At 45.4% G+C, this 70658-nt stretch overlaps 2 protein-coding genes and 1 non-coding gene across 10 annotated transcripts; all 3 read left to right on the top strand.

The window, feature by feature from the left end:
* Positions 1 to 23980: 23980 nt before the first annotated feature.
* On the top strand, positions 23981 to 48805 carry PABPC4 (poly(A) binding protein cytoplasmic 4). 5 transcript variants are annotated; one of them, XM_032227608.1, is made up of 15 exons: positions 24324 to 24510; positions 36107 to 36300; positions 37116 to 37231; positions 37672 to 37811; positions 40993 to 41087; positions 42496 to 42633; positions 43366 to 43461; positions 44940 to 45212; positions 45344 to 45377; positions 45614 to 45733; positions 46309 to 46415; positions 47237 to 47330; positions 47663 to 47793; positions 48057 to 48156; positions 48542 to 48805. In XM_032227608.1, exons 2-14 carry the CDS (start codon positions 36127 to 36129, stop codon positions 48141 to 48143), a joined length of 1605 nt encoding a protein of 534 aa, XP_032083499.1. In that variant the 5' UTR covers positions 24324 to 24510; positions 36107 to 36126; the 3' UTR covers positions 48144 to 48156; positions 48542 to 48805. The 5 variants fall into 5 exon arrangements, with proteins under 5 accessions (XP_032083504.1, XP_032083499.1, XP_032083501.1 ...); XM_032227609.1 differs by having other exon boundaries at positions 24333 to 24416; XM_032227610.1 differs by lacking the exon at positions 36107 to 36300 and having other exon boundaries at positions 37116 to 37341.
* Positions 42856 to 42983, top strand: LOC116516277. The gene has a single exon (XR_004256336.1). It is a non-coding gene; the product is annotated as a small nucleolar RNA SNORA55 (small nucleolar RNA).
* A 1797-nt stretch (positions 48806 to 50602) lies between the features above and the next one.
* Positions 50603 to 60099, top strand: PPIE (peptidylprolyl isomerase E). Of its 4 annotated transcripts, XM_032228004.1 has the most exons (10): positions 50603 to 51207; positions 51286 to 51384; positions 53554 to 53597; positions 54111 to 54137; positions 56464 to 56545; positions 56686 to 56786; positions 57258 to 57381; positions 58539 to 58724; positions 58941 to 59083; positions 59165 to 60099. In XM_032228004.1, the coding sequence occupies exons 1-10, from the start codon at positions 50706 to 50708 to the stop codon at positions 59231 to 59233; spliced, it is 1377 nt and encodes a 458-aa protein (XP_032083895.1). In that variant the 5' UTR covers positions 50603 to 50705; the 3' UTR covers positions 59234 to 60099. The 4 variants fall into 4 exon arrangements, with proteins under 4 accessions (XP_032083895.1, XP_032083896.1, XP_032083897.1 ...); XM_032228005.1 differs by lacking the exon at positions 51286 to 51384; XM_032228006.1 differs by lacking the exons at positions 56464 to 56545; positions 56686 to 56786.
* Positions 60100 to 70658: the final 10559 nt, after the last annotated feature.

The raw sequence follows: 70658 nt of genomic DNA, 5'->3' as shown, positions 1-70658 counted from the left end.
CGCCTCCTGCAACATACCTCCCAGCGCCCAATAAGATCCCACAGGGCGGGCCTTTTCCAAGTACCGTCAACCACACAATGTCGTCTGGCGGTTCCTCGGGGTAGGGCCTTCTCTGTAGCTGCCCCGGCCCTCTGGAACAATCTACCCCCTGAGATCCAGACCCTCCCCACTCTCTCGGTCTTCCGAAAGTCTGTTAAGACCTGGCTGTTCTGGCAGGCCTGGGGCTGCTGACCTTTGATTGGACTTCAGTCCCATTATCGAGAGTATGTTGTATCTCTTTTAATCTGTCTCTGTTAGTATTTTTAAACTTTTTAAATATTTTTAACTGTTTTATGTAAGCTGCCCAGAGTCCTTCGGGATTGGGCGGCATACAAATCTATTAAAATTAAAAATTACAAATTAAATGCCCTGGTTGCAGAAGTGAACGTTCCGTTCTGTTCCGTTCCATTCCGTTCCTGTTCTGTTGATGGTTCTTGTTCGCGTTCACAACCTGAGAGAAGTCAACTTGGATAAGTGGTTTTGAGATAAGAGAAGCCGGGGTTGCATTTTGTTATGAGTTATAGGACTTTTGCCAGAGCTATTATCTTTGTTTATTTGGGCTTGCAGCCAACAGGAGCTTGGACTGATTGAAAGAAACCTTTTGAGTTACGTGGCTTTTGGCTTTCATTCCTGGACAGAGAAAGGGGGGTCAGAACAGATTGACTTCTGCCCAGACAAACCTCCATTCATATAATTATGGAGCAGCTTCGTTCTGAGAACGCCCAGCTGGCTCAGCAGATTGCAGTATTGGCTGATCAAATTTCTCAGCTGCAGAGATCTGCAAACCCCCCCTCAGCCATGGAGGAAGTGCCCAGTGGCTATGCCGGATAACTTTGATGGAAATCAAGCCATGTTTGCAGCATTTCTGGGACAATGCCAGCTGTTCCTGAGTTTGAGAGCAGAGGACTTTGCCACTGACCAGACGAAGGTGGGATTTATTATTAGTTTGCTCTCAGGCACAGCTGCCCGTTGGGCTACCCCCTTGTTAACACAGCCTAGCCCTTTGTTGGATGACTTCCAAGGTTTTTGTCAGTATTTTAGGCTGCTGTTTGAGGATCCCATTAAGGGGGAAACAGCAACCAGATGTCTTAAGTCACTGCAGCAGGGGAGTGGTTCATTAAAAGATTATGTGAGTGAATTCCGGCTGCGTAGTCAGGATTCAGCATGGAACGAACCAACTCTCATGGACACTTTTCAAGGCGGGCTGTCCGATGCCTTACAGGATGAACTGGCGAGGGTGGACAGGCCACCGACATTCTATGCCTTGGTTCAGTGGTCCCCAACCTTTTTATTGCCGCGGACCAGTCAGCCTTTGATGATTTTACCGTGGCCCGCTGAGCGCGCGCATGGGTGGGGGGGCGTTGTTCGCGATGACACATTGATTGTTTATATATCATATTGTTTTGATTAAACAACTTTTATTTTATTGTATTTAAACATGCCTTACAAAATAAAATACAATTACATAAATATAAAGTGCTTTAATATGCCCCCCCCACCTGGACAGACTTATGTTCCTCAAAGACCATCCTGAACCCTCAACCCGGACCAACCTTTCTGCCCGCCCTCCCCCTCCCCACCACATTCGGCGGGCAAAGAGCGCGCGCGCGCGAATGCCGTGGAGAGAGAGAAAATAAATATATATATAAATATATAACTGTTTGGGAGTAAAAGCGGGGAGGCGCACCCGGCCGGGGGGGGGGGGAGGAGGAGGAAGGAGGGTGGGAAGGAAGCTGGCAAGCGAAGAACAGAAAGTAATTAGCAAGGATTAAAACGACCTGCCGGAAAAAGGAGAGGGGAAAAAAAAAACACCAGATCTGACGGCTAGTGCAGCCTCCACCGGAGGGGCTGCAGAAACACACACCGCCAGTCCTGTCCTTCCTTTCCAACCAGTCTCTCTCCGCGCGCGCATACACACACACACACACCACACAAACACACACCCGCCGGCAGATATGCACGCACACACACTTTTTTTTTTTGCAATTGGCAGAACTACGGTTTTCTTTCTTTTAAAAAAAAAAATTAAATGGAGGTGGGGTGTGTGTGGAGAGAAAGGGAGAGAAGCGGACACATAAAACCGAGCCGCACTCGCGAACCACAGCATGCATCTGGGTGACAAAATTGCAGGGAGAAAGCAGGAAAAGCCGAGGAGAGAGCAAAAAAAGAAAAGAGCCAGACCAAGCGCGGCAGGGCGGGAAGGAAGGAAGGAAGGAAGGAAGGAAGGAAGGGAAGAAAGGGGGGGTGCGAAGGAGAATGTTTCTTTTGGGGGGGTGAGAAAGCTTTTTAATTATCTGGGCGAGGCAGAGGGGTAAAGAATACATCTCGGAGCTTTAGCGGAACAAACGGTGGTGGTGGAGGAGGAGGAAGAGGGTGGCGATGATGATTGGGGGAGGTTTGAAAAAGCAGATCCAAGCGCAAAAGTTACTGAGTCATTTCAGCGGCGGCCGGAACAGTTTTCTTGACTCCCTCCCTCTCTCCCTCTCTCTCTCCTCTCTCACTCTCTCACTCTCTCTTTCCCTGGCGATGGATCGGTGCGGGAGGGGGGAGAGAGAAGGGAGGAGACGGCGAGGGAGGGAGGGAGAGAGAGCCGAGGGTGGGACCAAAGGGGGGGGGGGAGAGAAATGCATTTAAGAGGAGTGGATTTAAAAGAGCGATCATGGCCCACGGCCGCTGTGCGGCCCGGTGCCAGGTACTCCACGGCCCAGCACCGGTCCGCGGACCGGGGGTTGGGGACCACTGCCTTGGTTCACTTGTGCCTCCAGATAGACGCCCAGCTGCAGAGGCGGAGGCCTCGCCGTGCATCCCAGGAGACCACTAGCGTGCCAGTTCATCAAGAGACTGCAGTTGAATGGGAGGAGCCCATGGAGTTTGCCGACCCCGGTCCTGGCAGCACCTCAGGTTGCTGACAGCCTTGCTTCTCTGTCAGCTGCTTTTCCCTTTTCTGCTGGATTCGACCATCCAGTTTAGATTAAGGAGCTATTTAGAGTCCTTTACGTGGGGTAAATCTTATAGTCCAGAGAACTAAGGGTAAGGCGTCTACCCATTTAAGATGAGTTTCAACACATCTTATCTTTTCCTTAACAGTGCGATTCACACATTTGCTTAATTTCTTTCCTGAGGCCATTAAAAGACCTCTTTCCCCATAATCAGCAGTATTGATACGCAAAGTAAGGAAGGCATATAGAGTCAGTTCAGAAGTTCACCCTTCATTCATTCTTTGTCCTCTTTTAATGCATGGATTAAAGCCCATAATTTTGCTACTTGGGTTTGTTAACCATAAATGTCCCTTCATTTCTAAAATTCTTTGAATTGTGTGGCTTATGTAGATAAAAGTAGCCTGTCCAAAAGTTAATTTACTAGCTTCTTCTATCATGAGCCGTGGTGGCTAGAATCTTTAGGCAATGTGGCCAGCCTTTTGCAACACAGTCCAGTTGTTTATATAGAGAAGCCACAGTTTGTTGCCAACTTTCCTTTTCTTTTCAGAGCCTGAGATAATTCTGACTTCAGGGCTTTTTACACTCGTTTCTGCTTTAAACCCAAAACAAAGGGTTCTTTTTCACCCCCCTTCATTTGTCTGGTTACTGAGATATTACTTACATATTGGAGTAGCACATTCCACCTTCGTCAAAAAGGTAGGTGAATTATTTTTATTTTTTAAAATCCTTGGCAAGCAAACTGCCTCTTGTGACCTGTTACTAGGTTTTCCCCAAAAGCAAACAGTTTTTGGCTGTCTCTGTGGATTTGAGGTGGTAGGCAGACAGGCATGGCTAGAGGCTTTACTTGTATAATTATTGGTACATGATGAGATGCATAGCCTGGTGGATTAAATTCTTAAACCACCATTACTCGCCTATCTCATCTGGGTGGGTGCCTCATTTTAGGGCCATTTTTTTTTTCTTCCTCAAAGGACAGCATAACTCCCATTTTGCATAGAATCACACCTCAAAAGAGGAACTGGGCATTCAAGCATGTCTTGGGACATTTTTGTAGTCAGTGGCCTTTTTTCTTTTCTTTTCATCAAATACATTGACCTCTGCTTTGGAATTATTTGACAACGCAACTGTCAGCAATTCAGCTTTACGTTGCATTCTGTCCTCTTTCTTTCTTTCTATCATCTATCTATCTATCTATCTTTCTTTCTTTCTCTCTCTCTCTTTCTTTCTTTTTCTTTCTTTATAAAGACCTTTCCATTTATTCAAGCTACACAGATCTTCGTGGCTTTCTTTTCTTGCTAACTGGAAGGCTCTTTCTCTGACTGGGCATGGATTCTATCTATTTGGCCCCTCCTCGACAATTCTTCCGGCAAGTCCCCTAGCCTCCCACTCTTTCTGTCTTTCTTCTCTGAAATTTGAGCCCAATTAACATATGTTTTGTATGCTTATTTCACAAGTTCAGAGATGCCTTTCCTGGCCCTCCTTTTTGTCTTCTGTATTTTATTTATTTATTTACCCTAATGTCATCTGCAGAGTGACCAATGAAGATCATATTGACCATTCTCTTACTTTTTTTTCAATCTCAGGATCTAATGTGGTATTTTGCCTAAAGGTTTGATAAATACATTCTAGGATTTCCTCTGGATTTTCATCCTGTTTCTGTTGAATTTAATAGACCTTCTCTAAATTATTTACTTTTGTTGAATCCTAAAAAAACTAAGGTCCAATAGTTTTTCATCTGAATGGACTAGGTTCCCAATCTGATTCCTTCAGTAACCATGTCCAGTCTGGATTTTTTTCATGATCCTTCTGCAAAGGCTTATTCATGGTTATCTTCACCAGCCTTCTTTTCTCTGAGGTTAATAAAATTTCCATCAGAATTTGTATGTCAGCTCAAGCAGACTGGTGAGTTCAGAAAAATGGATGCAAAAAGGACATGCATCTTATCTGGATTTTCTCTATAAGCAGGAATTTGATTTTTCCAATTATATAAATCAGCCATTGAGAATGGAGCATATCCACACCTTATGTAGCTCCCCCTCAGCTTCTGGCAATAAAATTTTCCTTAGGGGCAATTTGAGTTTTTGTCTCAACTGCTCCCTTGGACCAGGATTGTGGTCCACTTGATCTGTTCCTTTTGTAACCTTTTTTGTTTTCTTCCTCCTGGCCCCATCTAATGGGACCATTTGTTCATTCTAACCAATATCTGATTCCACTTTTTGTCTCCCTGGGTCTCCTACCCTTTCAGTGTCAACCACTTCATGTTAAGGCTACACAGGTGGAGGGCACTAATCTCAGAGACACACTCTCTCTTTCTCTTTTTAAACACTTAAACACATCAACAAAGACAAACATGCAAGCTAAAACATTGAGACTCGCTCTTTTTCTTTTGTTTCTTATCTCTTATCTATGTCTCTTTTGTGGATTCATACCGTGGTTTGACTAGGATGGCAAAATTCAGTATCCATATTCTACAATACCCTGCTATAACCAAACCCCCTCATAATTGTCTTCTATTAGTTGTTTTGTCGTTAAACTAAACTAAAAACTAAACTAAAACTAAATCAAATCATTAAATTTTTCAACACCACTACTCTGTGTGGAATAGACAACATGAAGTTTCCACTTAATTCCAAAAGCCTAGGAAACAGTTTGTGTCACCTGAGCTGTGAAGTATGGGTTCACATGCTTCAGGAACAAAATGAACAGGTAAAACCATTTAAACACACAATAACTACAAGGATGAAACTTTTCTCATGTCCTTTTGGATTGGAGACATCTTAGTTTCAATTACCTTGAGGGTGCACAAAGACTTAGACACACCTAAGAATTTCAGCAGACAGTACATCAAATTAATCAAGTGCAATTACCTACGTCTTCCCATTCAATAGGCTTTTCCTTTTTATTACCTGCTAAATTTCTTACTTTTGCTTGAAGTTATGCCCGATGTCCTATCTCCTTATGCACTAGATTGTTAATACCTGTCTCTGCCCTGGGGTGTTCCATAATTTGGACTTCCCAGCAGTGCTGGCTAATTTTTAAAAGTCCAAATTCTTGATCTCCCAGCCCACGCTGGTATATTTTTAAAGATCAAAATATATGGAGACTTTCATTAACACATCATTTGCATCTGGGTGGGGCTCTTGATTCATCTCATGGTGGCCAGAATCTGAGGCCCTACAGAAAGGCACCCCAAATCTTGGCACAATGTCTTTTAGTACACACAAAACCAAGAGATGTCTAAATCCCAATTTCTGGGAATATTGTGGGGAAATCTATTTGCCACACAGCACCTGGGAGCCCTGTAGAAGGACTTCCAAAGGAAGTTTCCATCCTGTCTTTGGGTTGTTTTTTTCACAACTGAGACAGGCTGCAGCAACCTGATTAACAGCAGCATATGTGTCTCTAACTACCGATCCCTGCAAACAACCTCCTTGAGGCTTGTGCAATGCGGTGAGGATAATTTCTCTGCCAGAGACTTTACTAAAACTTTTCTGAAGGTTTTTTTTCAACATGTATTGGAGGGGCGTTCGAGGAACGCTCTCCACCCTCCCATGTTCTATTTCTAATATACTTTCTGCTGACCTGCAGCCCCGGAGCTCACGGCCACCAACAGGAACTGCAGCAAATTAACCTCCCACACAAACCTAGAGCCTCATTAGGATACGCCGGTTCCATTTGGAAGGGACGCTATCCCAGGCCCAGGGGGGTGATCGGGCCCCCTCTTCCACTCCTAACTGAGTGGGTCTACAATTCTTTTGATACTTGCCTGCAGGCATCTTCTTTGTCAGCCGGCGTAATTTTTATTAACTTGTCCTGTCCCTGGTCAGATTCTTGGATCGGTGGTGTCCTTTGGATGCCCAAGAGAGGTCATCAGCCGTCTTCCAAGGAAGGTCTCTGTGGCGCCTGAAGATGGGCGAGATTGCCTCGATGGGGCACCGGTCGGTCCATTCCATCCTCAGCAAAATATCACTCTAAGTCATGCCCCACGGTTGCCACAATATGTTGCAGAAAATGACAGGCTTTAGACTTCTCAGGATACAGGAAAAGTTTATTTGGCAGCCAGGTTCAGAAAGCTAGCCCATGGCTTAGCATTGCAAATTCTGAACAACCTTAATTATCGAAGCACACATTCTTATACATTCTCAAAAGCATTGCAACACGGAAATACTTAACACATTTCTTAGTGGTTACCTTGAGGAGAAAACCTTATAAGGAGATGGGGTCTTACTTCTCCTTTTGTTTATGGAGTACGTGTCATTAACAAACTTTAATTGAACCTTGGACTTTCGACATAGGCTTTTTGACATAGGGACATCTTGTAGTTAGGCACAGGCTTCCTGTTTCTATTGCAAGTTCCAACTCTGTCTACGTGGCTTTTAATATAGAAGTAAAGGGGCTCTAAGAGGCTGTCCAGCCTGACCCAGTAGGTTTCATACTTAATGTCCAAATCTCACTTTACGTCTGCTTTAAAACTGTTACAAGATGCTAGAACTAAAGGAGGACTGGGCTTACCTGATTGGGAGTTATATTACTAAGCAACAAACTTGATGTGGATTAAGGAGTGGATAACAATAAAAAACTCTAGACTATTGAATGTAGAAGGTCATGATTTACTGTTGGGATGGCATGCTTTTTTATGGTATAAGGGAACTAAAGCACATGGCTATTTTAGAAGACATTATATAAGGGAGGCCTTGTTATTAAACTGGGAGAAGGTTAAAAGATTACACTACTTTTAAAAATTCCAGTCTGGATATCAACGATTGAAGCATTTTCATATCCAATAATATATAAAAAGGAACAAACAGATATGTTGAAATATTGAATGCAGAGAGTGAACTCAAATCTATCCAAGAGTTGAAACAAGAATGAATAGAAATGAATTGGTACTCATATGTACAGATACAAATCTAGATATAATGAAGATAGAAAATCAAAAGGTTTTTACAACAAAATGACTGAGTTAGATAAAATCTTAACAGGTACTGATGAAAAAGTAATTAAAAAACTATATGGATATTTATTGGAGGTTAAATTACAAGAGGAACAAGTTAAAGAAACTATGATAGCTTGGGGAAAAACTTTAGGCATGGGATTGATTTAGAGAAATGGCAGAAACTGTGGTCTCAAAACTATAAAATGACAATGTCTACTGCATATAGAGAAAATTTGTATAAGATGTTTTACAGGTGGCATCTACCCCCAACGAGAATTGCAAGAATGTCCAAGAATAAATCAGAAAAATGTTGGAAATGTCATCAGATACCGGGCTCATATTACCACATGTGGTGGACTTGCATTGAAGCTAAAAGATACTGGACTAAAATTCACATGTGGTTGGAGAAAATGATACACAAACACATAGACTTTGAACCAGAGGTCTTTTTATTGGGAATTATACCAGAAATCTATAACAAAGACTTAAAATATTTGATTGTAAACCTGTTAACAGCAGCCAGAATCCTATTTGCAAAAAACTGGAAAAATGAAACAATACCAAAACAGGAAGAAGTTATTGAAAAATAATGGAACAATGAAACGGTTGTGTCAGTGAGAGGAGGGGGAAGCACGCGCACGGGAGAGAACAGCGCCAGGGTTACTTCTATGATGAGTGAATATTAAAATACTCAGGCCGAGGCAAGAGCCGCGAGTAAAGGCAGGCCGGAGCCAGGCCCAACGGCCGCTGTCGTGGTTGGCCCTCCCTCCTGGTCATTCTCTTTTTTTTTCTTTAATTATTTTTTTATTATTATTTTTCTGTATGAAAATTTTTATTTCCATTTTCATTTTCATAACACACACTCACATGTATACTAAACATAGCCCATATCATATAGTATTAAATAATAATTACATCAGTTCCTCTTGTCAACAATGCCCAGAAAAATAAAAACCCATTATAGCTCTTCTGCTCTCCATACACCTCTTTCTTCTACCACCCTCCAACTTTCTATCTTCCCTCCATCATCCTTTCCTACTCTACTTCCCCTTCCTTTCTACTGCTCCTCTCTCTATAATCCACTCCTCCTTATCCTTCTCATCTTCCCCCCTTACCCTCTCTCCTATTCTTCTCTTCCCATCTTTCTTTTCCCTTCTGTTTCCCACTCCTCCTCTCATTGGTGTATTTCCGCTACATGTCAATATGCTTAACATATCCTAGTTTTAAAGAGAAAATAGTAATAATAATAGTAATGAAAACATAAGAAAAAACAGTACACATGTGGGGTCAAATTACATTAAAATCTCAAACCTGATATATCCCTCCCCCCCACCCTCCCCCACAACCCCCCACAACCTTCCCCCCCCCGACTTCCCAGAACCCGTACACGGTATAGGTTTTTAACAAACACAGTCTAAAATATATTGGAAAAAAGAATAAGAAATTGATAACATCTTTACATTGAACTTAGCTCCTCCTTGCTAAACTAACTTTAAACAATATAAATCATTCCTGATCTTAAGCATAAGCTATCTGGAATTTCTTAGTCCCGTATTTATTTTGTATATAATCAATCCATTTTTTCCAGTCTCGTTTATATCTCTCATTTGAGTGGTCCTTAAGATATGCAGATATTTTGGCCATCTCGGCTAGATTTGTGACTTTCAATGTCCATTCTTGAATTGTAGGCAAGTCTTCCTTCTTCCAGTATTCCAGTATGACTCATAGGGCGGGACACACGCTTGACCTTGTATTTCTCTCGGGGCAGTGGAGACGTGATCTTGATTTAAGGGGAATAGAGACCTTGCCCTTGTCATGGTCAGATCACTCCTTGCTGAGGCTTGACTTCAGGACACTACTCCCCCATTGCAGGGAGGTGGAGCCGATTAAGTGGTTGCGCCCCGATAGAGGATATTCCTCTATCCTGGTGCTTCTTGACCTCTCAGCGGCTTTCGATACCATCGACCATGGTATCCTTCTGCGACGTCTAGGGGAGGTGGGAGTGGGAGGCACCGTTTTATGGTGGTTCTCCTCTTACCCCTCTGACAGATCGCAGTCGGTGTTGGTCGGGGGGCAAAGGTCGACCCCTAGGCCCCTCGAATGTGGTGTGCCTCAGGGTTCGGTCTTGTCCCCCCTCCTATTTAACATCTACATGAAGCCGCTGGGTGAGATCATGCGACAACATGGGGTAAAGTACCATCAATATGCCGATGATACTCAATTGTATCTTTCTGCCCCGTGCCAGCTCAGTGGACGTGATGTGCCGATGCCTGGAGGCTGTTAGGATCTGGATGGGGGCGAACAAACTTGTGCTCAATCCCGATAAGACTGAGTGGCTTTGGATGTTGCCCCCAAAGGATTGCTTGGACAGTTCATCCTTAACCCTGGGGGGGGTAAAAACACTTGTAACCAAACGACATGCTGTATGTGATGATGATTTGTGTGTGTGTGTGTGTTGTTTGTTTAATAAAAATTTCTTGCAAAAAAAAAAGAAGCATGAGCCAGCAGTGGTGGCAGCAGCCAAAACTAATATCAAACTTGGTTGTATAAACAGAGGCATAGAACCAAAATCACATGAAGTATTAGTACCACTTTATAAAGCCTTGGTAAGGTCATACCTGAAATACTGCATCCAGTTTTGTTTACTACATTACAAAAAATGTTGACATTTGGAAAAAGTTGCAAAGAAGAGCAACTAAGATGGTTAAAGGCCTGGGGACGAAAACATATGAAGAATGGTTGCAGGATTTGGGTTTGGGTAGTCTAGAGAAAAAAAGTATTAGCAGTACATGATATCAGTATTCCAATATTTGAGGAGCTACTGTGAAGAGGAGGGGGTCAACATATTTTCCAAGGCACCAGAGGCCAGAAAAAGAAACAATGGATGGAAACTAATCAAGAGAGAAGCAACCTGGAATTAAGGAGAAACTTCCTAACAGTGAGGACAATTAACCAGTGCAAGAGCTTGCCACCAGAAGTTGTGGATGCTTCATCATTGGAAGTTTTTCAGAAGAGACTGGACAGTCACTTGTTTGAAATGGTATAGGGCAGGGGTTTCAAACTCAAGAGTCGGGCCCAGATTCGGCCCGCAGGGTACTTAGATCCGCCCTGGGCCATCCAGGGCCACCCTGGAAACAGCAAAGAACTGGCCTGTGGTGCTTCTGCCAGCAAAAACAGGCTCCCTAGCTCCATTTTTGGCTGCCACAGCCTCCAGCAACCCTCTGCCAGTCAAAACACCTCGGGAGGGCTGCACACAACCATGGTATTATCCTGGGGCGGCTTCAGGGGATGGGAGTGGAAGCCTTGTGCTATCCTGGTTCACTTCCTTCCTCTATGGCCGCTTTCAGTCAGTGTTGATAGGAGGGGAGGGATCCAGCCCTCGCTCACTGCTGTGCGGGGTTTCGCAGGGTTTGGTACGCTCTCCACTCATGTTCAACATGTATATGAAGCTATTGGGTGAGATCATCTGTCACATGGACTGAGGTTTCACCAATATGCTATACAATTTAGCTGTATATCTCAGCTGTGATGAGTTAAGCGATGCCGTGTCCTTCCTCTTGCAGTGCCTGGAGGCTGTTAGGGGCTGGATTGTTAGAGGCAACGGGTTGAAACGAAACCCTTCAAGACCAAGTGGCTCTGGGTTTGGGGTTCTTTGGCCCATGGACAATTGCCACCTTTGATCTTGGATGGGGTGGCACTACCCCAAACAGACCCTGTGCATAATCTGGGGGTTCTCCTGGACTCACGTCTCCTGCTCAAAGAGCAGGTTGCGACTTCCGGTCTGGCATCACGCTGGAACGAGCTGCTGACAGACTCTCTGTTCGGTTTGCCCGGTCTTTCCACGAGCGTGGCCGTAATAGGCAAGGTCCCTTCGAGGTGCGAGGACCTTTGGAGAGGGGAAGCTTCTGTGCAGTGGAGGGTGAAAGGCGATCCCCCCCCACGAAGCAAGAGGCTCCCTCAGAGTTCGTGCAAAAGAGGTCGGCTGATTAATGGCCGACCAGAAGGCGTGACTGCCAGCCACTAATAAGGAAGGGAGACAACTGCAGGGGAACATAGTGGATCGAATGACGGTAATCACAAGATCTGACTTAAAAGCCTAAATCTAAAAGATAAACAACTTTACTGCAATAAATACAGATACGTGTGTGGGCGCATTTATCTGCAGCGGCTATTAAATACAAACAGTAAACTTTTGTGAAAGCTGATTGACGTAATGGACAGAAGGAGACTGAGGCTTTGGACTATTTAAATTTGAGGATTAACAGACTAAGAAGAGAAAGGCAGTCAGCTGGATTTGCCTGCCTGGGAAAAAGGAAAAAGGAAAGAAGTTTAATCACAAGGGTTTGAAGTACGCGGTGTCATATTACAGCCAGAGACAGCAGAAGGAAAACACTACACTGACAACAGGAAGAGATTGATGGGTGAGTTCTAAATACTTTCTGGCCTCTCCTGCACCCTGTCGTATCACGCTGAAACGTTTCTCTTCCTGACTCTCCCAGATACTATAGAATTAACTGAGCCTATATTTCACAGTCCTGCTCCAGCTTAATTACCCTGTATGTACCCCGGGCTCTGTATAACTACTCAAACAGCATTTAGAAGGTACTAGGCTTACACCTTAAAGGGGAAGAGCTGAATTAAAGCAAATGGCAACCAAAACAGTAACTTTAATTAAAGGGAGTAAAAAGCAAACTCCCCTATCTACCCCGGTGAGGGAAAAGTCCCCTGAGGGCAGGCAAACGGGAGATAAGGCAGCCCCAACCCTGCAAGACCAGGAAGTAACAATGGACTCCCTACAAGAGACAATACTGAAGATGGGGGAAAGTGTCGCCAAAGGCCTGGAGGGAGTAAAGAATGAAATGCGTGAAGTAAGAAACAATATGGGAAGAATTGAGGAACGCATAGGAGTAATACAAACAGCGCTGCTGAAAAATGAGCAGGAAATCCAAAATGTTAAGGGGAGAACGGAAATAGCGGAAAAAAGGATAGACAAAGTAGAGGACAATCTGGAATCTATAAACTCAAGCCTGGAGGAGGCCATCCTCCAGCTAGAATTAGAGCGATCAGCATACTATTTAAGACTACAAAACGTGGAGGAAGCAAAAGATGAAAACCTCCGGGAGCTGATTGGAGAAATCCTGGGATTAGTCCTCGGCAGGCCGAAAAAAGAGGTTATTAATGATCTGGACGAAGCCTATAGAGTCAATACAGGCTTCGCGAGACGCCACCGGCTTCCGAGGGAGATCCATGTGAGGGTGTTGAGAAGACAGCTGAGAGAGGACATTCTAAGTACAATAAGAGGGGACTCTCTAACATACAAAGGTAAAGAAATTCTCATCTTAAAACAGACTCCACGGAGAGTCAGAGAGAAGAGAAGGAAATACAACTTCCTCTCCACACGTTTAAACAGAGACAGAATCCAGTTCAGATGGCTCCTTCCAGAAGGAATGCTGATAACATGGAGGGAAAAGAAATACCGAATAGACACCTTGGCGAAAGCTCAAGAATTCCAGGAACTTTTACTAGCAGACGATGAGAGATTTAATAAAGAAGGACTTTTAAGACAGGAGGACACTATAATGGAAACTCAACCAGAGGGGCGGGGGCCAGGAGAGGCCAGAGAACGAGAGAGATATGGCAGAGAAGATTCGAGAGCAAGGTCACCCATCGAGACTCGATCCAAAGGCGCCCTCAAAGCGAATAACGTGTAAGGGAATTGAAGAATGGGAAACGAATGTACTATCAGCAAATGTAAATGGTCTTAACATAACTTCCAAAAGAAAACGTGTACTGTTGGATCTAGTGAAACAAAAGTTAGATGTAATCTGTCTTCAGGAAACACACATTAAAGAAAAATACAATAACCTGTTGGTCTGTCCAAAACTAGGTAAAACATTCTGCTCGTCAGCACAAACCAGAAAAAGAGGAATTGTAATGTATATAAAAGAATGGTTGAACCCCAAACTAATATATGCAGACAAAGACGGTAGGGTATTAATGGTGGAGATAATTAATGGTGGGAAAATTTTTTTACTAGTTGGAATCTATGCCCCAAATCAAAAACAAGAGAGATTTTATATTAATCTATATAAGAGGATAAATGAAATAGAGTGGCAAAATATATGTATTCTAGGGGATTTCAACGCTATTGCAGACGGTAAGATGGACTATAAGGGTACTCACAAGAAAAGCACAAGAAGGAAACTACCGTCTGCCTATGTAAATATGGTGAAGGATCTAGATCTTTATGATGTCTGGCGAGCAATGAATGACAAGATGCAACAGTACACGTTTTACTCCCATCCACATAATTCATGGTCCCGTATCGACATGGTTTGGTCAAACTCGGAGCTACTCATGGATACTGTAAATATTGAAATAATAACCAACAAGTGGGCCGATCATCACCCAGTCTTATGGCAATGGAAAGGGAAGGCAAGGATAAAAGCTAGGTGGACATTAAACCAGAACATACTACAAGAGAAACAATTTGTACAACAAATAGAAAAGGAACTGGGCTACTTCTTTAAAGAAAACGGTAAAGAGCAGACCTCAATACAAAATGTTTGGGACACGATGAAGGCAGTTGTGAGGGGAATATCCATAGCCTATATAATAAGAAGAAACAAAATACACAGGGAAAAACTTAATACACTGAACAAAGAATTAAGAGAGACGGAACTGCTGACCCAGAAAGAGCCAGAAAATAGTAGACACAGGGAAAAAGGAGAGTTAATTAAACACCAAATAAATTTGATCTCTCAAGAGGAAATAGCACAAAACATTAAGAGAATGAAGCAGAATTATTTTGAACATGCAAATAAAACTGGGAGATGGTTGGCCCACAAAATAAGAAAGGAGAAGGTCAAAAGAATTATTAAACAACTGTATGACGAGGAGGGGAATTTGAAACAAGAAATAGGAGAAAAGAAAAAGATAGTACAGAACTATTATAGGAAACTATATAAACAAGACGAAATTAATGAACAAGACATTAGAAAATACCTTATAAAGCAGAAGCTTCCAGTCTTGTCGGAGGAGATGAGAGAGATGCTCGATAAAGAAATCACACAAGAAGAACTGAAAAAGGCCATTCAAAAACAAAAAAACAATAAAACACCTGGGCCGGATGGGCTTCCGTCGGAAATATATAAAAAACTTCAAAATACCATAGAAGACAAATTATTAGAACTATGCAATGAGGCATTACAAAATGGTAGGGTCCCAAAATCATGGGGGGAAGCTTACATCACCCTAATACCAAAGGAAGAGGCGGACAGTAGCAAGGTACAAAATTATAGACCTATATCCCTGTTAAATGCAGATTACAAAATCTTTGTATCAATATTGGCGGAAAGACTAAAAATAATATTAAATCAGAGTATACATTCGGATCAAAACGGCTTTCTCCCAAAAAGACATATTAGAAACAATACAAGAATAATAATTGATACCCTGGAATTCTATCAAACAAGATCCGAGAAACAACTCGCATTAATTTTTGTCGACGCTCAGAAAGCCTTTGATAACCTAGATTGGAACTTTCTAACCACTCAACTAAAAATGATGAAATTTGGCGATAAATTTATTAGGATTATAGAATCTATATATTCACGGCAATCTGCAAATATTATAGTCAATGGGGAACTAACGGAGAGGATACAAATTGGAAAGGGTGTTAGACAAGGGTGCCCGCTCTCCCCACTACTATTTATTACGTCACTAGAGGTCCTTTTAAATCGGATAAGATCAAATCAGGAAATTAGGGGCTTGACCATAAAAAGAGAACAATATAAAGTACAGGCCTTCGCGGATGACATGGTCTTTATCGTAGAAGACCCCTTACTTTCAGGACCGAATTTGATGAAGGACATTGAGAACTTTGGGTGTGTGGCCGGTTTAAAAATAAACAAGGAAAAAACAAAAATGATTATAAAAAACTTCCCCAAAAACCAGATTGGAGAACTAGAGGAAACAATGGAATTAAAGGTAACTAAAAAAATTAAGTATTTAGGGATCTGGCTGTCTGCGAAATGCTCTTCCATAAAAGAAGACAACTATGATAAGTTGTTACAGAATACCCAAAAGGACTTAAAAACCTGGTCAAAACTACAACTATCACTGATGGGAAGAGTCGCAGTAATTAAAATGAATGTTCTGCCAAAAATCCTCTACCTATTTCAAACGGCACCGGTCAAGCTAGGGGAAAAATTTTATAATGATTTGGACAAAATGATTCGAAACTTTATATGGAATGGTAAAAAGCCCAGAATAAAATATACGCACCTGCAGGATAAAAGAACTCAAGGGGGAATGGGATTACCGGAATGGAAAACATATCATCAAGCAGCAACAACTATGTGGATAAAAGAATGGGTAATGTTAGCTAATAAAAGAATCTTAACAATAGAGGGCCACGACCTGCAATACGGGTGGCATAACTACCTATGGTGCGAGGGAAATAAAATTCACAATTATTTTAGTAGTCACCATTTAAGGGGGGTATTGATTAAGGACTGGCTCGAAATTAGAAGGAGATACTACACGCAACTACCTAAATGGATATCTCCGACGGAAGCCCTGATATACCCGAATTTGATAAACTTGGATAAAATTGTTACCTACCAACAGTTGCTAGACGACCAAAACAAACTAAACCCCAGGGAAAATTTGGCTGATAAGGGAATAAACATTGATTGGTGGCCATATCTCCAAATTCAAAACAAACACAAATTCGATCTAGCACAACCTGGCTTCCAGAACAAGAACCAGGAATTAGATAAAATTTTAATTGGACCAGATGAGAAATTAATTTCAAAAATATACAACTGCTTACTGATTCGAAAAACGGAAGCAGAAAGGGTAAAAGAAGTCATGGTAACCTGGGCCCAAAACATTGGCCACACAATAGACCTAGACGACTGGGAAAGAGTCTGGGAATGGAACCTAAAATTGACAAAGTCGACGGCCTATAAAGAAAATATATATAAATGTTCTACCGCTGGCATCTTCCACCGACAAGACTGGCGAAAATGTCTTCAAAAGTTTCGGCCATATGCTGGAAATGTAAAGCGGTGCTGGGCACGTACTACCATATGTGGTGGACGTGTCCGGTAGCCAAAGCATATTGGAAGCAAATACTAGGATGGCTGAATGGAATCCTGTCAATTAAACTATGCCTTAAGCCGGAAACTTTCTTATTAGGAATAATAGATCAAAAAATTTGCAAATCTGACCAATACCTCCTAGTCCATATTCTGACAGCGTCAAGGATTGTTTACGCACAGTGCTGGAAGAGTGAAAATGCCCCCACCAATACTATGGTGATGAATAAAATTTTAGAACTAGCAGAAATGAACAGACTGACGATGCGAATTAATGACAAAGAAGACACAGACTTTTATACAGCCTGGGAGAAGCTATACAAATGGCTTGATGAGTCAGTGAAGACCTAGACATAAAAAGAGATAGCTGACTAACCTAATACGATTAAACTAATAACTCAAATGAACAATATACAACAACTGAGAGATAAACGAAAGGAGAAATGTATCAGGGGCGAGAACCCACCGTCGAGCAATTTTGTTACGCTACAATGTTGGGAAAACTTTAAAAAGCTGATAGGAAATCCGCTATAATTACCTGCATGAAATTAGCGATCAAACTTCATTTTAGATGAGGCGAGAGGACTTATAATCCTTGCCTCTTCAAGCAAGGAAAGGGAAAGAAAACCAGGTTGTCCTCAGCAGAGGAAAATATGCAAATGTAATAAAGGTTAGAAGGGAGGGAGGGAGGGCAGTAGGGAAGTCAGGATGGAGAGGAGAAAGGAGAGGAATAGGAAAGGCAGAAGAAGGGGGGAAGGATAAAGAGGAGGAAGAGAAAGAAGAGAAGGGAAAGAAGGTGGGAAGAAAGAAGGAGAGGAGAAAGAGGAAAAACTGGGGAAGGAGGGAGGGAGGGAAGAGAAGAGGGTAGTAAAGAGGGAAAGAGGGAGGGAAAGAAAGAGAGAAGGAGAGTTGTAAGGAAGGAGGGAAGGAGGGAGGAAAGGAGGGAGATTAAAAGGAAGGAGGAGGGAAAGAGGCAGGGAAGGAGGAAAGGTATGTGAGAAGGAGGGGGGGACCGAGGGAGAGAAAGGACGGGGAAGGAAAGGAGGAAAGGAGAAAAGAAAGGAGGGAAGGCAGGGGAGAAGGAAGTAAGGGGGGAAGGGAAGAAAAGAGGGAGGGAAAGATATCTAACCTTTGATGTTTATAATGATTTGATAGTATGGGAATATCTCGAAATGTAGTTGTATTGTTTGCTACAAGTTATGGATGTTGTATTTTCTTTTTACCAATAAAATCTTTAAAAAAAAAAAAAAAAAAAACAAACAAAGAGCAGGTTGCAGTCTTGGCCAGGAGGGCCTTTGCACAACTGCAGGTTGTGCGCCAATTACGGCCTTTCCTGGACCAACAGTCCCTGCTCACAGTCACTCATGCCCTAGTCACTTCCCATCTTGACTATTGCAATGTGCTCTATATGCCATTGAAGAGCATCCAGAAGCTCCAGTTGGTGCAAAATTCGGTGGCCCCCATGGCTTTGTGCAGACTTTGGTGTGCGCATGTATTGCATCTCCTGCGGGAGCTTCATTAGTTGCCTGTTTGCTTCCGGGTGCAATTCAAGGTGCTGGCTGTCACCTTTAAAGCCCTTCATGGGATGCGAGACCAGGTGATCTGAGAGACCGTCTCTTGCCAGTCACATCTACCCGACCTATCAGAGTGGGGAGGCAGGGAATGTTGTGGGTCCCATCCCTGAGGGAGATGCACCTGGTGGGATCCAGAAGGAGGGTCTTCTCCATGATGGCTCCTTCTCTCTCTCTCTGTGAAACATCATCCCTCCAGAGATTAGAATGGCTCCCACTCTAATTCTCTTCTAGAAGGGGCTGAAGACGTGGTTCTGCCACTGGGCCTGGGGAACCCAGAGCGGGATGGAGCCCATTAAATGGCTCATGTGATCTGCTGTCACTGGGTGTGTTGTGGTGCCGGGTGATTTTATTATATTAATTTATTTGATTCTTTTATTAGTTTTATTGTTTTTTAATATGGTTTTAAATTATGTAAGCCGCCTTGAGTCACCATGGGCGAATAGGCAGCAATATAAATGCAACAAACAAACAAAGAACTTCCCATTGTTTTTGCAATCCTGCCCTAGGCTGCTCTGGGGGGGGGGTGAGTCACCCCTGGAAGTAGGACCCCTTTCCCCTCAAGCCTACGGAAGCCTCTACAGAAGCCTCAAATGCCACTTGGGTCCATCCAGGGCTTTTGAGTTCTTGGGATTAGAGAGGGAGAGGCTCTACTTCCACACACCCAAAGTTAAGGCCTCTTCTTGGGTAACAAAGCAACTGGAGACTTGCGCCAGTCACCCTCATCCCATTCTGGTTAAACCACTCTCCCTCTAGCTATTGATGGGAGGGGAGATCACTCTGATGGTGAGGCACAGCAACTCATACAGAGATTTCTATGAGCAGCGTTGAATCAAAGTTAGCAGTGGGCCATGGCAATTGCGGTTGACTTATCCCTGCACAGGAAGCTGGGAATAAAGAGGCGAGATTGCAAATGAAAGCTTCCTCCCGTTCCCATCGCCGCCCCACATTGGAAAGTGATGAGTGGGGGGCGCCTCGACCCCTTTGAGAAGCAGAGCAGTCCCGGCACGTTGAGAATGCGCCTTTTCCGAAAGGAGAAAAGTTGCTCCGGACACCTTCGCGCGCAATTGCACGCTCCTGCCCCGGTTGTATATCTGTGCATTTGTTGATCAGGTGGGTCACAATACCATGCGGCCTCTTCTAGCTGCGGGGGGTTGTGGATAGGGAGGAGAGGTCTGCCTATTTGGGGGTGGGGGGGGCTGGTGATTGGGGGGGGTTAAAGCTTCGTGGGTATTGATCTTTTGATTCGATGAGCAAACGAGGAAAGGGAGGCTGTCCCTTCCAGGTTTGAATTGTGGGGGAGGGGAAGGGGGTTGATTGGAGAAGGGAGGGGGGCTAACATCGGCCCCTCCACCGAAGCTTACTCGGGATGGCCAATTCAGGCCTGAAAAGACAGTTCCAGCAAGTGCAGGATGCTATAAATAGATCATATAATATCACTCCGCCAGCACCCCCCCAACTCCATTTTTCATTCATTGTGCATCAGAGCTTGGGCAGGCGAAAGAAAGCGCTTCACCCCACTGATTAAAGTGCTTTCTTTCGCCCGCAGGCTCCAACAACGCTGTCAAGAAAGAGGCCACTCCGGTGGTATGTCCGCCATACACACACACACACACACACACACACACACAAACACACACACCAGGGCGTGCGGTTGGGAAGAGCTGCTTAAGCTCTGGAGAGGGAATAAAAATCCTTTCGCAGGATCCGGCCAGCCAAGGCGAACGGACCGGTGCTGGCGGAGTTGCCCACCATCACTGCTTTTCAGCAGGGTGAAACATCAGGGAGTCGGGGTCTTCCGGGAGCGGAGAGGGTTTCCCTGCCTGCCTGCCGGAGGAAGAAGGCGAAGTAGTCACTCGCCGGCGTGGGGAGTGCGCGGCTGGGTGGGATGCATTGTTGTCTGGTCCTGCTAAGGGTGCGGAGGCTGTGCCTCTTGTCGGTCGAGGCATCGGCTGCCCTCCCTTCTTCTGCCTTATCTCTCTGTCCGGCTACCTTTGCGTCGGGAAAGAGGAGCGGAGTGGGAAAGCAAGACGGATTGCCATTGTTAGTTGCCAGGCTTCCAGCGGGTTGGCTGGACGCCTCCCCTGCGCTCCCACCCAGTAGTGGCAGCAGCAGGGCTGGCGCCTGGGTGTATGGCGGAGACACCCACAGCCTTCTCCGGGTCGCTGGTTCTCCCCAACCCCGCAATTTTCCTTTCCAGGTGGGTGGCGGGAGCGCCTGGGATCTCCCTAGGTCAAAGCCCAGGGGAAGGGGGGAGAGTCCATCTGAGGGCATCCCGAGGCTCTACTTTAACCCATGCGGGAAGTTTGGGGGGGGGGTTGCATCTTTTCCCCGGCTTCTTCGAGCTTCGTTCCTCCCGCTTCCACTCCTTCAGCTGGAGACAATTACACACACACACCTAAGGTGACCAGACGTCCCGACTTCGGCGGGACAGTCACATTTTCTAACAATTTGTCCCGTGTCCTAGGGCATTTTAAAAAAGTCCCGATTTTCTGGCTTCATGTTGAAAGCCCAGTGGATTTCCTTAAGAAATCCTAACCGGAGCAAGACAAAAGACACCCTGTCTAATCCCTCCCTCTGTCTCAGTACTTTCATTGAAGATATTAAAATGTTAAAGCAACAAAACAGACCTCCCCCGCCCCTTTTACTTACTTTTATAAGAAAAGATGACTCAGTACCACAGAGCTCCAGGAAATACTTTGGTTAGAGAAGTAAGGACTGTTTCTTCCTGGATTTTCCAGAGGAGAGGGGCACGGAAGTTGGAGGTCAGCTCATGTGGAAAAAATGGTGGCAAAGTTTCTTTGAAAAATATTTCCCTGGGACTAATAATTTCACCATTTTAATTTGCTCAGTTCTTTGTATTAACATCTACCTCATTCTGGATTGACTTGGAGTGTCTGCCTGCTGGTAAGTGTGCCGGGTTTTTTTCTTTTATTTTTTAAATGTATTTTAAAATAATATTTTATTTATTGTGCATAGGATTTTTTAAAATAGTTTTATTCTGTGTGGATTCTTTTTTTAAATTGTCTTAGACTGTTTAAAAAAAGATTCTATCCAAAATAAATTGAAGTGAAACCATTTTTAAAAATTCTATGCACAATACTTTGAAATATATGTGCATAGAATTTTTAAAAATAGTTTTACTTAAATTTATTCTGTGTGGAATAGTTTGAAATGCTTTACTTCAATTTATTCTGTGTGGATTCTTTTTTTTAAATTGTCTTAGACTATTTTAAAAAAGATTCTATCCAAAATACAAAATACCAGCTGCAGTTATTCACTTAAGAACTGTGGCAAGAAAGGTGGTATAGTGACCAAAGTTACAATGGCATTGAAAAAAGTGACTGATGACCATTTTTCACACTTAGCAACCATTTTCACACTTAGCGACCGTTGCAGCATCCTCATGGTCACATGATCAAAATTTTGATGTTTGGCAATAGTTACAATTTATATTTGTAAATTGTAGTTATGTTGAAAAAAAAATATTACAATACTATTTTTGCGTTGTATGAAAATTTTTGTTGCTCCGTATAAAATTTTTAATCAAGCCCGCCCCCCCCCCCCCCGGCCCCGGTCAAAGGTGTCCCTCTTTACCAATCTGAAAATCTGGTCACCTTACACACACCCCAAAGAATCCCAGACACACAAACAAGCAGCTTCCCCACTGTGGGCTTTGTTCTTAACCGACAGCAGGCAAAGGGAATAGAGAGAGGCGGCGGCAAGGCTGCCTTTTGCGGGGAGAGCAGGAGCTTGGCCAACTACGGAAAGGTGCCCCGGGGTTGGGATCCAAGGCGCGCTTAACTAGGCAAGGAACTTGTGCGGACCCGCCGGGGCGTGGGAACTGAGGAAAAGAATGGAGGGGAAGGGGCCCGTGTGCAGAAGAAGAAGCATGCTGAGCTGTCATCGGGGCTGCTGAAGCTTGCGAGGGAGATCTTGAAGCAGATGGGATGGGACTTTGAGTCCTACGATCTTGACGAGTGGGGATTCCTGCGATGGGATTTGGAGTCTTAAGACACTGGCCATTGGGGGCTGCTGCGATGGGATTTGGAGTCCGATGCCCCTGGTGATTGGAGGTTCCTGCAAGGAGATGTGGGAATAGGGGGGAGGGGGTCTGCACAAGCCCCCCGACCCCCTTCTTTAGAAGAGCTGGAAGCATTAGGGGAGGGGGCTTTGCACATCCCCCCTCCCCCAAAGCCCCGCGCCTATTTACAGCAGCCCCAGATCACCAGTGGCATCGGACTCCAGCTCCCATCCCAGCCCTCTGCACATGCTCAGAGGCCAGGGTGACGTTTGCAAAGGAGAGATGCAAGAGGCGCTGGGATTGGTTAGAATCGGATGAAGCTTGGCTTTGGAAAGGTTGGGGGGGGGGGACAAGCGAAAATGAAAGCCCCAGAGTGACACAACCAAGAAGAGTTTTGCAGTGTTCCACGGCCCTCCCCCCTCGGGAAGGGAGGGTTGGGATCACAGGCACCTGACTCTATTCGCTTTGGGTGTGCATCATAATGTTGTAAGCCGCCCGGAGTTACCTGTGTGTGAGGTGGGCTGCCCTATGCATTTGCGTGTTTGCGCGGGAGAGAGAGAGTGAAAAAGAGAGGGAGAAATAATTATATTAATTAGATAGATCAGTGTTTCTCCACCTTGGAGACTTGAAAGTGTGTGGACTTCAACTCCCAGAATTCTGGGAGTTGAAGTCCACATACTTTCAAGTCTTCAAGATGGAGAAATACTGAGATAGATGATAATGAGATGAGGGACGGAGAGGGAGAGAGGGAGAGAGAGATACCATAACTAGATAGCTAGATAGGCAGGCAGATAGACGGATGGATAGAGAGAAAGAGATAGGTAAGCAGGCAGATATACAGACGGGGGGAGAGAGAGAGAGGGAGGGAGAGGGATACCATAACTAGATAGACAGATAGGCAGGCAGACAGACGGATGGATAGAGAGAGAGAGAGGATATGTATAATTAAGGTGACCAGACGGCCCTAGCGAGGCTGCGGGCTGGCAGTAACCGCCGCGGCCTAGCTCCTCCCCCCTCAATGATGTCCCTCTTTACCAATATGAAAATCTGGTCACCTTAGGGTAGAACAAGAAGGAAGAAGTGGCAAGAAAGGTGAAAAAATGGGGCAAAACTCATAAAGAAATGTTTCACTTAGCAACAGAACATCTGGGCTCAATTGTGGGCATAAGTCGAGGACTGCCTGCATCAGCTTTATACAACATAGCTGTCAATATAAGCCCGAAACGAAAGCGAGACCTGAAAGCGGGGACCGGGACCCCAAACCTTCCACTCCTCCCTCCCCTCCGCTCCGCGTGCCAGCTCCCGGCCTCCGCCGCCCAGGGCCGCTGCCCCCCTCCGCCCCGCCCCGCCCCCTCCTGCTGCTGCTGCGGGCGGTCCGTGCAGGCCCGGCGGCGGCGGCGGCTGGGAGGCCTCCGCGCGGCCCCTGAAGGCCTCCGCGGGGCGCTCTCGGCCGCAGCTTGGCGGGGGAGGAAAGGAGGGAGGGGAGGAGCCCCTGGGCGGAAGACGCCCGGATCCTCGCCCGGAGGCCTTGGCGGCATGCGGACAGGCTCCCCGAGGCCCTGCCCCGCCCGCCCGCCGCCCCGCAGCAGCCGCCGCCCGCCCAGATGAACGCCGCCGCCGCCGGGAGCAGCTACCCGATGGCGTCGCTGTACGTGGGGGACCTGCACCCCGAGGTGACGGAGGCGCTGCTCTACGAGAAGTTCAGCCCCGCCGGGCCCGTCCTCTCCATCCGCGTCTGTAGGGACATGATCACCCGGCGCTCGCTCGGCTACGCCTACGTCAACTTCCAGCAGCCCGGCGACGGTGAGGGGCAGCGGACCCCGGTTCCCGCCCCCCGAGGCCTCCTGCGAGGGATTCTGGGAGGGGATCCCCCTCCCACCCCTAAATACTTGCTGAGGTGGGAGTAAAACTATTGAAGGACCTCCAGGCCCAGATTTAGCAACTCCTCCTTCCTCCTTTCTTCTTCCCTCCCTCCCTTCTTCCTTTCTTCCTCTCTCCGTTCTGGGACAGGCTTTTTACACCTGTCTGGCTGCGTCTGGTCTGCTGGCCTGGCAGGGCCTCCAGGTGGGCTCCTTGGCATCAAAGGGATGTGGCTTCCCAGTGCCACCTTCTGGGGTCTTCCCAGCCAGTCCGTTGGTCGCACTGAGATTCCTGCTGGTCTCTCCAAGTTGGGCTTCTGGTCATTGCCCATTCATGCTCCTGTCCCTCAAAAGGTCTGGAGGGTGGTCATCCAGGGACCATGTACTGAACAGGGGGGTGTTTTGAGAGAGTGCTCTTTCAAATGAAAAGCATCTTTATTTTAGTAGTTTTTAGGGTGTGATCTTGCCCGGCTGTTAGGATAGGAAGGGCAGGTTTGGAAATGGTCTTTCATTGATGCTGTAGTAGGAACCCCCCAAAAGAGTCCAATGATTTATTGGAATGTGGAGGATTTCCTCTTGTGAGCTGCTCACTCCCTGAGACAGGCAGAGGAGTCTTGATTCAGCTTTTTAATGAAGAGCCTCCTCTGATTGCTTGAGCACTGAAGAAGGAACATGTAGCTAACAAGGCTGCTTTCTAGATAAATGTTTTTGTGTGGGTATATAAATTTTATCTTTGTGCCCAATTGTGAGTTTTAGATTAAAAATTGATTCTGATTCTAAAAAGGGTCCTCCCACAGTATCATGAAAAGGTTGTCTCTAGGCTGAACGCAAATGGATAATGTTATTTTGGAACATCTCCAAACTCAACCTCTAAAGAAGCTGAGATTCAGGGTTGGACTCCATCCGCTATCAGGAATTAGGTCACGCATTGCAATGTGGGAGGTTTTTTCCTTTCAGCAGAGCATTTTGTGTGAACTCTGCCAATGTGGTATGTAAATTGTGGTTTATAGCTTGCGTTCCATTTTGGTCATTCCCGTATAATCAGAAACATAAGGTGTGTTCCGTGGAAATTCAAAAGATTTTGTCCTGGGTAATTCTATTCAGCCTTGAAATGGTCTTTCGTTAGCCATGTGACCCATCAGTGACATAAATGGATCAATATATTATTTCTTGTTCCACCATAGTAATATGACTTGAGGAAACTGTAGACTGCTGAAAGGTGGCAGTAAATTACTTGGGAACCATCATAGATGTCATTGAGGTATGGAGTCCTGACTGATATTATAATATACCTGTGAGGAAAGTTTCTTAATTCAGAAGATGGGATAAAATTTTATATATGCATCCATTATCAGCATATCTAGTTTCTGATAGTGTTTCAGAAAGGTAGAACATTACACAGTACTGAATAACCTCTACCATATCTGTGCCAATGCTCAAACCAAAACCATCTTTATTTTAATAGTTTTTATTAGCAGGTAGCTAATAAAAACTACTAAATGGAGAAATGTCTGGAGGTAAAGATCCCCCCAATTTTCAAGGTTTTTTTTATTTCTTGCTTCTGTTTCAAATGGCCTTTTCCTTTCAGTTGCAAAGAGATAATGCTGGAGTTACTGGCAACTCTGTCTAGAACACCCCTTCCTACTATAAATAAATGTTGCCTAATTTAACCAGCTGACTAAAGTGCCACTTGAAATGGATGCTACTTTGGATAAAGAAAGACAACTGAGCCTTGGAGGTCTTCTAGTCCATGGGTGTCAAACTCACATCATCACAGTGGCATCACATGACCCATTGGGTCTTTTTCCCCCTTTGTTAAACCAGGTGTGGGCATGGCCAGCGCATGACACATCCAGCCCTGAGGCCGGGAGTTTGACAGCCCTGTTCTATCCAACCCCAGCTCAAACAGGAGACCCTGTACCAGTGATGGTGAACCTTTTGGGCACCGAGTGCTGAAACAGGAGTGTGTGTGTGCGGGGGAGCACTGGAAACCAGAAAGCAGTTCCCAGAGCACATGCACGCATGGAGAAGCTGAGCTTCCGGTTTCTGGCACACATGTGCACGCAAAAACCAGCTGGCCAGCATGCATGTGTGTGCCAGAAACTGAAAGCTCACCTTCCCTGTGCAGAGCTGTCCTTCTGGTTTCCAGCATTCCTGCACACGTGAAGACTAGCTGGACATAATCCGGAAGAGCAATGGGCGATGGCTGGCGTGCCCAGAGAGATGGCTCTGTGTGCCACGTCCGACATACATGCCATAGGTTCGCCATCACGGCCCTCTACATTCTGGACAAATGGCTATCCAATTTCTTTAAAGAGCTCCAGTGACAGAGTACTAACAACCTCTGAAGCCATTCCACTAGTTAATTGTTCTTATTGTTAAGGATATTTCTTAGTTCTAATTGGTTCTCTCCTTGATTAATTTACATCCATTGCTTCTAGTTCTGTCTTCAGATCTTTTGGAGAATAGATTGGCAGCCCCTGGACTATTGGAACACTGGTCTCCTGTTGTCCCTGGTTCTCCTTTTCACTATAGACATACCCAATTCTTGCAACCATTCTTCATATATTTTAGCCTCTAGCCCTGTAATCATCCTTGTTTCTCTTCTCTGCACTCTATCCAGCATTTCAACATCTTTTTTATATTGTGGCGACCAGAACAGGATGCAGTGTTCCAAATGTGATCTTACCAAGGCATTATAAAGTGGTACTTCACATTATCTTGATTCTATCCTTCTGTTGATGTAGCCTAGGATTGCATTGGCTTTTTGGGTATCAGTGGCATCCCAATCTTTAGAAATCCCAGCCAGGCCTGCATTTTGTCTCCTCATCTGCAACTTATTACTCAAGCTGTCTTTCATTGTCACTAATGTAATTGATTTAATTTAATTGTATCCTGCCTTTGTTATTTTTACAAATAAGGCAGTGAACATATTCAGTGCACCATCCTCCTCTTATTTTCTCCACGACAACAACCCTGTGGGCTGGGCTGAGAGAGAGGGACTCACCTAAGGTCACCCAATTGGCTTTCATGACTAAGGAGGGACTCAAACTCATGGTCTCTGGCTTTCTACTTCGGTGCCTTAAGCAGACTGCTGCTACCCTTGTTAGTTTTTCTGAACTGTCCAGGCTGACCTGAGCAATGAATGAAGTCCTGTGTTGGCAGCAGGCATTCCCTCGTCACCCTCTGAATCCCTTTCTTTCACAGTTAAAGGTACTTCTTGGCGTGACTCCTAAGCTTTGGAGTTTTATGCACAGAGTCTGGTATGCATATGTCACCGTATGTGCTGCTCAGTATAAAAATAGAATCCGGAAGGATGTGGCATATCTGAGTGTCTCAGTTGCAGAAGGTCTAGAAAGTGACACACTTGCCTGAAGTTGACTTGGCTGCGGTAGAAAGTTACTTAGGATAGTCTGCTTGCAAAGAAAATGATGAGCTTTGAACATGTATTTATAACATATTTGCAATTGCCCAAATCAAATACTATGATTCTGTATAAAATAATTTACCTAAATACACCCCCCCCAAACATATACCACTGAGATAACTTAAGTTAAAAATTGCTCAGGACTAAAATAGGCTACATCACCAACTGCTAGTACTCATCCTGACCCAAGCACACAGGGCTCAACGGCCCTTTGAGAGGCCTGCAGACCCAATCTTTATTGGGCTTTGGGGGGAAAGATAGTTCCAAAGGGCAGGAGTTGGTACCAAGAAAGCAGGCTTCCTGACAGGGTCTCAGAAAGGAGATTCAGAATGTATCCCCACTTTGGGAGCAGGCCAGACCCACTCACTGAGATGGGAGGATAGAGTGCATTGCAGTAACCCAGTTGAGAGTTGGGTAAGGTGTGAGTGGCTATAGCCAGTTTTCCAGTGTGTGATGCGGGAGGGGGGGGTATGCAAGGGATATCAAATCAGCCTGATTGGTCCAGAGACTGAGGTAATTTTTTTGCCACACCTCCTCCTTCTCTTGGCTCCAGTTTCCTTCTGTCTTTGGTCTAAGCAGACTGTGTTTTGGCTCCTACTTGAGGAAATTAAACTTAAATTTAAATTTAACAGTGTTACAATTTGAATAATTGGACTAGTCTAAATTCTAAATTGCTGAGCGCTGCCTAAAAAAGGGGCCGTTTTTCCCTTGTCACCTGGAGGGGGTGGAGAACCAGATCGGCGTCATTTCTCCCACCTGATTGCCAAGCAGAGCGCTGTCTGGTCCCTGTGAATTCGGGGGTGGCAGGCTGCAATTCGCAGCTCTTCAGGAGGTCTGCTCTGGCCAGAGGCGCGCTGGCTGTTTGGTATGCAGTGAGGAGGCAATTTACAATCGTATAGTGGTGATCCGGTAAGCGACGGCCATCTTGGGTGGCCACTAAGCGTGCCACAAGGCGGTGGCCATCTTCGGAGTGGCACCGATTGCTGACTACTTCTCCAGCATTGCGGCTTTTTATCGAGGCTGGGGCAACTTGCTGGAGCCGGAAGCAGCTGAGGAATCTCCCGCAGCCGCAATGCCTGGGGGCTTTTCAGCGGCATTTGCAGCAACGCCAGATCGTGAGTAGATGGCATCCACCAGGGCTGAGGCAGGGCCAGGCTCCCCAGGGGAGGCCAGGACTCGGGGATGGAGGAGTTTAGTTTAGTTTAGTTTAATGAAATTTGTATGCCGCCCACTCCCATTGGGACTCTGGGCGGCTCACAGGCAAGATAAAAGCATTTTTAAAAATATTAAAATAAGAAATACAATATTAAAATTAACACAACATCCATTCTGTCCAAGAGTGGCTGGATATTAATCAACAGCCCCAGGCCTGCCGGAACAGCCAGGTCTTGGTGTCTTTACGGAAGCCCAGGAGAGTGGTGAGGGTCCAGATCTCTACGGGTAGTTTGTTCCACAGGGCCGGCGCAGCTACAGAGAAGGGGTCGCCAGCCGGCATTGTCCGGTCGACGGTACCCGAAGGAGGCCCAACCTATGCGATCTTATTGGTCGTTGGGAGGTAAATGGCAGAAGGCGGTCTCTCAGGTAGCCAGGTCCTAAACCATGTAGGGCTTTAAAAGTAACGACTAGCACCTTGAAGCACGTCCGGAGACCAATGGGGAGCCAGCGCAGCTCGCGGAGGATAGGTGTAACATGGGTGTATCTAGGTACACCCAATATCGCTCGCCGGGCTGCATTCTGGACCAACTGTAGTCTTCGAACACTCTTCAGGGGCAACCCCATGTAGAGCGCGTTACAGTAATCCAGTCTTGAGGTGTCGAGGGCATGAGTGACCATTCGAAATGCCTCCCGGTCCAGGTAGGGCCGCAACTGGTGCACCAGGCGAACCTGGGCAAAAGCCCCCCTGGTCACAGCTGACAAATGGTGTTCTAACGTCAGCTGCGGGTCCAGGAGGACACCCAAATTGCAGGCCCTCTCTGGGGGGTGTATAATTTCCCCCCCAGGCTAAGAGGTGGAATGTCTGGACTATCCTTGGGAGGCAGCATCAATAGCCACTCGGTCTTGTCTGGATTGAGTGCAAGCTTGTTCGCTCCCATCCAGACTCTGACAGCCTCCAGGCACTGGCATATCACTTCCACTGCTTCGCTGAGTTGGCACGGGGCGGAGATACAACTGAGTATCATCCGCATATTGATGATATTTGATCCCTTTCCAGCGTATGATCTTACACAGCGGCTTCATGTAGATATTAAATAGGAGGGGGGACAGGACCGAACCCTGTGGCACCCCATATTTGGGGGGCCTAGGGGTCGATGTCTGTCCCCCAACCAACACCGACTGCGACCTGTCTGAGAGGTAGGAGGAGAACCACCGTAAGACGGTGCCTCCCACTCCCACCTACCGTAACCGTCGCAGAAGGATACCATGGTCGATGGTATCGAAGGCCGCTGAGAGGTCAAGAAGCACAAGGATAGAGGAATGTCCTCTATTTCTGGCCCACCAGAGATCATCGATCAGCACAACCAAAGCAGTTTCGGTGCCGTAACCAGGCCTGAAACCCGACTGAAAGGGATCCAGATAATCCGTTTCATCCAAGGTCCGCCGGAGTTGAAAGGCCACCACCTTCTCCCCACCCCAGACCAGGACAGCCACTTCCAAGTTCCTGGCCACCCAGTGCCCTTCCAGGGCTGCGGTTAGAGAGCCCACAGACAGGCAATAGGAGGCTTGGGCCAGCAGGCCTAGCCCATTGCACAGGTCCAGGTCACCAGTCAGAGGCTTCAGCCCTTCTCAAGGGTCCCCTGCCAGGCCTTCCAGGCACTCTAGGCATCCCCTCTAGGCATCCCCTCCTCCATCCCCCAGGGCAATTAGGGATGTTATGGGGGATCCTCTGGAGGGCACCTCTCGGGACTACCCCCTCCCCCTGTTTTGGCCCCTAATGGGGCTGAGCCACAGAGGCCCACTGAAGAGGATCTGGAGGATCTGGATCTTCTTCCAGATAGCATCGGGAGGCTTATTGCCTCTGCCATCTCTAAGGGCATCGCCACAGGCCAGCAAGGGGCCTTATTCTCAGGGCCACAGGGACTCTCGTGAGAGGTCTCAGGCCAAGCGGCCTAGTGACCGGACTTCTTCCCAGGAGGCTTCCAGGCCATGTTCCCCTTGGTCAGTGAAGGTTCCATCATGGGGGAGGAGACTCAATGTGAGGCAGAGTTTTTTGAGGATGAGGAAGCTCTTCCTCCCGACCCCCCGGCTTTTCCGGGGCTGTTTATTCCATTGCATTTCAAAATTTTATGTAAGAACTTCCAAGCTTCTGCCTGGGCCATTAAATCAGCAGCTGCGGCCTCTTACTTTAACCGCACCACGGTCTTATGGTTACGCCACCTGCAGGACCATATCCCGGCTTCTGAGGAACAGCTATTGCAGGATATTACCAAGATGATATCCACCACTCAGTTTTCCGTGGACTCCATGCTCGACTCTATCCAGTATGCATCCTGGGCTCTGTCCACCTGTATAACATCCAGACCCCTCCTTTGGCTGCACAATTGGCAGGTGGACAATAAGTCCAAGTGGAACCTGGCAGCTGCGCCTTACTCAGGCGACTCCTTGTTCGGGTAAGCCCTGGACCTGATTTTGATAGAAAATAAGGCCAACAAGAAGGTCTTGCTGACCAATACCAAACGGACAGAGACGTGCCTGGCTCCATATTCCCACAGGCCCTCTTATAGGACACCCGAGCCAGAATATCAGGGCCAGAGGTATTTTTCATCTAGGTCAGACAGGCAGAACCCTCACCCTTAATATCAGGACAGGGACATGTTCAAGTGGCCCCTTTCATGAGGGGGGGCAGCTGTCCCTTCCACAGAGGAAAGTGTCTCGAATCTGAGTCTTCCCATAGGCAGCCACCTGGTGCTCTTTGTGGGTCAATGGGCCCAGATCACCACGGATGCCTGGGTGTTGTCCACGGTGAACAGATAGTCTGAGGCTGGAGTGCCTTTCCTCTCCCCCAAACTTTTTCAGGACATTTCCTCCATCGAGGAACCTGGAACAGCGCTGCCTGATGGATCTGGCCATTTGTCACCTCTTGGAGATCCAAGCGATAGAACCGATTCCATTGACGGAACGGGGGTTGGGGTTCTACTCCAACCTCTTTGTTGTTCCAAAAAGTTTGGTGGGGTGGAGGGCGATTCTCGACTTCAAGTGTCTGAATGCCTACCTGGTTTACAGGCGCTACAAGATGGCCTCCCTAAAGTCAGTCAAGGGATCAGGAAAGGGGATCACTTGGCGTCGGTGGACCTCACAGAGGCCTACTTACACATCTAAATCCTTCCACGACACTGCAGGTATCTCAGGTTCTCACAGTCGGGGTCCCATTATCAGTACAGGGCCCTTCCATTTGGGCTGGCTTCTGCTCTGTGGACTTTCACGAAAGTCTTGAGGGCATTGGTGGCTCACCTGCGGTCTATCCTGGTGAGACTCCAATGGTACCTCAATGACATATTAGTTCAGGCCCAGTACCCCTCTCAGGCGCTGCATGATCTATGCCTCACGATCCAGACGCTCCAGATGTTGGGGTTCTCCGTGAACTTAGCAAAGAGTCATCTCTCTCCCTCGACAAGGATTCTTCATCTCGGAGCAATCATAAATTCGGCGGCAGGACTGGTGTTGCTCTCCCCAGACCACCAATCCAGCCTACGAACCTTGATTTGACAAGTATGCTCAAGTCAGTCCATTTCCATCTTGAACCTGTCCCATCTCCTGGGCAAGATGGTATCTTGCATCGGGATTGTGCCGTGGGCACATCTGCATGCCAGGCCCCTTCAGTGGGCGCTCATTCCATATCAAAGGCAGCTTCTCAGCAAGTCCTCGGTCCTCATCAAGCTGCCGACAGACATACGGCTCTCGCTCAGGTGGTGGCTCTCCCCAGTGCTGCATTGGGGATCCAAGTTCCGGGAACATGCCCGCATCACAGTCACTACGGATGCAAGCCTTTTCAGCTGGGGGCACTAATGGGTTCCCAGCTGGCGCAAGGTCAGTGGATGGTGTCCGACTTGCTTCACAATATAAACTGTCTGGAACTGAAGACAGCTCGTCTGGCGCTCCTCCATTTCCGGGACCTTCTGACCAACCAGCATGTTCTCCTTTTGACGGACAATGTTTCCACAAAGGCTCACGTGAACTGCCAGGGGGGCACGCACTCGAGGAGCCTATGGCTCGAAGCCCTGAAGCTCAGGTCATGGGCGGAGAGACACTTGTCATCAATAGTGGCAGAACACATCTCGGGCATGGCCAACCACCAGGCCGACTGGCTCAACTGTGCAACCATGGACCACAGGGAGTGGCAACTCCACTCCGATCTGTTCCGAAGGATTTGTCAGCGATTCGGCACCCCCCTGGTGGACCTCTTTGCAATCCCGGCAAACGCACAGTTCCCACACTTCTTCTCAAGGTTTCCAACACAGAGTGCGAGGGGACGTAGAGGCAGAGAGGGCGGAATTTATTCTTCTGACTCTGCCTTGGCCCAGACAGCCATGGTTCGCGGACTTGGTCCAAATGTCAGTCTCGCCCCCATGGAGGATTCCTCAGGGGGAGATCTCTCTGTGCCAGGGGGTTCTGGTCCATCTAGATCCCCAGTGGCTCCACTTGACCGCCTGGCATTTGAGCGGAGCCTCCCGAGGAACGCCAACCTTTCTTTGAAAGTCATTGCGACTGTCGAGGCGTCCATCGACCACTAGAATCTACGATTCCACATGGGCGGCGTTCATTAAATGGTGTTCCTCTTCTAATGTTGCAGCTGCCTTGGTTTCCACCCCTCAGGTCCTGAATTTCTTGCAGGACGGGTTGGACAAGGTGTTGTCCCATAGCACTCTCCATCGTCAGGTGGCAGTACTGTCCAAAGTGCTCACCAGAGAGGGCTGCATCCCTCTTTCTCAGCTTCCAACTGTCAAAACGGTTTCTTTGGGGGGGGAGAGCCTCCGACCCCCCATGATCCACAGGTTCCCCACTTAGGATCTGCCATTGGTACTCAGGACCCTGACAGGATCGCCCTTCAAGCCCTTGAGAATGGTTCACCCCCGGCTCCTAACCTTAAAGGTTGCATTCCTGATAGCAATAACATTGGCCAGGCGCATCTCGGAGCTGGGGGTGTTGTCTACCTGAGGGGATCTCTGTGTTTTCCATCAGGACAGGGTGGTCCTCAGATTGGACCTGGCCTTTATACCAAAGGTGAACACACTTTTCCATAGGACGCAGGAGATTGTTCTCCTGAACCTTTGTCCGGTGCCCTCCAATAATAGGGAGCGCTTTTGGCATAGGTTGGATGTATGGCGGGCCCTCCGTATTTATATCCGGTGCACGGCCCCATCCCGCAGATCTGAGGCATTGTTTGTCTCATTCCTCCCCGCTACCTTGGGAGCTAGGATTACTCCTATGACCGTCGGGAGGTGGATTTGCCAGGCCATTGCCATGGTTTGTGAGGTTACGGGTCAGGCCCCTCCCCTAGGGATTACAGTTCACTCCATGCAGAGTGCAGCAACCATGGCAGCATGGTTGACCAGGGCTCCGGTTGAAGATATTTGCAGGGTGGCTACATGGTCTACCCCATCACCTTTCATTCGCCACTACTGGCTAGATGCCTTTGCAACAGCTGAGGCATCCTTTGGTCGCAGGGTTCTCCAACAAGTGGTGGCCACCCCAGCTTCCATGTCTTAGATCCTTTCCCTGCCTAGGGATGCTAGCTTGGGTATGTCCCATGCGTAGCCCCTCCTGCATCACACACTGGAAAAGGAATGTTGGTTCTTGCCTAAGCGTTAATTTTCAGTGTGATGTGGGAGGGCTACATCCCTCCCTGGTCAGACGTAGTTAGTCAGGTGGAGGGCTGGCGGGTGGCCTGGTTGTCTTCTTATGCCTTTCAGGTGGACTGCTTTCCGCGACCTTAAGGAAACTGGGGAGCCAAGGGAAGGAGAAAGTGTGGCAAAGAATTTCCCTCAGTCTCTGGATCAATCAGGCTGTGTGTCAGTGTTCCAACATTTTACTCCTTACTATTTCCCCTCCCAATTCTCCACTAATGAAAAAGCATAGTAAAATAATAGAGTATGGCAATCCAAAGATCCTAAAAGGAACCATCTGCAGGTCTGACACTGTGTTGATATCCCATGCGTAGCCCCTCCCGGATCACACTGAAAATTAACATTCAGGTAAGAACCAACGTTCCTTCCCTCTGATCCAGGAAGAGAGACAATTGGCGCACAAAAGAAAGTTGGGGGAAGGCCCGCCTGATCACAGCTGTCATCTTTGAACAGGAGCTGTGAGTCCAGGAGGATCCCCAATTTATACACTATATCTGAATGGAATAGTGAATAACCCCATACAAGTCAAAGCTAAACTCTCTCACACACTCTTGGAGCCCCAAACCTAGAGCCACTCAGTCTTGGTATGGTTTAGCCAAAATATCTTCTTCCTTAACTCTCAGACTTGAGCCAGCTTACCAAGCAGCGATCTAAGACTAGATTCCTCACCCTTCTGTTACCAAATGGAATTGGCCCTGGGGGAAGGGGAGCATCACCCCTCATTCTCAACCCACTAAAGTGATCCAGAAGGATGCCATTGTCAGTGGTAGAGAAGGTGGCTGAGAATCAAGAACTGCCAGGATGGGTGCAATACGCCTGCCGCACAGGATATCAACAAGCACGACCAAAGCTTTCTGTATCCTGGTCTGAACCTGACCAGAAGGGCTCCAGATAATCCACTTTTTCCAGGACCCTTTGGAGCTGTAAGCTGTAATCTTCTCAGTAACCAAGAAGGGAAGGTTGGAGATATGATAAAAATGATCCAAATCCCCTGGATCCAAGCCAAGAGGCATGTTTCTCTAGTGCTTGCCTGCCTCATCCAGAAAGGGCAGAATCTTCTCTGGAATAGGTTATTTCTTTGTCATGCATCTATTAGATGTTATAAGACAACTTGTTAGTGTCAGTTCCCCAGGGCTATAAGTTCATAATGCACTGATAATCATTGTGCATGTCTGTATATGCATGTACCTATATATACATATGCCATATACCTCTCAGGCTCAAGGTTGTCCTGAGGAAATGCTCCCTAAATCTTCAAGGTGAATAAGGAGTAAGTGTTGAGAGGTGAACTCCCAATGGGACACTCATTTGCTTTTTTCAAGATAAAATTCCCCTTCTCTTTCTTTCTTGCTCTTTGTGCTGCAGCTGAGTGAGCCCTGGATACCATGAACTTTGATGTAATCAAAGGCAAGCCCATCCGCATCATGTGGTCTCAGCGGGACCCCTCTTTGAGGAAATCGGGTGTAGGGAATGTCTTCATTAAGAGCCTGGATAAATCCATAGACAACAAAGCACTTTATGACACGTTCTCTGCTTTTGGGAATATTCTTTCTTGCAAGGTGAGTCCTAGGCCAGTTCCGTTTCCTGAATTGCATGAAACTGGCCCTCAGAATTGGCTGGGTCTTAATCTCCATGTATGTCAAATAAGATCGGGTTTGTGGCTTGTGGCATAAAGCACAAAGAGGTGAGTTTGTGTAAGAGAGACAGGCAAAATGGATTTTCTCATATATATGTATGTATGTATGTATGTATGTATGTATGTATGTATGTATATATATATATAGAGAGAGAGAGAGAGACAGAGAGAGAGAGACAGACAGAGAGAGAGAGAGACAGAGAGAGAGAGAGAGAGACAGAGAGAGAGATTCTATCCAACATTTCATATAAACACTTGGTGGGTTTTGCACTTGTGGGGGGCGAGGGGAAGGCAACTTGTTAAATCATCTCATTAATCTTTCTTTAAATCAGAATTAAGCTGCCTTCTTTATAGAGTTTCTTGGAGCTAATCCCTGCTTTGCAAAATGTTTCAGTGACACCCTGGGCACTTCTAAAATGTGAAAATCTGCAAAGTAGTTGGGGGCTGGAGTGGTGGATATGGCCAGTGATGAAAGAGGGTAGGGCCACCCATATATTTCTCTGATGGCTTCTTTCTCTGCTGTGAAATAATAGCTTGGGAACTGAGCTCATAACTAAAGGCTTTGAAATTACCCTGAGAACCACCACAGACATTGGATTGTAGTGATTTACAGTTGCATTCACAATGGGGATGGCAAGCTCGATGCAAACTTTGCATCTTCCATTTGTCCTTGGGGAACACTTAACAGGAAGTAAACTGATGTGTCAATGCTGGCTAATCAACTCCAGTCATTTACAGGTGGTTTGTGATGAGAATGGCTCCAAGGGCTATGCTTTTGTGCACTTTGAGACACAAGATGCTGCGGACCGCGCCATCGAGAAGATGAACGGCATGCTGCTTAACGACTGCAAAGTGTGAGTGTCTCAGCCAGAAGCTGAGACATGATGCATCTCAGTATAACCCCACCAGGCTGCTGGTTCTCCTGGCCCCAGCTTTGGCCTGCTGCCTGTCTCCTCCAGGGCTGGTGAGTTTCCCTGCCCGAGCCACAGCCAACATCCCCTGTCATGGGGGTCTGGCTTCACTTGATGCTTCCCTGCTGTGGGCTGGGTTGACTCTCTGAGGCTTTATGCTGCCTAGCAGTGAGTGGCAGCCCTTGGCCTGCTGCCTCTCTGCTTCAGGACAGGGGGCTCTTCAGCTTGGTCTTGTGTCCACCTTTGCAATCCCGTCCCGCCCCCCCCCCCCCCCCACCCCCGGCTGCTTGCTTTTGCCTTTCTTCCCTGAAACCTTGCCTTGCCTTTCTCCCGGGGGCAAGAGCAGAGCATTTACCAGGGCTTGTCATTGTTTTGCTACCCAGGTTTGTTGGCCGATTTAAATGCCATAAAGAACGTGAGGCAGAATTGGGAGTCAAAGCCAAAGAGTTTACCAACGTCTATATTAAAAACTTTGGGGATGAGATGGATGACAAGAGGCTGAAGGATCTCTTCAGCAACTATGGTGGGTTTTCCAGAAAGTGATTTTTTATGTTCACGTTTAACTGAAGCCTTTGTAAATGATGGCTGATTTGATATTTTAAGATTTGAACAGGCATAAGGAATCACCTTGAAGGACAGGAGGAAGAAGCAAGGTGATAAGAAGGGCTTGAGCCTGGGTCAAGAAAATCTTTGATTTTTTCCCCCTTCTCCCTATCCCTGCAAAGCAGAAAGATTGGAGAGAAAGGGGTTATTGCAAGAGAGTAACCTTTTTCCTCTTGTATGCATTAAAACAATGCATTTGTGCTGGCTGCCCAAGGCTGGGAGTCATGAGTGTGTTATTCAAGAGATACGGTGATACTTTTTTCTTTCCAATCGTAGCTCTGTGAGTGAGGGAGGAGGGAGGCAAAGGAAAATAGCAAGCAATTTCTGTAGGCAAATGTCTTTGCTTGATCATCTGCTGCTGCCAGAGCCATCACATTGCTTTCAATGTGTGCACAATAATAGGCAGAAACTTGAGCATTCCAAAGAGGGGGTGAGAGGTTATTTGGCAAACTAAAATTGAAGTTATGAAACTGAGTCGTCTTGTCTCTTTCCAGCTGAAAAGCACAGTCACAGTCATAAAATCTCCCAGTTAGTGACCACTTTGCTTAGCAGTGAAGTTGCCAGTTCCAGTTAGGGCCATTAACTGAGGACATCTATATTTTACTTCACCATTGATCAGACTAGGGTAACAGAGCAGAATAACAGTCTATGGAGATTCTCATTAATCCAGGTTATGGCTGTCCCAAAAGTGCTTTTTCAGGAGGCAACCGGACTTTGTTTTTTTTTTCCGAAGACATTTCAATTCTCATCCAAGAACCTTCTTCAGCTCTGACTGGATGGTGCGGAATGGAAGGATTTATATTCCTTGCAGGCAGCTGGTCATTTGCATTCTTTTAGAGCAGCGGTTCTCAACCTGTGGGTTGCAACCTCTTCGGGGGTCTTCACCTAAGACCTCTAGGGGCTAGAGTCAATAACTCAAGAGGGGAATTAATTGAACTGAATGTAGCCAACATTCGCCAACCTCAGTGTGGAAAGGGAGGCGTTTTGCAGCAACAGCCTCCACACCGTAAACAGTTGGTTTCCGTTGCTTTCTGGGAAGTGTGGTCTTAAGGTGCTCTTTTCGCCTGCCAAGATGCCGCTGGCTCTGGGATTAGTCGGTCACGTGCCCCCTGCCTGGCTCTGCAGCGGCGGCCCTCTGGTGTAGTAGACATATGGCGGTGGGGAGCGCAAAGAAGCAGGTCCGCTTTGCCCAGTTGGAAGAAGAGGCGGGAGTGCGAGAAGAAGCAGGAGCCTTCGGGGACACCGCTGGGGAGGATGGGGCCACCAGAGAGTCACCGCCTGGAAGCTCGGCGCGGCTCGCCCTTCAGCCAGTCGTAAAGGTGGGTGATGGCAGCAGGCGAAGAAACCGGGCAGGTGGCAGCTTTTGTGTGGGAAAGCTGGCGACGGTGGTGGCGGCTTCCCGCCGGGCACTGAAGTAGTGCATTTTGGTTGCTCTTTGCGCCACTTTCCTGGGCCTAGTAAGGAGGTGGGAAAGCCAGGCGGGCAAACGAGCCAGGCAGCGCATCAAGTGACAGCCGGCTTTGTTCTCCGATGACCCCGCGCACCTTGCCCTTATGGCCCAGCCTGCAGCTTCCTGGGAGCAATGAAGGAAGTCCAGGGCTGGGTGCTGCCCTCTAGCGCCCTTGAAAGTGCGACAGTCGGCAGACCCGATTGAGCTGCCCTGCTGGTGAGAGATCCAGCGGGGATCTCTCTTGGCATCCTTAAGAAGCAAACGTTGCCCTGCTGGAATAGGGACAAATGGAAACCCTTCGCCTCTTGGCCTGTTTTTGTTCAAGCCTAACATACAGGTAGTCCTTGACTTACCAGCCCATACTTGAGCCCAACATTTATGTTGCTAAGTGAGAGGTTTGTTGTGGGTTTTGCCCCGTTTTTCTTGTCACATCTGTCAAGTGAATCACTACAAGTTAAATTAGTAACACTGTTGTTAAGTGAATCAGGCTTAACAATTCATAACAGTAGCAAAATTACAGTTATGAAGTAGCAACGAAAATAATTTTATGGTTGGGGGTCACCACAACATGAGGAACTGTATTAAAGGATCGCGGCATTGGGAAGGTTGAGAACCACTGTTTTAGAGAATCGTTGAGGCTTTTTGTGTGAAAACCGATGGAAAGAATGAGTTAAGCAGCTCTGCTTTCTCTCTGCTGCCTGTTACTTCTTTGTCATCTTCTCTCTTTAGTGGACCAACTGTTTCCTTGATTTTTTTCTTGTTATTTATATATTGGAAGAAACTTTTTTAAAAATTATCTTTGACTTTTGTTGCAATTCTTTGTTTATTCTAAGCCTTTGCTTTCCTGACTTCATCTTTGCAGATTCTGGCTATCTGCTGATATTCTGCCATAGTTATGTGTACTTCTTTCTACTTTTTTTACTTTCAGTTTGTCAGAGAGATCTTGATGCAGCCATGCTGGTTTCTTCTTGGATTTCTTTCCCAAGTTCTCTCTGAGTTTGTTAAAAATCAGCTCTTTTAAAACCTAGGATTCCAGTATCATTGTGTTCTATGTTGAATTTTAGTATGACATGGTCACTTTCACCCAAGGTTCCTGCGGTTTCCATCCCCTCTATCACTTCTTCGCTGTTTCTAATAATTAAGTCCAGTATGGCTGTGCCTCTAGTTCCCCCCTCTACCTTTTGGACAACAAAGTTCCCAGCTAGATTGGTCAGGAACCTATTCGATTTCTCACTTGGTGCCAAATGTCTTCAAAAGAAAAAAATAAGAAAATCCAGTTGCCTCCTGGAAAAGCATCTTTGGGACAAGAGCAGAATAACACTACTAAAATACGATTAACAAAATAAAATAGATTAAAGGCAAATAAAGAGAAAATTATGTCAAACTTTGGCAAGATTTTAATGAATTCTGCCAGCTTTTAAACAGAATTTGGCAACATTAAGAGAGTATATCATTCTGTTCAGCTTGGAAGTAACTAAGGGAAAAAGAGTCAGTGCACTGCATCTAGTATTCCAGACAATGGGCAGATGGATATCCTGATGTGGACTAGTTCAGTAATATAGTGATCTATTCAGTAATAGTTTTCTTCTGAAAAGCTCTCCTTTAATTTTGCTCCAGGTAATATTTGCTAACCTTATTCTTCCAACAACAGGTAAGACCCTCAGTGTTAAAGTGATGACTGACCCAGCTGGGAAATCCAAAGGTTTTGGCTTCGTGAGTTTTGAAAAGCATGAAGAGGCCAGCAAGGTATAAACTGTGAGGCTACTATGTAGGTAGTCAGTGTGGCGTGATCGGTTTTTGAACTGAGAAATGGAGCTCTGGTGAATTTTGCAGAAATAAAATGAAAGCAAATCCCTTTATTTTGGATTTTCTGTCAGGTGGCTGTTGCCATAAAGCAAAGGGCAATCTGTGGGCAGTGATATTCTCCATTTTATTATCAAAAGGCAGCTGCTGAACAAACCAGGAGTCTCTGAGTATTCCAGTTAACAGTCTGGGAATAGCCTTAGCCTTGCCTTTCAATGGGAGAACTGTGAATGCTGTTCAGTTAAATGAGCACTAGAGGATCCTGTGATTCAGAGAAGAACTGAAAGTCCCAGATTTATCCAAGGTTGTGTCAACGCTTTGAACTTGCTTCAGTTTTTAATCTTTGATTGCAGAGGTTATTAATCCCAAATTAACATTGGAAAATATAATAATAGGATTCCTGGTTTTCACCCAGGCGGCCCGGGTTAGACTCCCGGTATGGAAACCAAGCCCTTGGAACAATAGCTAAAGGGCTACTTCGCTATTTGAAAATTCTAAATTTACCTGACTTGAACATTCTGACTCTACAAAAAACCGCCCTACTTGGAACAGCTTATATCTTCCAACGTTACCTTAACAGTTCCTAGGTCCTTGGTTAGGACTCGAGCTGTTGAGTTACCAACCAGCCCCAAAGGCTGTGAATCTCACCAAAGATTAACATCATAATAATAATAATAATAATAATAACAACAACAACAACAACAATAATACACAATTCAGTTGCACAAATGATCCACTGGAATTTGTGCAAAAATTATAATATTAAAACAACAACAAACTGGTGGGAACATAAGTCTGAAAAAGTCACCGAAAATCAGATGGTCAAGATCTTATGGGATTTTCGTATACAAACGGACAAAATACTGGCGCATAATACACCAGACATCACACTGGTTGAGAAAAATAAGGTTACAATCATAGACATCGCAATACCAGGTGATAGCAGGGTTGACGAGAAGGAACATGAAAAAATCGCGAAATACCAGGATTTAAAAATCGAAATTCAATGATTATGGTACAAACCAGCAGTGATAATTCCAGTGGTAATCGGCACACTGGGTGCTATTCCAAAAGCACTGGAATTACATTTAAAACAGTTAAAATTGACAAAATCACCATCAGTCAAATGCAAAAAGCCGCACTGCTTGGATCCGCACGCGTATTACGAAAATACGTTATGACATCCTAGGCCCCTGGGTGGGGCCTGACTAGTAATGCCAAATCCGGCCAAATAACTGGCCGCTGTGATACAATTGTGCTGTGATAACAACAACAACAATAATAATAATAGTAAGTATCGTGTCTGAGGAAGACTCCATGTCTGCAAGGGCTGCTTTGAATTCTTTTACAGGCAGTAGAAGAAATGAATGGAAAAGATTTCAATGGGAAAATTGTGTTTGTGGGTCGTGCACAGAAGAAGGTGGAACGGCAGGCAGAGCTGAAACGCAGGTTTGAGCAGCTGAAGCAAGAGAGGATCAGTCGTTACCAGGTATTTTGCCTCTGGAGGAAGGAAAGGACTTCCAAGTTACAAAGTGTGTGTGCATTTGAGGGACCGTTGTTAGGACAAGCTAGGTCTTGAATTCGCTCTGCTGAAGCTGCTGGATTAGCAGCCCTGTGAATTTTGAGTTCCTTTAGGACTCCCCAAACTCCCTCAGTGGGGGGGAGAGGGAGGAGAGTAGAAGCAGGGCCAAGGAATGGCCTAGTGGGAGAGGCACCTGAATCTTTCCTGATCCTGACTCTGCAATGCAGGCCTGGGGACAAATGGTGCTATAGAAATGCACAGCAAATCCAGGCAAATTCTCTTATAAAGAAACTTGTCCCTACAGCTTTGCAACATTTAGAGTTTCTTTCTACAAAGGACATTATGTTCCTAATTTTTTTATTACGAATGAAGACAAATATATGCATCCCAAGGTAATGTTGCAAGATCTGATCTGGGAGAGAATTCACATTCTGCTAGAGAAAAGTTCCCTGAGGATGGGCTGCAGCATGAGACTGAAAGCTTGGAAGACTTAACCTGCGGTCCCGGTGACTGACCCAGATTGGATTCTGCAATTTTTTATTTATCAGATGTCTAGGCTGACCAACTCCAAATGACTGCAATTAATGGCATGTGTGGAGGTGCTTGTTGATAGAAAAGAAAATCCTGCTTTGTTCATAATTGAAACATCAAATTTTGCACTGATGCCATCTTATGCTAATATCTCTGTCCCCTTTTCAGGGAGTTAATCTCTATATCAAGAACTTGGATGACACAATTGATGATGAGAAGCTGAGAAAGGAGTTCTCTCCATTTGGGTCCATCACAAGTGCAAAGGTAAATTAAGCAAGGAGTTAAGCAGATATTGAGCGAGGGTCCCATAGCTAGGACTCCCTCCAGTTAAACCAAGTATTGCCTGAACTGCTCTTAAGACTTGCATACCTGTGTGGGGCTCACTTTTAAGCAATTTGCCCAAATAAGGCTTTAGAACTATTATGACAATGAATGGATGAATTGAAGTGGAAAATTGGAATCTTTTGTAGAAATAAAGCATATACACGGAAATTAGATGTAAAAAAAACATATGAGGGAATTTAGTTCTGCCACTATAGTGAATAAAATAGCTGGGCCCCAGAGACAAGAAATTATGAATTTGAATAGATATGGTGGTTAAGCAAAAAGTAGTCCTCAACTTATGACTGTAATGGAGCTTTCTCATGATGGTTGTAAATTGTGATGGTTCTAAAATGAGTTTGGTTGGGTCATATGAGTTTATGGCCTTTTTGCAGGCATCACTAAGCAAACCCCGATAGTGAACCAGTGGTTTTGCCCATATGAGCTAACAGTTCGCTATGTGCATGGTTTTCCCAAAAATCAGAAGTATCGTAAATGCTAGTTTTCAGCAAAGCTGTTGTAAAATGCAGTCACATGGCTGCATAAGACTGTCAGGGCAGCCCAGTTGCTGACCATCTTAATTTCCCAGGCCTCAGATAGGTCCGTTGTAACTTCAAACGGTCACTGAGCAACAGGTCATAAAAAGAAGACAACCTGTATCTTTAAAATAACTCTTATGTGAAATTTCTGTTTTTTAAATTAAAAAAATATATCACTGTGACCAAAATAGTGCCAATTTTAAAAAGAGAACATGGGAAATGTATTCATTCCTAATTGTTGAAAGATCTTCAATGCAAAATTTCTAAAATGTAATGGGGGGGAAGTCTTGCCAATTAAGAATCAGCGTTGCAGGGAGCCTCATGGGCAGTGAACTAGGTGTTTGTGATAGGGGAGGCCACCCGGTCTCCCAGGGCCCGTCCTTCCTTCTGTACTAAAGAGGCTGGGGCCGATCAGGGCCAATGCCATTCCCATGTCTGGCCAAGAAAGAGCGGTGGGTCTGTGGAATGCAAAAGCTGATGTTGAACATTGTGCAAGAAGGGCCATCTCTGGGAAGTCCATATTGGGGGGTTTCTCTTCCTGCAGTATTTCCCCAGGTGAGGCAAGCAACATCAGCATCCAGGACTAAGAGCTGCCAGCCCTTTTCCCAGTCCCTGCCTTTCATGAGGGAAATGAGCCGAGGTGGTGCAGTGGTTAAATGCAGCACTGCAGGCTACTTCAGCTGACTGCAGTTCTGCAGTTCGGCTGTTCAAATCTCACCGGCTCAGGGTTGACTCAGCCTTCCATCCTTCCGAGGTGGGTAAAATGAGGACCCGGATTGTTGTTGAGGGCAATATGCTGACTCTGTAAACCGCTTAGAGAGGGCTGAAAGCCCTATGAAGCGGTATATAAGTCTAACTGCTATTGCTATTGCTATTCATTAGGTGATGCTGGAAGATGGTCGAAGCAAAGGCTTCGGCTTCGTCTGCTTCTCCTCTCCAGAAGAAGCCACCAAAGCCGTAACTGAGATGAACGGGCGCATTGTGGGATCCAAGCCGCTGTATGTGGCCTTGGCCCAGAGGAAGGAGGAGCGCAAGGCCCACCTCACCAACCAATACCTGCAGCGCATTGCTGGCATGAGAGCTCTGCCGGCGAACACCATTGTTAGCCAGTTCCAGCCGACTTCCGGAGGCTATTTCATGCCGGCTGTGTCCCAGGTGAGTCCTCCACACAATTGTCCTTGGAGGGGGGTCTCAGAGGTGCCCCTACCAAAGCAGATGGTTTCTGCTTCCCACAAAGGCTAAGATTCATGGGCCCTTACAGCTTTCTTTTCTTTTTCGCAAGATAGATCTGCTGCTGGAATCCAGGTGGGAGGCCTCAAGGTATGTGTGGAAGAGCAGTTTGCCCTTGGAAGCCCTGACCGCTCTCTCTCAAGAGCCATGGAAGAGGGCCATGTTACCCTAAAGGGCAACTAAGGATGTTTTCTAGGGAGGTGGGGTCTCACACAGGCCTGGTTCCAGGGATGACCCTTCCTCCAGTTTTAGCTCTCCAATATAACTGGCCAGTAACTTGCCGTTCCCTTCTCTCCTCCCACCCCATTTCTTGAAAATCAAACTAGGCTTCCAAGGTATGCACAACAGTATGCGCCAGTCTGGGCTGCGGCCAACGCTACGGCATTTGGCTCCCACAAATGCTGCTCAAGCATCACGTGGTGTGCCTGGTGCTCCCCAGAAGACTGGTAAGCACTTGGCCCAGAGATGTCCCTCTGGGATCTTTTCATTTATTTATGAAACAAATCTCAATTTATGATTTGCTAGGTTTAGACAGGCTTGCCGTCCCTGCTGCAGAAGCATCAGGAAACATTGACCAACTGCTGGGTCTGATTTAGTAATCCAGTTGCTGTTGGGCAGATCCTTCTGGTAGTAAATGTAGCATTTGCTACAAATCTTTTAAATGAATGAATGAAAATACAGTTGACTAAGCCAGAATCTCTGGAGGGGCTGGAATTGCAACTTCCAGAGTTTCCAGCCAACTCACCTAATATGGTGGTTGGGAGCTGGAGTTGTGTATGTATGAGATGGGGGTGGGGGTGGGTATTTAGTGAAATATTTAGGGAAGGTATTCAATTGTTGAAGAAGGTTGTCATATTGTAGCAGAAGCTTTTTGATTCAACAAATATATTAGTAAAGGAAATAATTCAAATAAACTGCCTAGAGACTATTGCTAGTATCGGTTTAACAGATGTTATGTGAAATAAAACATTTGCCTGAAAGAACATGGATGCTTCTGATCATCATCTCTCTGTTTAAACAGGGGTTGCTCCTCGGCCACCTATAGCCACCCAGGCTCCCAGGGCTGTTCCACCATACAGATACGCTGCAGGCATCCACAGCCCCCACCCAGCAGTCCAGCCTTTACAGGTAAGGCAGAGCCCTGGCAGGATCTGGCAGGCCTGGTGCTTGATTCCGACTCCCAGCAGCCGTGGCCAAGTCTTTGGATTTGATGTTTCTTTCTTCCCTGTTGAGACGTTCCACATTCTGGCAAAGAAAGCAGGTTTTTTCCTCCACTGGGAAAATGCGGCTCTAACTAAGCAGGCTTTCTATATTTGAGCAGCAAATTACTTTCTGACATACAAAGCCGTCATTCTATTTCATGCAAAGAATTGTGACTCTTGTGCTGCTGTGCACATAGGCCTCTCTTGATAGATGTAAGCCGCTCAGCCTTGCACCTAGTAATCCAAAGAATTATTTCATGCTTGTTGGTGTTGTATTACCTCTGGCATAACATGCCCAGGAGAGCAGCAGTTTTGCCTCTGGGTCAGGGTTTCTCAATCTCAGCACCTTTAAGACAGATGGACTTCAAGTGGCTGGCATTTCTGGCTGGGGAATCCTGGGAGTTGAAGTCCACCGTTTTGAAGGTGCTGAAGTTGAGAAACACAGCTGTAAGTCATCCCAGGGGGTTTTCAAATAAGCTGATTGGTAGAAGATGTTGCCCTTTCAGATTACATTTTGGGGGGAAATCTCAAATCATTTAATACGTTTTAATCCTTGAAGTTGTTCTTTCACTTTAATGAGCTATTTTTTCAGCTAAAGGAGAAGACTTTTTTTTACTTTGGTGAGAAAGGAAATGATGTCCTCCTCTTGAGCACTTTATTTTTCGTGTGTCTTTTAAATTTGCTAGAATTGCTTCCAGGACCACTTTGTGGTCTGTGCTAATGGCAAAACCCCTGGTTTCCTCACAGGCCCCACAACCTGCTGTTCACGTGCAGGGACAAGACCCTCTGACGGCATCCATGCTGGCTGCTGCACCTCCTCAGGAGCAAAAGCAAATGCTGGGTGAGCCAGTCCTCCTCTCGGCCCTCCCTTGGGGATTTTCAATACCTGTGCCATGCATCGAGGGGGTTTTCATGGCTCTGGATGGCTCCTCTGCTCTAGCCATATGTGCAAAATGGTGATGGATGGGTGGGCAAAGAAGTCTTCCTGAAAAATGTAGGAATCCTAACCTCGGGCATCCTCTGGGCAATGACAAGAGTTGGCTAATTCTTCCACAGTGGCAGCAGACAATCCTTGTGATCTCCTGGCTTAGAGCACATCACTATGAGAAGACCTCAGGATGCCATGTGCTAAATAAAATAGTCATCACCTTTTTCTTATTTTTGCTTCTTCAGGAGAACGTCTCTTTCCATTGATCCAGGCAATGCACCTCAGCCTGGCAGGGAAGATCACTGGGATGTTGCTGGAGATTGACAACTCAGAGCTGCTACACATGCTGGAGTCTCCAGAATCCCTCCGTTCCAAGGTGAGGACTAGTGGTCACAAATCCTGGGCCAAAAACATTGGCTGCTTTCTATTTCTGCTGGCTTGTTGGAGGGAGGGCCACAGAGCCCTTCAGATCTCATGTGCAGCTTCTTCAGGGAGCCACTGACAGGAACAGTAGCATACCCGCACCAGATCTGAAGCACTGTTCCTACTTTGTTGAATTATTCAGCCACATTTGCATACTGGGTACACATACAAGGGGTAAGGTAGCTGGATTCCATAAATGCAATTTCCCCATCACAGGTGGAGGAGGCTGTGGCGGTATTACAGGCTCACCAAGCAAAGAAGGTAGCTACTCAAAAGGTGGACATTGTTACTGCTACCTCATAAACCAAGGATGCTGGTAAGTCCTGCTCCATGACTTTGCTGAACAGCCGTATTGCTTTCTTGACCGGTCAGTGATCTCTTTTGTGTGGAAAAAGCCGCATGATAGCTATTATGGTTTGATTTCTGAATACTTTCCTACACTTTCTGCTCATGAAAATGTTCTTCCAAATACATTATTCATCAGACAGATTAATCTGCCATTTAAGAAAACGACACAGTGAATCTCCAATGACTTAAATAATTATTCAAAATTTAGAATTTTCCTCTATTCAAATTCATTACCCAGGATAGATCCATAGAATTGAATAGTCATCCCAAAACTCATTGATTCTTCCTGGAACTCTAGAAAGCAGAGTTCCCAGGTAGTTGCTCCAGCATCTAAAGTGTCCTTTCTCTTCTAGGTCTTGTACAGTCTCTGAAGAAATCATTTCATTCTGCATATTTCAACGTAATACAACATATCTCAACAATTTTCAGTGTTTAAAGCTCTTAATATGCCTTATTTAAAAATATTTTAAAAAATCAAATTTCATATGCAAGGATTTATTCTCCTGGCCAAGGGATGGACATCTTGTTTTTCCATGTGGGATAATGACATTTTTGGACTTAGTTTTAATCAGACAATCCCAATTTGCAAAGTCAATAAATAGAAGTATTTTATGAAATTGCTGCCTATCTATGTGCAGTCCTTGAGGGATTCTAATGCAGCTCCATTGAACTGAATTGAAACTTTTCAAGGGCCCTTCTTGTTGGGACATTGGAACTGGACTAAGAGGTCGATCATTCAAGTAGCTTTATATGGGAGTTGTAATCTCTATAATCTGCACAATTCTCTTGAGAATCAAGTAGTTATTTTCTACCAAGTGCTTTCTGATCACCTCAAGCCATTTTAGCAGGTTTGTGAGAAAAGTGTAAAAATACTCCAGTGTTATTTGCCCTACACTTCAGGAAAATACTAATTGGCATACAAATCCTTTGACTAGATCCAAGATCTTGGGTACAAACAAAATCTGAAGAAAAACAACAACTGAGTGACAGATATATAGAATAATGTTCTGATTTAGTAATTTCTCAACTTTTTTTCTCAATTGCTGTGCAGTCATCTGACAAAAAAGATTTGTAAATCTCTTTATTGAAGATTTATTTATTTATTATTTATTTATTTATTTGTCTTGTATGCCGCCCACTCCCGGAGGATTCCAGGCGGCTCACAAAAGACAAGGGAAAGGGGGGAACGAGACAAAGACAACATATTAAAAACAAAACCAACATTCACAATTTCTGTGGAGGTAGATGCTTCTCAGCTCCCCCCAGCCTGCTGGAACAGCCAGGACTTGGTGGCTTTGCGGAAGGCCTGGAGTGTAGTAAGGGTCCGGATCTCAACAGGGAGCTCGTTCCAGAGGGCCGGAGCTGCAACAGAGAAGGCTCTCCCCCGGGGAGTCACCAGCCAACATTGGCTGGCAGATGGAATCCGGAGGAGACCTAACCTGTGCGATCTAATTGGTCTGAGAGAGGTAATCGGCAGGAGGCGGTCTCTTTAAATTAAGTAAAGAAAAAAAATATGTTAGATCAGATGAAAGGCCTAAATACTCTTGCACCTTATTTGCTCTTGGGGTTCAAGCTGTTGCTGCTGGAAAGTGTAGCTCTTTCCTTCCGTGGCTGACTAGCAGCGGCAAAGGCTGAGAGGCCTCTCCTCTATCTCTCTGGGAGCACCTAATCCTCCACAGCTGCTTTGACAGGTGTCACCTATGGTAGCAAATGTCAATTAAAATTTGAACTATATGGGATACTTTTACTCCTAATTTCCCCATTTTTTTGTTGGCTTCTAAAGGAGAAAGGAAGGTTCTAGGCCAATGATGGCTAACCTTTTCCAGACCGAGTGCTCAAAGCATGCGTGAATGTGCACACACGTGCCTGAATCCCCAAAATGCAATGCGCATGCGGTCCCTTGGCACATGCCCCCCCCCATGGTCCCTATCTCACGTGCATGCATGGCAGAGACCTGAAGACCAGCTGGCTGGTGGAGGCAAGCACCTACGCGTGGCAGAGCTGAACTGAGGCGATGACGCGCGTGCCTACAGAGAGGGCACTGTATGCCACCTCTGGATGGTTCTACGCTTATCATGATCTGGGTTAAAATGCTCTGTGTCAGTTTTGAAATCTGCAGAAAATTAGGTAACATTCATTGTGCATGCATGCAACTTACCATATATGGTTCTCAAACTGCAATTCTAAGCAGGAAACAAGATTAGAAAGACAAATTTGGGCCTAGTAATAGCATCCATCCTGTCACAGACAGAGACAGCCAAATGGTGCTTTCCTGTTTAAGATAAAAATGAAGTGTATTAAAGAGAGGGATTGGTGGATTCTTGTGCATTTGTTTCCCTCTTGCATCACTGAGATGGGGAAACATGTGACTTGTGATTCTGTGTTTATATTCTTTGGGAACCCGACTCAAAGGACAAGCTGGGGTTTGCTCTCCTCCAGAAGTGTGTGGAATCGCATTCAAGAGCCTGAAGAACAGCTCAGCCGTGCAGGGAGCCTCCTCTGAAGCAGCAGAGGCGGATGGGCGCTATTCAAATGGATCCCCGGGGCAGACTGGTGCTCGCAAGGCGGAAGAGGGGCATGCCTGCACCGGCGATGGAGCTGCCAGGTGTGCCTCCTGGGGCCGGACTAAGGCGATCTGAGCGGGTACCGCAGGGGCGTCGGCAGCCGAAAGGGGCGACTTTTAAGACTTCATGGACTTCAACTCCCAGAATTCCCCCGCCAAAAGACGGTGACCGGAATCGCTTTCGGCCTCCGCCTGGGGGATCCACGAGCGGCGACCCTGCGATCTGGAGCTCTCCCAGAAGCCAGGAGGCCGAAGGGCGCAAAGTGGCGGCTCGGCTGGTTCGGCGGATCTCACGGCCTCAGAGGGGCGGGGGCGGGGGGGAAATGCCTGGGCTGCTGCTCCGCCGCCGGTTCCTCCCGCCTCTGGGGGCGCTGTTGCGGCCCGGCCGCCCGGAAGTAGCGCCTGGGGAGGCATGCGCTGCGGCGATGGCCTCCAGCAAACGGGTGCTGTACGTAGGTGAGCGGCGGCGGGGGGCTGTCGGGGGGTGGGGGGTGGAGACGCCAGGCCTGATCGCCTTGGCCGGGCTTCTTGCAGGTGGGCTGGCGGAGGAGGTGGACGAGCGGATGCTGCACGCGGCCTTCATCCCCTTCGGAGACCTCACCGACATCCAGATCCCGCTGGACTACGAGACCGGTGAGGGGCGGGGGGCGGGCTCGATCGCTAACATCCCCAACCTCCACCCTACGGCAGAAGAAAGAAAGGCTTCGCCCCGGGCTAAGAGCCGGCTGACCTCGGCGTTGCCCCGGTTGGAAGAATACAGAAGTCCAACCCCCTGCAGCCTACGCCATCTCAGACAGGCTCTTAACAATTTTCAGTGATGGAGCACGCATAACATCTGGTGGCAAGCTGTTCCACTGGTTGGTTGTCCTCACTGTCAGGGAATTTCTCCTCAGTTCTAAGTTGCTTCTCTCCTTGATTAGTTTCCCCCCATTGCTTCTTGTTCTACCCTCAGGTGCCTTGGGGAATAGTTTGACTCCCTCTTGTTTGTGGCAGCCTCTGAGATTTTGGAACACTACTATCATGTCTCCCCTAGTCTTCCTTTTTTCCTTTTAAGCTGATACATGTTTTTTTCTTTAACTTCCTGTTAACATAGCTATGTTGAAATACATTTTCATTAATATTTTACAAACTTTAGGCATTGTATATAAAGGAAAAAATACATTTTCAAATTTTAGATTAAAACTTTTAATTACAAACATGAAACAGATGAAAATCCATCTTAATTCCAGTTGACTGAAGTTTATGTCACTCCTTCCAGCTTGTCTTCATGGAATAAAATATTTTTCTTCTCTGGAATGCTTGTTTAGTAGTTATAAGCTTCTCTTTTTCTCAAGCTTGCCTCAACCTTGTTAATATCCATAAGGGTTAGGGTTAGGGTTGTCCTTTAAAAACTTGCTAATTTTCTTGGAGCTGCACTTTCAATTGTGTTGGGAGGCTTCTATTTAAACCATCACAATAAAAATTGTTCTAGGCCCAGTACTCTTCAGGTTTTACACTTAGGCAGGAAAACCCAAAAGTACAAGTACAGATTAGGCCAGGGGTCGGCAAATTTAAACACTCAAAGAGCCATTTGGACCAGTTTGCCACAGAAAAGAAAACACCGGGAGCCACAAAGATCCTAACTGGAAGCCCCCTGTTCAATTCTGGAGCTGACTGGAAGTTCAGTTTCCCTACCATAGAATCTCCTCCTAGCGCGGCATACATTTTCCTCTACCTGTCATAACCGAAAGCCCTATCAATTGTGGAGACAACTGGAAAACCCTTCCCTTGCCATAGAATCTTCTCCTGGTGCACTGCGCTTCTCCCTCTCCCCCCCGGAAGCTCCTCTCAAAATTGTGGTGCCAACCGGTGACGGAGCCGCAGCAGAGGGAGGAAAGAGCCACATGCGGCTCCAGAGCCACAGTATGCTGACCCCTGGATTAGGTGAAAGCTGACTCAAAAACGTCACTGTGAGAGGGGCCTTGGAGTCACTTAAACAGGAGCCAGCAGTGTGCAGCAGTAGCCAAAAAAGCTAATACAATCCTTGGCTGTATAAGCATAGAATGTCATAGAAAATCACGTGAAGTATTAGAACCGCTTTATAAAGCCTTAGTAAGGCCACACCTGTTTTGGTCACCACATTACAAAAAACAAATGTTGAGACTTTTGCAAAAAGTGCAAAGAAGAGCAACTAAGATGGTTATAGATCTGGAGACAAAAACACGAAGATTTGGGTTTGGCTAGCTAGAGAAAAGAAGGACTAGGGGGGATATGATAGCAGTATGCCAGGATTTGAGGGGACTAACCAAGGAGAGAAGCAACCTGGAATTAAGGAGAAACTTCTTAACAGTGTGGACAATTAACCAGTAGAACAGTTTGCCTTCAGAAACTCTGGGTGCTTCATTACTGGAGGTTTTTAAGCAGAGATCAAATAGTCACTTGTGTGAATCCTGTTTGAGCAGGGGTTTGGACTAGAAGACCTCAAAGGTCCCCTCCAGCTCTATTCTGATTGAGGTTGGAAAGGAGATTGTAGAAACTTGGATTGGGCTGAGTAAAAGTCAGGTTGGGCTTTGTGTATGCTCCAGGATAGAAACTAGTTGGAGCACAGCACTGCTCTTGTGCCCTTGTAACAGGCGGGGTGACGAGGAGATGGGGACAGCTAGGTGGGAGTGTCAAAATGATGCAGCTGCTGTCTCAACTTTTCCCACCTCAGACACCCATCTTTCTTTGTGAAAAGTCCAAAAAGTTTCAGTTGATATCGAGATGAATATTGAGGCCTGTTTCCTCAAACGCTGATGTTTGATGTTTCTCTTGTGTCTGCAGAAAAACATCGAGGCTTCGCTTTCATTGAATTTGAGCTGGCTGAGGTGAGACAGGAAGGGCATTTTCAAAGTTTCTTCATCCTTTCTCCCCCTGTTTGGGGGAGGGTGGGGAGGGTGAATCCCTGAACTCTTGGAGGGATTGCACGGAATCTATTTGGGCAGGTGACATCTCTGGAAACTGCATTGTTCAATTATCAGAGCATGGATATGTCTGAAGGCCAATTTTGCCCAGTTTTCCCAATGGGATCTAGTTTGAGAAGGTGCTTCCAAGCTGGAAAATAATGTTTCCAACCACTTCCACCTTTGGCATTCTTCAAACTTTAGCGTGTTTCTTTGCTACCAAAATTTCAAGCAGTGCACCAGCGAGGATTGAAAGCTTGCTTGGTAAAAGGTTTCCGTAGACCTAGCAAGTTTTCTAGGACCGTTTGCATGCTTCATCCATCTCTTGGCCAGATTATTTCTCTCAGTGCAGTACTTCTTGTCATGACCACACCAAAGGAGGAAGAGTGATGTAAGGGAACATTTTGCCTGAAATGATTCCGCTTCTTTTTTTTTTAGGATGCTGCAGCTGCTATTGACAACATGGTAGGTTTATCTTTAAATCTTTATTTCATTTTTCAGCAGTTTGAAAGGTTTTCTTTCTTTCTTCCCAAATGGTTAAGATCATTAGAGGAAACTGAGCCTTTCTCAGTTTGTTTCTTTGTTTTGTGAGAAACAGCATGTCTTTCTCCTTGGCTTCCAAAGCTCCTTTCAGGAAGCCATGGAAGACAAAAGGCTTGGTGACTCTTTGCTTTCGGCTTCAGGAGGATTAAATGCTTCCACTTGTTGGGCAGAAGTCTCTTTGCCCCCATAAGGGACAAAGGCAGTGGATCCCGGAGGGTTCCTTGGTTTACTGAGGAACTCCGGGAGATGAAGCGCCAAAGGAGACGCCTAGAGCACTTATGGAGGTCCAGTAAATCCGAATCGAACCGAGCATTTTTGACAACCTACACCAGAGATTACGTTCGGGCAATTAGGACGGCTAAGAGAACACATATTGCCTCTCTGGTTGCGTCTGCTGAGTCGCGCCCAGCCGCCCTGTTTAGGATAACCCGTTCCCTCCTAAATAGGAGGGATACGGGCGATCCGCTGCAGGGCAGGGCTGAGGACTACGTCCAATTCCTTGCAGACAAGGTTGCTCGGTTCCGGGCGGACCTGGACTCCAATCCTGCAGAACCAGCCGAGGCACTAAGGGATGATCTGGTAAGCCATCGCTGGATTGAGTTTCAGGCTGTTACCCCTGAGGATGTGGACAAGGCGATGAGAGCTGTAGGTGCCTCCACATGTGTGCTGGACCCGTGCCCCTCCTGGCTGGTTGTAAACAGCAGTGAGGTGACACGAGGCTGGATCCAGGCGGTTGTTACCGCCTCTCTACGGGAGGGGGTCTTTCCCCCCGCTTTAAAGGCGTCCCTACCTGAACCGGGAGGCCCTCACAACAGTCACTCGTGCCCTTGTGACCTCTAGGCTGGAATACTACAATGTGCTCTACATGGGGCTGCCCTTGAAGAGCATTCGGCGACTTCAGCTAGTCCAGAATGCGGCCGCGCGAGCGATTGTGGGTGCACCTCGCTTCACCCACGTAACACCTATCCTCCGCGAGCTGCACTGGCTACCTGTTGATCTCCGGGTGCGCTTCAAGGTGCTACTTATCACCTATAAAGCCCTTCATGGTAGTGGGCCTGGGTACTTGAGAGACCGCCTACTGCCAATTACCTCCACTAGACCGATACAATCGCATCGATTAGGCCTCCTCCGAATTCCATCTTCCAGCCAGTGCAGACTGGCAACTACCCGGAGGAGAGCCTTCTCGGTGGCTGCTCTGACCCTTTGGAACGAACTCCCCGTGGAGATTCGGACCCTCACCACCCTCCAGTCCTTCCGCGCAGCTTTAAAGATCTGGCTGTCCCGGCTGGCCTGGGGTTAAGATTGTAGCCCCACCCGAACTGTGTGACTGTTGTGCTCTTTTTTTTAACATGTTGTATTGTCCACTGTTTGTCTCCCCCCCCCCCTTTTTGAATTGTGAGCCGCCCTGAGTCCCCCCAGGGAAAAGGGCGGCATACAAATAAAGGAAACTAAACTAACTTCCATGGGGCCAGAGGGAAGTTGAAGTGGTGGAGGCAGATTATATCAATCTGGGTGCTAATCAGTGGTGGGTTCCGGGGCTAGTGGCATCCACATGGACGTGCGCAGTGCGTGCATGCGTCTTAACGCTTCCACGAGCCACTGCGATGCTCCAGCTGCTCAGCGGAGCATCGCGCAGGCACTGTACGCACCATGCACGTGCACGGAAGCGCAGAATCCTTAAAAGACAGGTAAGGAGCTTGGGCAGGCGGATGGTCCCTCCGGAGCACTGTACCGGAACGGTATCCAGTGCTCCGGGTGGGCTCCAGTACGCCCGTACCTGGGCATACCCGCCTGCAACCCACCATTGGTGCTAATGCACTGGAATAAGATTCAAGAAGATTGTTGCAGGACACAGAACACAGCATTGATACTGAGCTGAATTCCCTGGCAAGAGGAATAGAACAAAACAGAGAAACCGAGTTGGAAGGGACCCTGGAGGTCTTCTAGTCCAACCCCCTGCTCAAGCAGGAGACCCTATACCAGTGATGGTTAAGCTTTTCGGCACCGAGTGACAAAACTGGAGCACATGCACACACCAGAGCTCTGGAACCCAGAAGAGAGCAGCTGGCCCGCCTGTGACAGAACCCGGAAGAGCAGTTGGCGATGGCACATGTGCTCACAGAGAGAGCACGTATGCCATGGGTTTGTCATCACAGCCCTATACCGTTCTGGATAAGGGCTGCAATCTCTTCTAAAAAGCCTCCAGTCGAAAGTAATGGCGTCCCTCCTGCTTCCCTTCTCCATTTAGAACGAATCTGAGCTCTTTGGGAGGACTATCCGTGTCAACCTGGCCAAGCCAATGAGGATCAAAGAAGGCTCCTCCCGTCCAGGTGAGCAGCAGAATTCAAGGTCATAAGGGATCTCTGGCCCCTAGACCTTAGGCTTGTTTTGAGGGAAGTCCTCCAGTTTTTAAGTGGATTTGGTGCTCAGATTTGAAACTCCCTGAATCTTTTCTGTTTTTCCATGACAGTCTGGTCAGATGATGATTGGCTGAAGAAATTTTCGGGAAAGACACTTGAGGAGAATTTGGAAGAAGGGGGAGCGGTGGCAGCCCAGTCAGAGGTTCAGGAGGTACAGAGGCCACGTGGCCCCAAGTAATGTCGGTCTCCCAAGATGCTCAGCTCCTCTTAAGACCTTTTTGGGAGCTACTCATAATAAGTTTGCATAAATGTGGGCTTCTGTGAGATGGGCACAAATTTCGTCTGCAAAGCCTCCATGGTTGTACATGAGCATGTGGTTGCAGCATTTAGCGTTATTCTGCATTTTTTCCAGATGCAAAGATGGCATATATTTTCCAGCCAGCGACTCTGGAGCAAGGGGGGAGCCAAGGAGAGTGACCTCTCCAGCGTCGCCCACTAATTTAACAACTGGAATTGAATTTGGATCTTTCCAATCCGTTATTTAGCTGTGTAGCCATTGCAACACTGGTTCTCATCTCATCCCCTTCTCAGATGCCTTCTTTCAAGCAGATGAAGGAGGAGGACGGCTCATAGATAGCCATCTTCCAAAATCATGGAAGACGTTCTGTTTCTCTTCTTTTAGGGGGAACCACCAGTGAAAAAATCCAGGACCAACCCCCAGGTTTACATGGACATCAAGATTGGAAATAAACCTGCAGGTCGATTGCATATTCTCTTGCGGTCAGATATTGTCCCGATGACCACTGGTAAGCAGCAAAGGAATCCGTTGTGCTTGATGGGAACCTTTTTCAAGTTGGTCTTGTGTTATTGGAACTTGCAGTGCTAAGTCACTATCCAGAATTTGGCAGGCTGTCCTGTTGTTAAGAGACAGAAAAATTCAGACCTCTTTTCTCCAGTGACAGCCTTCCTCACCCTGGACCTCTCCAGGACTGGCTTTGGTGTGACCAACGTGCCTGGAGATTCTCTTGGCTCAAGAGTTGTAGTCTGGGGATTGCCAGGTTGGAGAAAATTGTTCCTTGTGCTGGGCAGATGTGTTGGTCATAATGGTGTAATGGAAGCCACATCATTCCTGGAGAGGGCAAAGACAGCAAATCAAGAAATAGGGTTGCATCATCAAATGCATGCCAGTTCCTCTGTTTCTGTGCCACAAGTGAGCCCGCTTAAAAGCACAGATTTTCACTTTTAAGAGTTTTGTTTTCATCACAAAATTTCCTAAGCCTAGTCTTGTGGTGAAAACCTCAAAATTGTTTATGTTCTAAGAGTTCTGATCTGTCCCAGACTTGTAGCAATATTTTTTGCACCTTGATAAAGACCAAAGGATGTGGCTTTCCTTGCTTCTTTTTTAAATTTACAGGATTTGTGTTGAAGTGATTGTTTAGCACATTTTTCTCCATTTCTGTACATGTTGGATGCTTGAAGGTTTTTAAAATACGAGTGCAGTAGCTTGGAGCTTTAAGTGCATAGTGTATAGTCATTTTGTAGAATTACTGCTGCAAAAATGTATGATTTTCAATTAGAATTACTTCATTAAATGCCACAAATTGTAATTTATCACCTGTATGTTCATAACTCTTTTACTGGACCAAGCCCTTAGAAGATAGAGCTAAAGATTGAGGCAGAAAGATCAAACTTGAAACAAAGATACAATGCATTTAAGCAGGGGAAGGCTGGAGTTGAGATGTGGTGCTCCCCTCTGGATCCCATGGCAGCAGTTGAAACAATTGGAATTCAAGAAAGTAACAGTAATAACAGAGATTACACCAATTGTAACTGATTTTTAACTGTTGCCCTGACCCCATTTTTAAGTGGGATGATATTCTAACAAGCACCACCTGTTAAAACACCACTCTTCCCCTTTGCCATGTCTGTTGCTTCATTGCCCAACTTGGCCTCTAATTTGCAGAGAATTTCCGCTGTCTTTGCACGCACGAGAAAGGCTTCGGATTTAAGGGAAGCAGCTTTCACCGAATTATCCCCCAGTTCATGTGCCAGGCTGGAGATTTCACCAACCACAACGGTACCGGTGGGAAGTCTATCTATGGGAAGAAGTTTGATGATGAAAACTTTATTCTGAAGCACACAGCGCCAGGTAGAGTATGGCAGGGCAACTGAAAAAGTGGGTCATCCAGGTGCTTGGCACCCCAGTCCAAGTGGGGTGCTGCCGCGTCTCTTATCCCAACGTGCCAAGGACACCAAGTCCTCTTCCTTTCATCCTTCACTTCTGCATGGATCAAGTGCCGAGCAGCCCTGCCTCCAGGAGGCGTTGCAAAGTGGTGGGGGACACAATGTCCATGTGTCTCTCCAGGTTTGCTCTCCATGGCCAATTCTGGTCCCAACACTAATGGCTCCCAGTTTTTTATCACTTGCGACAAGACTGACTGGCTGGACGGGAAACATGTGGTCTTCGGAGAGGTTACTGAAGGAATGGATGTGATGCGACAGATTGAGGTGAGGGTGAGCCTTTGTGGGTGAATGGCACCTGGCTTTGCCTCTCTCCTTTCCACATCTCATGTCTCTCTTCCTCCGAAGGCTCAAGGCAGCAAAGACGGGAAACCAAAGCAAAAAGTCATCATCTCTGATTGTGGTGAATTCATCTGAAAGTGGCCGCAAGCAGACGCTGGGTGGGAATACCGGATAACAGGAGAAGCCCAAGCCCAGCTTCACTTCGCTCTGGATGAAAACCAGGATACTTTTCTAACCACTCAGTCCAAGTCTATTATGTGTCCAGATCTGTAAAACTGTTAGAGATTTCTTTTGTACAGAATTTTTCTTTCTATAAAATTCATGCATTTTTTACAACAGATCCGCCTTTTAATTTCCCATAATTACCTGTTTACTTTGAATTTTTTACTCCTTTAGCAATGAGGTGCAACCTTTTTCAATCTGAGTTTTCCATTTTCTTGCATGACGAAGGTCAACATATCCATATTTCCCAGGTGAGATGGGTGTGTTTGCACATGGCAAGAAACCATGTGCTGCGCTTTCTGTTTCAGGAAAACCAGCTTTCATTTTTTCTTTTCATCATGAAAGATGCAAACTGCAGCTGAGGCTAATGGTGCCATTTGTCTTTTTGCATCAACTGGAACCACAGCAGCTGCTTGGCACAACAAGAAAATGACATTAGAACAAAAAGGGCCCGATTAGCTGCTCTTGAGGGGAGGAAGAAAGCCCTCAGTCTGAAGCTTCTAGTTCTTCATGTTACTTAAATGTGCATGAATTTTCCAGGGAAACACTCCAGAATAAATTAAACAATGGCAGGAAGATTCCAATAAGGTCTTCTACTGAAATTGTACCATTGATAGTAAAATTAACAGCAATTTCAGCAGTAGTGCAGTTAAGGGTCAGAAGTACCAAGTGGCTGGACAAGAAGACCCACCCTTTGGCAAGGGCCTCCATTTCTTGACCTGCCTCTCCAACCCACCCCTCCCCAGACCCAATAAGCCTGGTGGTTGCAGGCAGCAGAAGAGCAGCATAAGGTACCCTGAAAAGACTCCCACTGTACCTCACCCCTGGGGCCACATTTTCTAGTGGGGAAATAGGCTCATTCCATGGCAGATGGAAGAGGCGGAAGGGAAACTGGCGAGATACTTGAAGCGACCCAGCAGCTGCGACATACAGTGGACACAAGGTGGAGCAGACAGCACATGCACGCACACACACACAAAGCCTGACATAGAAGCAGCCCAGCCCCAAAGAAGGCACACCAGAAAAGCAGCCTTTGGGTATGTTCTTTTGGATAGATGGAGATGCTTGGATCCTGCTCTTCCCTCCCTTTGGAGCTGCTGCTGGCTGCAGGGATTGGTAAGAGAGTCAATAGGGCCAGGGGCTCTATTAGCCCCTGCGGCTAGTCAGTTTGTTTCTGGGAGGACTAGGCAGACAGCCAGGGACCACTGATGAGTTTGATGAGTTCCAAGGATACTCAGCTCGGAAGGATGGAAGGCTGAGTCAACCCTGAGCCGGTGAGATTTGAACAGCCGAACTGCAAAACTGCAGTCAGCTGAAGTAGCCTGCAGTGCTGCATTTAACCACTGCGCCACCTCGGCTCTTTCAATATGGAAAAGTAGCAGGTTTGAAAATAAACAAAGACAAAATGAAGATCTTGACAAAGAATATGCTATTAAGACAAAAGGAAGAATTGGCGGAAACTTTGAAGATCCAAATCACGAATAAGGTCAAGTACTTGGGGATATATTTGACAGCAAGATGTAGTACACTTAAAGAGAACAATTACCATAAACTTAAACAGCAGATCGCGACAGATTTGGCAAAATGGGAAAATCTACAATTATTACTAATAGGGAGAATATCTACAATCAAGATGAATATATTACCCAGGAATTTATATTTGTTCCAGACAATTTCAGTTAGATTAGGGAAAGATGATTTTTTTTTCACAGAATACTTTTTATTTCTTTTAAAAAACACAAATATTTCATCATTCGTCAATCATTAAAACATTGAAGTACAATTTTTTTTGTATGCCCCTCCCTCCCTCCACCCCCCCAACCCCCTCCTCCTTCCCCCCCCCCGACTTCCCAGAACCCGTACACGGTATGGATTTTTAACTAACACAGTCTAAAATCTATTGAGAAAAAAGAAATAAAGAAATTAATGACATTCTGCATTGACCTTAGCTTCTTCTTAATGAACTAACTTTAAACAGTTTAAATCATTTCTGATCTTAAGCATAGGCTAACTGGAATTTCTTGGTCCCGTATTTATTTTGTATATAGTCAATCCATTTTTTCCAATCTCGTTTATATCTCTCATTTGAGTGATCTTTAAGATATGCCGATATTTTAGCCATCTCGGCTAAGTTTGTGACTTTCAATGTCCATTCTTGGATTGTAGGCAAGTCTTCCTTCTTCCAGTATTGCGCCACCAACAGTCTTGCTGCAGTTATTAGGTGCAGGAAAAGATGATTTTGATGATTTGAATAAAATAGTGCTGAAGTATATTTGGCAAGGAAAGAAAGCAAGAATAAAATTAAAATTGTTACAGGATGCTAGACTAAGAGGAGGATTTGACCTACTGAACTGGGAGTTATATTATCAGGCAACAAGCTTGATGTGGGTTAAGGAGTGGATAACATTAAGAAATTCTAGATTACTGACATGATTTGTTGTTGGGATGGCATGCTTTCTTTTTTTTGTTGTTGTTGTTGTTGTAAATGTGTTTTTATTTTCCATTTTCATTTCATACAGTCACATATATACTGTGCATAACCGGGGCCATATAACATTAAACAATAAACACAGCCATTCCTCTTGTCAACAATACCCCCAAAAATAGAACTTAAATCTATGCAAGAATTAGAACAGCAAGGTATAAAGATGAATTGGTTTTCATATGTGCAAATACATTCTAGATATGATAAAGATCTTAAAATGGAAGGTTTCCATGATAAAATGACTGAGTTAGATACAATTTTAACAGGTACTGATGAAAAGCTAATTAAAAAATTATATGGATATTTATTAGAGGTTAAGCTAGAGGAAGAACAAGTTAAAGAATCTATGATTGCTTGGGGAAAACTTTTCGACATGGGATTGAATTAGAGAATTGGCAGAAATTGTGGTCTAAAAATTATAATGTCAACAATGTCAACAGCATATAAAGAAAACTTGTATAAGATGTTTTATAGGTGGTATCTATACCAGACGAGAATAGCAAGAATGTTCAAGAACAAATCGGAAAAGTGTTAGAAATGTCATAAGATACCGGGTTCATGTTGCTATATATGGTGGACTTGCATAGAAGCTAAGAGATATTTCCACATGGTTGGAAAAAATGATACAAAAACATATAGACTTAAACCAGAGATCTTTCTATTGGGAATTATACCGGAAGCATATAATAGAGAACTGAAATATTTGATTGTAAATGTGTTAACAGCAGTTAGAATTGTATTTGCTAAAAATTGGAAAAATGAGAAAATGCAGGAGGAAGTTATTCACAAAATAATGGAATGTGCTGAAATGAGTAAATTGACATTTGAAATTAGAGAACAAGAAAATATACAATTTTATAGGATATGGGATTTATTATATCAGTGGTTAGAAAAAAAACATGGAAATAAAAATTATTAGAGAATGCTATTAATACTAGAATAATAGAATGATACAGAATATGTTATAAAAATACTTTATTATTGGATATACCTAAGATGATGTAATGAATTGTCATAATATAAATGAACCTATATTCACATATCTCATTTAAAATGAAGAAATAACAGTGATAGTCAAACAAATGAGGTACAATAATAATAATGTATATAAACATTTGATTGATAATATTTGACTTTATACAAAGTGTAAATGATGACTATGGAAAGAATGCACAAAAACCTTGTAACCAATCGACACACTGTATGTAATGGAAGATGATTTTATGTTACATGTTTTGTTTGTCTATGTTTGTTTAAAAATAAAAACTTTGGGATATTAAAAAAAAACAGGAGCTATGTGTTTCCTCACTAAAGATTATATTTCCGAAATGAGGCTCTGCTTCAACAGACCTTAAGGTCCTGGGTGCACGAAGGCTTAAATAACAGAGGTTCTTTGGCTACTTCATGTCACACCCAAAGCCCCCAATCTGCTTACAGCTTTGCATTAGGTGTGACCTAATTAATCATGAAAAGTACCTTTTAATCATGAAAAGTAAAGTTCCTAGTGGGGTTGGGACCTTTGTGATATAGAACAAACTCCCAGACAAATGGTCACAAGATGGTTTCCATCCCTTTTGCTGACAAAGTCCTGCAAGGTTGGCATTGGCATAAGCAGAACAGCTGCAGTCATCATTTTGGAAAGCGATCTTGGTGGAAGGATGCAATAATAACATCTGGAGAAGTTGGCTGGCAAAACTCAGACAAATGAGTGGAAGGATTTTTTTTCTTGACAGAACATGTAATTATGGGAAATGAAACATGTTGGGCCGTGTTCAGCCTGATCCTACAGAGCTCTGCTCTTAGGTGCCCATCTGGAGGGAAGCAGTGATCTACTGGGGGGGGATCTAGCAATGCTGGCAGGATTGAGTCATTGCCACTGAAGGAGAATTATTAAGTTTCATGGGAAACTCTACTCCCTGCTTCGCCCTCAGCCTTCTGAACATTTTGCATTGCTCTGCTCTCAGTGGCTGAGGAAGTTCCCAAAAGCAGCAGCTGCAAAACAAAAGTCCCTGGATCTGCTCTTCTCTGATGAAACCGCGTGGATTAAAATCCCAGTTTTAAGAATCAAAATGATTGGGTCCACACAACAAACTAAGGCAATCTTTTATTGTCAAGGTTTTTTGGGCTTTATGCCAGAATCTCCATCGTCGGCCATCAAAGGGAGGGGAGGGGGGGAGGCATTTAGGGTAATACACACCTGTGTATCTAATGGTGGGAAATGGGGGAGGGGAAGTGACAATGGAAGAGGATAGAAGATTGGATCACCAAACCAGCTGGTACCAGGATTTTCAAGGCCGTTTGCCCTGAGAATGGAATGTTACCAGTTTGACACCTCGGTATGGCATACTGGTATCTGATTGGCTGGCCGGGATTGGTCATGGGGGGAGGGATTGGGGATTGGAAAGAATAGATTTGCATTTTGCACAGGAACATGTCCTTTCCTTTGACTGAATGGAGTCACAAGTCTTCCTTTCTGAGAGCAAACTGGGGCAGGCTGGACACTTCAGTTGCTATCAGTCCCTGTCAAAAATTCCAGGATCAAAACTTGATGATTGTTGGAGCTCCAGTTCCTTTATTGTGTTTGGACTAAAATTGCTTCTTGACTCACAGCTCATCTTGCACTGGTGGCAGGACACCATGTGGACAGTAAGAATTCAAACTTCCAAGTCATTAGCAGACTCAGAGACTGAACTCCAGAGGACTTCTTGGAGGTTTCATGTGGACCAACCTGTCCCAATCTGGCCTCCTCTGATAAGCTGGACTGTGACCAGTCCACTAATGCAGGGATGTCAAGCTCAATTTCATTTGTTAATTTGTTTTTATTGAAAAGACAGTGCCATGTCAGGATAATAATTATAAATCAACAGTAAATCTTAACATACAAGCTAATAACTATAACAGTAATACAACCAAAAGAAAAAGAAAATAAAAAGCCTTGATTGTCCCATGCCTTGCTGTCGAAAGGTATGTAACCTTTTTTTCTATCTGTAGATCAATTTTCTCTGTCAATTTCTTTTTCTGTTTGTTGGTGAGATTTTTGACTAATACCTTGGTTTTATCTTTATTTATTTGCATCCCTGCCACTTCTCCATATTCCTCAATTTCTTTTATCAATTTAGGGCCAGTATAAATATTAAATCATCAGCAAAAGCTTGGAGCTTATACTTTTCACTTCTAATTTCCATTATTTTATCTCTGTGTCTTGTCTTATATTCCTGGTTAATATTTCTAATGTTAAAATAAATAGTAACAAGGAGAGGGGACAACCCTGCCTTGTTCCTTTTTGTATACTAAAGCTTTCTGTCACATCTCAATTAACCAATACTTTAGCATTCTGTTGAGTATAAATTGCTTTAACCATATTTCTAAATTTCCCACCAAATTCCATAACATTTAATTGTTGCAACATAAATTGCCAATTTATACTATTGAATACCGTATTTTCACGACTATAAGCCGCACTGAAAATCCTAAAATTTGATCCAAAACCGGCAGTGCGGCTTATAACCCGGTGCGCTTTATATGTGGAAAAAGATCTCCCAGCTGCTTTCGGGGCTTCCTGGAGCGCCAAGAACCTTTGCGCTGTTCTCCGCTCCTCACGACTGCAATAGATGTCCAGAAGCGGCTTTTGGGGCTAATGGGGATTGGATTTCCAGCTCGATAGCCCCTGCCGCTTCTGGACGTCTATTGCAGTTGTGAGGAGCCGAGGAGAGTGCGGAGAACAGCGCGAAGGTTCTTGGCGCTCCAGGAAGCCCCGAAAGCAGCTGGGGGAGGCGCACGGCTTGGTTTCTCCTCCCTGGACGTTGCAGCAGCAGCCCCAAGCGCACTGAACTCTGTGTTTTTCGCATCGGGGCATGCTCTTGCAGCACACCCCGATGCGAAAAACACTGAGATCGGTGAGTTTGGGGCTGCTGCTGCGACGTCCAGGGAGGAGAAACCAAGCCGTGCGCCTCTCCCAACTGCTTCCGCGGCTTCCTGGAGCGCCAAGAACCTTCGCGCTGTTCTCCGCTCCTCCTTGCGACTGCAACAGATGTCCAGAAGCGTCGGGAAACGTGCGGCTTATAACCCGGTGCGCTTTATATGTGGGAAAAGTTTGAAAAATTAATGTTAATTGATACTGCGGCTTATAATCCGGTGCGGCTTTTGGTCGTGAAAATACGGTACTTTCTGTGTGTCCAGGAATATTAACACTAGTTGTTTTTCATTATATATTTCATAATATTCTAGTATGCCCATAATAATTCTGACATCGTTTCTAATTTGTCTCTTAAGTAAAAACCCGTTTTGATCTGGATGGATGAATTCATTTAAAAAGCTTTTTAATCTTTCAGCAATTATTGATGCAAAAAATTTATAGTCTGTGGTTTAGTAACGAAATCAATCTATAATTTCTTATTTGGATTACGTCCGAATCAGTGGTGGGTTTCAAAAAATTTTGGAACCTCTTCTGTATGTGTGGCCTGCTTTCCGGGTCCACTGGTGGAACCTCTTCTAACCGGTTCGGTAGATTTGACAAACCGGTTCTACCGAATAGGTGCGAACTGGTAGTAACCCACCTCTGGTCCGAATCTTCTTTTGGGATCAGAGTAATGTAGGCCTCTTTCCATGTGTTCAGAATTTTAGCTGCATATACTTCATTGTATACTTCTAGCACTGACAGACTCTAGGTGTCTTCTAATTTTTTATATAGTTCTATCTGGTCCAGGAGCTTTATTGTGGTTTTTGTTTTGTTTTGCTTTTTAATTGCGTTCATTAGCTCTATCATTGTTATTCTTTCCTCCAGCCTATCCTTTACCATTTCTGGGATTTTAAGTAAATTGGCTTTCTCCAAATACTGTATGCTTTCCTCTTTAATTTTGTCAGATTCGTATAATCTCTCATAAAAATCATGAACTATATCTCTTCAAGTTGGCTATGTAATGTGCCTTCCTCATCCTGTAGTTTTATTATTCATTTTTTCTTTTTTTTCTTTCTTCAATCTATAAGCTAGCCACCTTCCCAATTTATTAGCATTTTCAAAGAAATTTTGCTTTGTTCTTTTTATTTGTTGTGCCAATTCAGCTTTTCCTATAAGATTTAATTTGTGTTTAATCAGCTCCATTCTATTTCTTAAGTGTATTCTTTGTGGTTCTTTTTGTGATTTTATTTCAAATTCTTTATATTCTACTTCCAGCGCCTTCTGATTTTGTTTCTTTTTCTTTTCTTATTTTTCTGTGCCATATATAAGATAACTAATCCTCTTATGACTGCTTTGGCAGTATCCCACACGATCTGTAATATGGTTTCTTCCTTTCTATTTTTTTTTAAATCCAATTTCTTTTTCCATCATCTTTTATTATCAATTGGTTTAAAGTCCACCTTGCTTTCTTCCTAACCCTAACCCTAACCCCAACTAATTGTTTTGAAACCTTAAATAATTTTCTTTTCTGTCTCTAACATTATTAATTCTTTATTTGCCTGAGTCAATTCCTGATTTAAATCATCTACTTTCTTTTCCATATATTCTGTTTTCTCCTCCATTTTATGAATCTTTTGTTCATTTTCTAATATCCTTTGTTGGAAATTCTCAAGTTTTTCATTCATATTCTGTATTTTTTTTCTTTCAACTCTCCTGTATCGTTTCTCACTTTTCCTATCTTTCTTTATATCATTATGACTTTGGGTCATAGATTCTTGTAATGCCTGTAATAATGTTAATACCTCCTTTTGTGATGAGTTAGCTTTCTCTGGCTGTAAAACACTTTCAACCAACCTCTGGAGGGAGACAGAATGGTGATTCCCTCTCTCTCTCTTTCCTCCTCTCCTTTTCCAATTGCTGGAGCTTCGGTTCGGCCATTAATGGCTGGCTTCTTCCCTGCCTGTACAGAAAGTATCTCCAGATCCAGCTAAGCGGACTGCTGTTCCCTTGCAATCAATGGGTGCCTTTCCAGCTTAGTCACTCCTTTGAGGTGACATTTGGCTCCAGCGAGCCTCATGGGCGGCAGAAAACAGCTGATTACCATGGATGTTTTCAGATCTCCACAGATTTTCAGCTTTGGTGACAATCTGAAGTCTCAAACTCAATTTCATTGAGGGCCACATCAGGGTTGTGTTTGACCTCCGGGGTGGGGGCCTGGGGTGGGTTGGCCAGGATGGGCATGGTCAGCTCAATGTCACTTGTGTCGGGGGTGCCAGTGGTGGCCTGAGAGCTATGCCAGTGAAAATGGGCTCTATTTTTGCCTGCAATGGCCTCACAACCCTGTGCCAGCAAAAACAGAGCTCCTTCTTAGCAGAGTCTCTGCGGGCTGGTCCTTCACTGTTTCCAGGGCAGCCTGGAAAGCCAGGTCTAAGCACCCTGCAGGCCGAATCCAACCCCCAGGCCTTGAGTTTGACACCCCTGCACTAATGCAAGAAGATAGCAAAAATAAAAAGGTCAGGCATCAGGGAGGAATAGAAACTGCCTAATTCCTTCTTAGCATCTGTCTTTACACAAAAGGAAAAACAGACCAACCAATCAGAAGCAGCATAGTGGGAGACAGAAGAAGGAATTTTCAGGTCCAAATAGGTAAGAAATTAGTCAAAGAACACCTAGCCACTTTAGACGAGTTCAAACTGCCAGGTCCAGGTGGTTTAAATCCCAGGGTTAAGAAGGAGCTGGCAGATGTGATCTGAGAATCACTGAAATTATCTTTCAGAGCCCAAAGGAACTGCCAAAGGACTGGAAAAGAGCTGATGTGATCCCAATTTTCAGGAAGGGGGAAAATGTAGATCCAGGAAACAGCAGATCAATCAGCTTGACATCCATACCTGGAAAAATCCTGGGAAAGACAATCAAGCAGTGGATTTGTGAACAACTAGAAATGAGCAAGGCAATTACTAAAAGCCATTTTTAAGGGGAATGGCTATTCTGCTCCATTTTACCTGGGCAGGTTTTACGTATCAGTATGCTGCAGTGTAGTCTGTTTTGCATCTGGCAAAGCACATATGTGCCAATAGGCCATGAGGGATTTTAAGATGTTAAAACTTAGAATTATGTATTATGCAACTAATAGTTCTGTAGACTGTCATATTCAAATGGAAGTTTAATTTTAAAAAATATGATGATTTTAGTTCTATCATCTTAAAACAAGCAGTGGGGAGTCCTTCATCCACCCACACAAAATATTGGGACTTTTCATGGTCAGCATAAAACACATTGAGCCCTGCTACAGAAACATGTCAAGATTGGTTTGTGTAACATGCCACTCTCTGCGTTGCCAATGACTGCTCCTTCATTTGGAGTAGCAAAACAAATTTCTCAGGGGCAGCAATGCTACAACGAATATTTATTTGAATTGCTTCATTTCTTCTTTCCATTTGTAAATTCCTCCCTTCCAAACTCAATAGCATCAATTTTCTTTAAAAGTTTGTGCTACAATTTGTGCATATTTCTCATTTACATATTCATTTCTAATCTGATTTAATGTACATCATCTATAAGCAATTATTTTCTAATTTTTAATACAGCTAATCCTTCCATCATCTCTCACCTTCTTAGGAGTTACACTTCTTCCCTTTTTAACCTACCTTCCATATTCTTCCCTTAAGTCCTCATCTATATCTTTCATAGTCTATTCAACCATTGTTTTCAACTCTACTGTTTTTTGCTGCCAATTCTCTCCTGGGTCTGCCAAATCCTCTATCTTTTCCCCAAAGATCGCTTTCTGTTTATTCAGTTCCATTTTTCTATCTCCTAATCCCATGATGGTGAACCTTTGGCACGCGGGCCACAAGTGGCATGCAGAACTATATTTGCTATATTCACATGCTGGCCAGCTGATTTTCAGCCTTCTGGAGGGGTGGGGAAGGCCGTTTTTGCTCTCCCCAGGCTTCAGGAAAGCCTCCAGAGCCTAGAGAGGGTGAAAAACAGGCCCAATGGCCCAAACAAAAGTTCGGGAATGCCCGTTGGGCCGTTTTTCTCCCACTCAAGGCTCTGGAGGCTTTCTTGAAGCCTGGGGAGGGCAAAAAACGGGTCAATGGGCAAACTGGAAAGCCCCTGGAGCCTGGGGATGGTGAAAATTCCCCCCTTGCATGGTGGTCGCTCATGCATGCATTGTGGTGGTGGTCACTCGCACATGCGTAGGTGGGGGTTGCTCATGCATGAGCAAGTGGGTGGGCACGCACACACACGATAGAGTGCACACATGCACAGCTTTGGCACTTTGTAACTGTTAGCCATCACTGTCCTAATCTAAATTCTCCTAATTTTGTTTCATCCAACTTTGTTACCCGGTCTTTTCTCATGTAAGATTGTCTTAGCAATGTTTCAGCGAGGTCTCACTCGCTATCCTCAGGCTGGGTTTTGGGCTTAAAGCATGGTCGGAGCTGCCGTCTTTCTATAAATCTTGGTGTGTGTGTGTGTGTGGAGTGCTGGCTTTGTTTCAGTAAGTGGAATGATTGGTTGTGTGGTTGTATCGTGATTGGTAGATTGTTGCTGATTGATGCTGGCTGTATGTCCGTTGTTGTTTTGTGTTGTAACAGCCTGGGTGGGGGGTGGGGCTCATTTGTTGACTAGGGATGGTTTCCAGATGTCTGGTAGGCAAGAGGTATCATCACGTTTATTCATGTTGTGGGGGGGTTTCTCATTTCAATAGCTTCCATAATTATTCTCTTGTTGAAGTGTTCAGTTTTGGAGATTAACCTGGTTCCTTCAAAATTAATTTCATGACCTGTAGCTTTAAGGTGCTGGAAAAGGGAGGAAGTTTTTTCTTTTTTTCTTACTGCGTTCTTGTGTTCTGCAATGTGTGCATTTATTCTCCTGTTCATTTGTCCTATGTATGTTGCAGGGCAGATTTTGCATGGTATTTCACAGATTCCTTGGTTTTCTAGCTGGAT

Source organism: Thamnophis elegans, chromosome 12, assembly GCF_009769535.1.
Source record: "Thamnophis elegans isolate rThaEle1 chromosome 12, rThaEle1.pri, whole genome shotgun sequence".
NCBI classification, from domain to species: Eukaryota; Metazoa; Chordata; class Lepidosauria; order Squamata; family Colubridae; genus Thamnophis; species Thamnophis elegans.
The sequence above is the reverse complement of the archived record's forward strand: the minus strand, read 5'-3'. Positions and strand labels throughout refer to the sequence as shown.

Excerpts from the sequence above, each read along its gene's own strand:
- PABPC4 (XM_032227608.1), top strand. The coding sequence starts at position 36,127 with ATGAACTTTGATGTAATCAAAGGCAAGCCCATCCGCATCATGTGGTCT. Across the intron at positions 46,416-47,236 it reads CAGCAGTCCAGCCTTTACAG|GCCCCACAACCTGCTGTTCA; the intron begins GTAAGGCAGAGC and ends GTTTCCTCACAG. Across the intron at positions 47,794-48,056 it reads CAGAATCCCTCCGTTCCAAG|GTGGAGGAGGCTGTGGCGGT; the intron begins GTGAGGACTAGT and ends TCCCCATCACAG.
- PPIE (XM_032228004.1), top strand. The coding sequence starts at position 50,706 with ATGGGCGCTATTCAAATGGATCCCCGGGGCAGACTGGTGCTCGCAAGG. Across the intron at positions 53,598-54,110 it reads TTGAATTTGAGCTGGCTGAG|GATGCTGCAGCTGCTATTGA; the intron begins GTGAGACAGGAA and ends TTTTTTTTTTAG. Across the intron at positions 56,546-56,685 it reads AGAAGGCTCCTCCCGTCCAG|TCTGGTCAGATGATGATTGG; the intron begins GTGAGCAGCAGA and ends TTTCCATGACAG.